The sequence below is a fragment of the Morone saxatilis genome, unplaced genomic scaffold, assembly GCF_004916995.1.
Source record: "Morone saxatilis isolate NCDOM2014 unplaced genomic scaffold, NCSU_SB_2.0 Contig8, whole genome shotgun sequence".
In the NCBI taxonomy this organism is placed as follows: domain Eukaryota; kingdom Metazoa; phylum Chordata; class Actinopteri; family Moronidae; genus Morone; species Morone saxatilis.
The window spans coordinates 21,144,363-21,216,289 of record NW_023340257.1 but is presented as its reverse complement, the minus strand read 5'-3'; the positions used below and the strand labels follow the sequence as shown (position 1 = coordinate 21,216,289).

The window sequence follows — 71,927 nt, the reverse complement described above, 5'->3', positions numbered from 1 at the left end:
CTGGCCCTGAAAATATATGATGAAAATTGTGGTTATTGTGTCATCTTAACATTTTATTGTATCCAAACCAAGGAGATGGAGAAAAGAAAGATAAGAAAGCTCTAGATCGTCCGGTGAGCTGTTAACCCTTCTAAAGAATCATTTCAGGATATGACACACTTTACCATTATTCTGTATGTCTCATGTGTCTGTATGCAGTGTTGAATCTGTTAGCGGTCAATAAGAGAGACCACACATACTAAAACTTTGCTATTTCATTTCTTTTTTTACAAATACGTTTCCAGTGCTGGCACAACGTCTTTTAGAAGTTAACTCAGTAAATATGACAAAATTGCTTTATATTTTTACCAGTCAGCATTTCCAATTTCATCTATCATAATTCACCTGTACTTTAATGGAATTATACTGTAGCTAATGCGACTGCTCCAGAGCACAAAGCACTTTGTGAGAGCATCCGGCCGTTGATAAACAAGATATCTTTAGATTGTAGCACTGTACCTGGACCAGGTTTCTGAGTTGGCTGAGGGATTCCTGGAGATGAGCTTCCTTGGGGTTTGTTGAGAAGACAGTCAAATCTCCAGCGTACACAACAGGAGTGGGAGACATGGACTGACCTCTCAGCTGCAGGTTGCTCAGAGCCAACAGGACACATGGTTTTACCACATCTTCCAAGCCAGACTGAGCCAAGCTGCTGAAACAGCGCACTTTTACAAAGTTCAGTTTCCCATCTGCCAAATAAAATGCTGGAGAGAAACCTGTGTTCAAAATTACAAACAATCACTTAGTAAACAATACACTTATGGCAGAAACAGTGAAGAAAAAAAAAATCCCCTACCCTGTCCATCTATGATACTGATGACGTATCCGGTGAGATCGACCTCTCCACACAGTGGCTGCAATTCTTGGTTTTGAAGATCCACAAAATGGCTACAGGCCCTCGGTTGAAAACGTGTTGCTAACCATTCCTTAGAAGCCTGAATCATTCAACAAATCACAAGTATTATAAATCATTTCCATCATCTATCTAAATGTATAAATACTGTATGTATAATTCCATCTGTACACTGAGTGTGATTAAGTACCCGCAGGTCCTGAAACTGTGTTTTCTTTGTCCCAGTCAGCTGAACAGTTGTGCTACCGCCATGTTTCTTTCCATCCGAAGTGGCGAGGTTATAGACTTTGTATCGACTGCCTTCCTTCAATAAAGACTGAAGATCGGAGGGAGGCCGCCAAAGGTTCAACTGGTACACTAAAACAAAACCAACAACACAATTTTAAATCAGTATTTGAATAGACAAGAGTACATACATTAAAGTAACTATTGTACATCTAAAATAAATAAATACAAAGACACACCACTGCCAGGTTGGCCTATGGAGTCAGCAAAGCAGAGTCTCCACACGGGTGTAACGTCTCTCTTCAGACAGCTACCTTCGCAGTCTTCTGCATTTTCTAAAGCTCGTCGATACCGATCCTGCAGTTCAGCCTGCTTTTTCTCCAGCAGAGAACACCTGAAGGTACGTAGAGTCTCCAACTGCTGTTCACTCAAATTAGCCTTGGACAAGTAAGAGTACAATTAAAATTCATAAGAGAAATTAAGTCAAAAAATGAAGTCTGTAAAGTAAATTTCTTATCACCTCGAGGTAAGCTGGGTCATCCCCCACTGCTTCATAGAGCTCCTCTCCGTCTTGGAGACTCGCAATATCCCTACGAGTCATTGTCCGTCTTCTTCGTTGAGGTTTGTTATTACCTGAAGATGACATTTTGTTGAAACGTATTCCATTTCAGCCTGTACATAACATACTGCAAACATGTTTCCTACCTTTCTCATCCTTTTCAAATTCAGCTTGAATCTTCGCAAATAGGTTCTCCATAGCTTTTTGTTTGTGGCTGTTGTATCGTCTCGCCTCTCTCTCTTCTGCACGAACAGAACGGAACACAACACCTCCATCTGGTTTCCTCTCCATCCACTGGAAAATGGGAGAGGCATATGAATATATATGAACATCCAGGAGAAACAATAAAAATATATCAATGCAAGACTAAACGCACCTGTATGGGGTAGCTTCTCAGTATGACAATGTCCACACATCCTACTGGGCCTCCACTGCTGTACAAACAGGAGACAGGAAGCAGGAATGGTCGTGGATCCTTGTGAAATCCAAGCTTAGCATCCCATCGTGTGGGCCTGCTGCTATTGGCGCAAATCTAAAAAACATGAACACATAATAAGCCAACTTGTTATTTGTTTGCCTTGTGGACAGATAAAATAACTTGTTGTCTCTGTCTTAAAATACCTTTAACATGAGAGATTCAGGGGCCTCCAGAGGGGAGCAAGCATCTTGTGATCCCACCAGCTGAGCCCCATTGATGATTATCTTCCCACCGACAGCCAGTCGTCCTCTGTGCAGCATGGCAGTCAGAGGTTCATCCAGCTGGGCTTTAATTGTATACCATCCATCTGTCAGCCAAACAACTGCAGAAGGGTTTTCAACCTTGGACTCAGTACCTGGAGTCTTGATGTCACTAAAACTGTGTTTTTTGGGGGAGAGACCCCTTGAGACAACCCCACAAACACAGAGGACCATAGTTTTGGCTGCTGTGTCGTCCTTTTCCATGATCTTTCTCAGAGCCGGCCTGCGACTGTGGTCCACCTCTACATCATATCTAATATGCATAAAATTAAATAAATCTTTAGAACAAGCATTTAAATAAAAAGACATTTAACATCAAACAAATTTGATTGATTTGTATGAATTAGTGTAAGTGTAATGTGACTAATTCAAATATAATGATTCAATAAAATTGCACTGTACTTGACATTATTAGCCAAAAAGCTAATTAAAATCAAGCCTTTAAACCTTGCACAAAATGGCATTTGGAAATGTGTAATACCATTGTTAGGTTAGGGATATATATATATATACACACACACACTTGTGTGGATGTCTTTCAATGAAATTAACTTCAACCACAGGAACATGCAGAACTAAAACAAGCTATAATCCTACATACCTGTACTTCAGTTGAAGGAGAACCTGCTCTGGGTTGAGACAGAGGCTGCCCATTGTTTCTGGAAAGGATCTTTCCATGGAGGCCTGCTTCCATACAATCCATCTGTAGTGATTGTACACCCAATCCTCACTGATCAGTTTAGGATCCACACCAGGGGTGTCACACAATGCTCTGTGGACAGTGTGGAACAAGACGATATTCAGTACCATTAGCCCGCAGTCTGCATTTGCACATACCAACATACACCTGGTTTCTCAAACATTCTAATAACAATACAAAGCCGGGCTGATTTAAACTCAACTAGAATTTAAAAATACCTATAAAACTCTTCTTTCCCTGCAGTCCCATCACTGCTGGGGATCAGCCATCCTCCATCAGCAAGTTGAACACCACCTCCGTCTATAAATGCTTCCTTTTTGACAAACTGCTGTAAATTGAAGCGAAAAGATTCTGCAGTCTCACTGGTGATCTCGTACACATGCTGATGAACTCCATATTCATACAGCTGAAAAACAAGAACATGAGCATGTCAAAAAGTGGTTTTCTTCACAGGGATCTCGTTTATAAACAGATACATCAAAATCAACTGAGAAAACAGTTCTGGCCTTGCCTGCTTTTGGGTGTATCTCGCAGGAGGCTTTCCATTCACTGCAGCTTTTAATGGTATCCTCGACACTCCACAGGTTTTGGTTAGAAACAAACTACCTGGCAAAGGCCGAATGTTCTGGCGCTTCTTTTTCCTGATCCTCATGTCTTGCATATCTCGTGCCAGCTCTACGTTAGGAAGATTCTGAAACATGTCTGTAGATCACAAAAACATCACTATTCACATGTTGTGCAGAGTATTTACAGTGTATCATACTGACTTCATCCAAAAGAATTACTGAACCTTGGCTTCTGGACAATGTATCCTCCACACGTGAGTTCTCTGATCCACAACCCACAGGAAGGTTTTGATTATGAATCAGATTATCATTTGTAGTATCGGCTAAAGCCACAGTCTGAATGTCCTTGCTTTTATTACCAGTTACATCTGTAGTGCTTTGTGTTTTCTTAGTGGGTGGTACATAAGTGTTGCTGTTGAAGGGCGTTACAAACAGATGGTGGTTTTTATCCTCCTCCTCCTGTGGTTTAGAGGAGCTCTGTTGGACAATAGTTCTTTGTTTTTTGAATGGAGGAACAAACACAGGAGGTGTTCTTATGTTGTCCTTGAGCACTGTATTCTTGCGACTCTCTGTCTTTGCACTCTTAAGGAATGGAGGAACAAACGTGGGCATCTTGGAATGTGCTGACCTGCTGTCTCCTGGGGTTGAGTGCCGTGTTGGTGTTGTCTTTTGCAATCTGGTTTCCACATAATTTATTCCATTCCTGTAAGATACAAAACAAAGACAAGACAAGACAAGGCGCTGATAACTTGTGTAGGCCACTTGAAAACATGGCCAACAATTCACCTGCAACTTACCTATGGGGTGTCGTGATGTTTGGATGAAGAGAGACGCTGTATCTGAAAACTCTCCTGTCTTTCATTACAACTTAATTAAGAAAAAAAAATCAAGAATTACTTCACTTATAACACAAAATATGTGTTCTTTCTTTCATTTGTTACAGTGCCAGTGACTTACCATTTGGACTGCTTATTTCCGGACGGAGTGTTGAACCTCTTGGACCATCAACAGTCCTGTCAAATTCTTCCAGTAATCGTCTTTTCAGGGGAGGCTGACCTGGAATATTTCAAATAAGTAAGGAAACAGTTTATGGTTAATAAACATATGTGTAACAGATTGATATGGGTAATATACCAGCATTGTTGTAGATAATTTAAAAAAATAATGGTATTTTTGCAACATGGGAACAATTTATCAACAATAAACATATTATATAACTTAGATTTCCGAGTAGTAACAGACACTTACCAGCCATATCTGGGTCCTCTGTGAGTCTTTTTCCTGTCCCTTTTTGTTCCTCAACAGATTTGTTGCTGCATTTTTGGTTATCTTGCAGTGGCACATTTTCTGAAGTCATTGAGAGTCTTAGACTTTCATCCTCTAACAGAGCTTTAGTGCAGTCCAGAGCTTCCTGGGCAAGAAACTTCTGCTGGGTTTCAGTGCATCCACTTAGGTTAAGTGACTGAAAGAATAGAACCGGAGATTCTTCTGTCTTTTTTACCTGAGATCCCTCACTGCTGCTTATCTGATTTATTTCATAGTCCGACACACTTGACATTTCCTCTCCGAGGCTGTCATGGAGGTTGCCCACCACTGATGAGGTAATTTTACCTTCTTCAATCTTAAATCTGTCTGTAGATGCCTTTTCTTTGAGGAGTCTTTCAGTTTCATTTTCATTGTCAGTCACTTGCAAAGAGGTTAAAGGTTTAACCACCTGAGGGGCACTTTCCTTTGTGGGCTGTTTGTCACTGGCTGTGGCAAGATTAGAATTTGAATGATACTCTCCATCAGCAAATTCTTTAAGAAGGTTTTTTGCTTTCGAAAGATTTGTCTGTGACACATGGACTTTTGCTCCCCCTGCAGTTGTGAAACCACAATGTATATTTTCTGTATCATTTCGAGCATCCCTGTGTTCACTCTCTCTTGTGTCTGAAACAGTTGGGATCTCTGTACTGAAACTGGTGTCACTGAAGAGAGCTTTTGCTTTCTGGAGGGCCTCAGCTGAAAATGCAACTGGCTTACCACTGGCAGCACGAAATCCACCATTTCTGGGAGGTGGAGGAGGACCTGGCATCTTGGAATGTGTTGGTTTTACAGCGATTTTATCCTCAACTCCTTCACATTCACTTAACAGAGTTTTTGCTTTCTTTAGGGCTGCAGATGAAATAACAACTCCTTTTCCACTGGCTGTCTGAAACCCACCATTCTGTGGTGGCACTGTCTCTACTTTGTGTCTCAGCTCTTTGTTTGTGTCATCAAACATGGCACTTTCATTCAATAGAGACTGTGCTTTTGTCATAGCGTCATCCGACACAGATACTTGTTTTCCGCTGGCTGTGCGGAATCCACCACTGTTGCTCAATTCATTGATGTCAGAGCAACCAATGTTCTTTGAGGATGTGCACAATAGGGAAGAAAGTGGCTTTGATATCAAAGATGGGTTTCCGTGTAAAGATGCTGCATTGGTAGAATCTGGCATGTTCTTAAAAACCCCTTTGTGAATCTCCACGTCATCACTATGCAGCATCTTTTCATGGATCAAAACTGGTCCCACGGTCACATTTTCAAACTCAGAGCACCCACTTCCAGGTGCTTCACAAATGTTTATGGTCGCCCTTTGATCTTGTTCAAATTTTGAGAGGTTTTTATTTTTACTGCCACTTCCACTGACAGGTGCAATACTTTTCCTATGCTTTAATGGCATGCTTTCTTTACCGTCCATTATGTCACAGTCCTTGAAGAAAGCATCTGCATCTTGCATTTCTTTTGTGGAAATACAATCATCATCACAATTTTTTAAAAGCTCTTTTGCTTTCAAAACATTTTTCTGTGACACATGGACTTTTGCTCCCCCTGCAGTTGTGAAACCACAATGATTTTTTTCTGTATCATTTCGAGCATCTTTGTGTTCACTCTTCCTTGTGTCGGAAACAGCTGGGATCTCTGCACTGACATGAATGTCACTGAAGAGAGCTTTTGCTTTCTGGAGGGCCTCAGATGAAAATGCAACTGGCTTACCACTGGCTGCAAGAAATCCACAATTCCTGGATGGTAAAGCAGGAACTGGCATCTTGGAATGTGTTGGTTTTACACCGATTTCATCCTCACCTCCTTCACATTCACTTAACAGAGTTTTTGCTTTCTTTAGGGCTGCAGATGAAATAGTAACTCCTTTTCCACTGGCTGTCTGAAACCCACCATTCTGTGGTGGCATGGTCTCTACTTTGTGTTTCAGCTCTTTGTTTGTGTCATCAACCGTGGCACTTTCATTCAATAGTGAATGTGCTTTTGTCATAGCGTCATCCAACACTTTTTTCCCGCTGGCTGTGCAAAATCCACCACTGTTGCTCAATTCATTGATGGCTCCGGCATCAATGTTCTTTGATGTTGTGCACAATGGGGAAGAAAGTGTCTGTGCCTTCAGATATGGGTTTCCGTGTAAAGATGCTCCATTGGTAGAATCTGGCGTGTTCTTAAAAACCCCTTTGGGAATCTCTACATCATCACTATGCAGCATTTTTTCATGGTTCACAACTGGTCTTACAGTCACATTTTCAAACTCAGTGCATCCACTTCCAGGTTCTTCAGAAATGTTTCTCACCCTCTGATCTTGTTTAAATTTCCTCTCATTGTCACTTCCACTCAAAGGTTTTATACTTTTCTTATGTTTTTCTAGCATGCCATCTTCACCGTCAATAATGTCCAAGTCCTTAAAGAAAGCACCTGCTTCTTGCTTTGCTTTTGTTGAAACAGAACCATCATCAAATTCTTTCAAAAGGTTTTTAGCTTTCAGCAGACTTTTCTGTGACACATGGACTTTTGTTCCCCCTGCAGTCGAGAAACCACATTGTATTATTTCCTTATTTCCAGCACTGACTTGTTTCTTGTCACTGTTTCTTGTGCCTGAAACAGCTGGGATCTCTGCACTGAAATTAATGTCACTGAAGAGAGCTTTTGCTTTCTGGAGGGCATCAGATGAAAATGCCACTGACTTCCTGGGTGGTAGAGCAGGAGCTGGCATCTTAGAATGTGTTGGTTTTTCTTCAACTTCATCACACTGACTCAACAATGATCTTGCTTTCTTGAGAGCTGCAGATGAAATGGCAACTCCTCTGCCGCTGGCTGTCTGAAAGCCACCATTCTTGGGTGGTGAAACCTGAATTTGATTAGCGAGGTAACCTGTTCTTAAAGCATCTTTTTGTTTCAGTTGTTTGTTTGTGTCCTCAGGTGTATGAATGTCATTCAAAAGAACCTCCGCTTTCTTCATTGCATCAGCTGACACAAATACTTTCTCCCCACTTGCTGTACAGAATCCACCACCATTACTCAATTCACTGGTGACAGAGGAGCTAATATTCCTTGATGTTGTGCATGAGACAGATGGAAGTGCTTTTGCAGACGAAGATGGGTTTCCATGTAAAGAAGCTGGCGTATTCTTAAAACCAAAAGTGGGAATCTCCACATTATGTTGCACAACTTCTGTATGGCACTCAGCACTCACATTTTCAAATTCACTGACTGGTTCTTCAGAAAAGTTTACTTCCATCTCTTGAACATTTTTACATTTCTGAAGGTTTTTCGTATGACTGACACTTGGCAAGGGTTCTATGTTCTTTTTCTGTTTTACTGACATGGCAACGTTACTCTCTGTAACGTCACAGTCTTTAAAGAAAGCATCTGCCTCTTGCATGGCTTTTGCTGATATAGAAATCCCCTTGCCACTGGCCATTTGAAAACCACTTTGACACAAGTTGGTTGTTTCCGTTTTGTTGACAGACTCCGTCATGGTGGAAAAACAGCCCACAGTATCATTACCATAACCTGTGAACTTCAAATTATCTTCTTTATGATGCAAAAAGTTATCAGTGTGATTGTCCATGCTGCACTTCTGCTGTGTTTTAGCATCAGTTTCACTACTTAGCTTGTCCGGGAATTTTTGACTTGTCACAAGATTCTCATCTAAATCTGCAAACAGAGCTCTTGCTTTGCTCAGACACTTTTTTGAAACTCTCAAAACATTTCCTCCAGCAGTCTTAAATCCCACACCAAGCATCAATGGATTTTTGTTTTCCAGCTTGCTTGTTTCAGTGTGCCCAGCTCTGTCAAGATTTTTGGTTTTAGCTGACACAATACCTCTACTGCCTTCAGAGATGTACTTTGAAGAGAAAGACATATCTTCAGTAGAGGAATTTTCTTTTTTAATTGCACTGGGCAATGGCAAACATGTGGATTTACCTGTGATGCATGTTTCAGGATTTGGCTTACCATCTGAAACTAAGGTAAGTTTGTCATGCATCATAGTTACTGCCAAGTGCTGTTCACCATCTGAATTGAAACTGTCATCAAAGTCTATACCCGTAAGAAAATCAGGGTCAAGTTCTTTGTCAACTTTTTGGGCAGAGGTGGCAGTATCTTGGCAATGTTGTTTTAGCTTTGCAGTTTTGAACTGTGTAAATTCAAACTGGCTATCTGCTTCTTCCAAGAAAGTGCACAGCTCGGTCACATCAGCTTTTTGTGAAGCTGTTAAATGGCAACTGCTATCCACAGATTTTTCACTTGAAGAAGGTTGGTTTGAGTTAGAGGTTGGATTCTTCACTGATCCATGACTCATGCGCAGTTTATCTTCAGAACCATGGCCACATTTGATGGGCTGATCACTAAAACTTTCCACTTTGGTGTCTTCAAAGAGATGCTTGGCTCTCTCCATGTTGGCTGTGGAAATTTGTATACCCTTATTTGAAGCAGTTTTGAATCCTGATGCATGGACAGAAGGAAGAGAAACTGTTGTTTTCTCTGGCAGGCTGCCATGAACTTGACCATTAAGTGGAATGCAATTATCAACAGTTATTTTTGCACTGCTGATTAGTTGTGTTGATTTGTTCTCTATGGGCAACTCAATCTCTCTCCCAGGGCCCACTGTCTGGCTGTCCTTGACTGCACTGGACTGATTGGCATCAGTTTCAGCTTCTTGTAAAATATCATCCGACTGTACTTTTCCATTTCCTTTTTTTGTAGATGGAAAAGGAGTGGCCCAGTGGATATCAGTTTTAAAGCCTGTCCACTGTTGACTTTGACCATTGTTCTCAGAGCTGGGAAGAACTAATGATGATGCAGTCACACAACTGATATCTGCAACAGCCGACTGGAATCCACTGTCACTTCCTGTGCCCTCATTGATGGAGCTATGTTGATTAGTGGTGGAAAAAGATCTGGTACTGACGCCATCAGAGTCATAGTGAAGGTTTGCTTGCCTTGCTTTCTGGTTAGCATGTTTCATGGCTGAAAGACAAGCTGATGGACAGAAGCCATTTTGAGGAGTATCCCCTGCTACTTTACTCAGTTTACCGGAGTCTGACATTTGACTGAAGTCTTGTGCAAAATCTCTGGAAAGCTGCGATATGTCAAGTTCCTGGACTTTTGCTTGAACAGATGGAGGACTTTCTTCAGTGAGATTTCCCTGTTTTTGCATCTGATTCTTCCCGATGCAATCTGCTTCATCAGGGGCTTTCAGCAACTGCTTCACATTCACTTCTTGCCCTGAAATAAAGTATGATGATTAAACATTATAAATTTAGTCATTGTAAAGAAAGGGATTTTTTACATTAATATAGCATTTTTATAATTAACATGCATGAGAAATGTATTACCAGACTCTGGAATCACCGGTGATGAATCCATCTTTTGAGACTGCGTGTCCTTCCCTAGAACTTGCGGGTCCGACGTCTCAACAGTGTAAACAAACTTTCTCTTTTTCTTAGTAAATCCATAGTCTCTGATTTTAACAGGTGGCCTGACAAACTGGCCAGAATCAAAGTCATTCTGTAGCTGTTCTGTGGAAATATTGTTTTCCATTTGTGTAGCAGGACTATTATCACGACACGAGGTATCCACAGTACAAGGTGGAATTTCAGATAAGCTCAATGGAGACCACTGGGTGATTTCAATATCTCCAGTTTTCACAGGTGGGGGTGAGGGAAGTCTGCCAGGCTCCTGATCAGCTGTTCTTTGTCCACTGGATGCAGCGTTGTTTGATGTTAAGACGTCTGTAGAGGTGCAGCCAAGTTCTTTTGTTGGGATGATTTGCTTTCTTTTGATTCTGTCGGTTTTTACTTTTCTCAGTGCTGAACTACTGTTGGTGAAAAATAGAGAGAGAACATCTTCAGCTCCATCAAGAACACTTGCTACGGTTCTGCGAATTTCTCCATCCTCAATAGCATCTGGTAGCTTCTGTCTCCAAACAAAGTCACTCTGATTCAGTGAACTCTGGGGGGAGGTATGGCACTCTAGATGCTGATCAGCCTCAGGGGAAACACCTGTTGATTACAGACCAGCAATCAGTATAATTTTGCATTATGCATCTAAAAGCCTGAGCGACACAAAATATTTATGTAATTCATATTCAGAGCTACTGCACCATCTTGGATATGAGCAAATTATAGAGAATAAACAGTACCTTGCTGACTGGTAGGCATGTCACCGTTTTTGGGTGACACCACTCCAACTTTGGATGAATTTGAAAGAGAAGGGAAAAGCTTCCGTACAAACTGAGAGAAATAAGACAGAAAAAGAATCTTATTATTTACTGTAATGGCATGTTTCCTCTGGCTTACACCAGAAAAAATGTTAACTGGGAACAATATCTGGATAATCCACTTTTGAGTGAGACTTGGAAAACAATCCTTGTACAAGTACATGACGTCTCCAGCTACTTTGATTCACAGTTGAGCCTTGATGTGCATAATTTCTGGGGTTCACTCTTTAAATCTCTGAGCAATGCTTCCAACATGGATTTAACCAAATCCTTTAACAGGCATTTTAGTGTAAAATCAGAGAATGCTGCCTGGTCTCTGACAATGAAAAGGAAAATATGGACATTTTTTCATATCCCCTTTTTCCTGTGATCACTAGGATAAAAAACTGGAGTGACTAAAAGTGCCCCATATGTGCCTCAAGCTGTGTACAGTTATATTAACTCAATGTGAATATTTTATGTCTTTGTTCTCCCTCTTACTTCATCTATTCATATTTCATAACATATGATGTGATGAATGTGTAGTGTCAATATATTATATCATAATACATATAGAGAATAAGATGTTTAACTTAAACGTCTCAAAAACCAAATAAAAGCTACTGTGTCACTGACATGAAATCAATACTGAGATGCTCATACAGCAAAACCACAGACTAACATTCAGTAGCAGGTTGGGCAGAGTACTCACAACAACATTTTTGTCTGCAGAAACACTCGCTGGGATGGGACTCTCATCAGGTTTAGCTATAAAATTGAGAAGACACTAATTATTTAACAAATCACATATACAGATTTCCAAAAACAACCGTCTAGTGTGATTTGCTTACTTAAAATCAAGGTGGATGGTATTGCTGGTGGGGTGTTCAGAGAACTGGTCCATGACATATCATGATGAATCTGTGCACCAAGACTTTCAGATATATTTTTGGCATAGTTGACCTGTTTAATTCAAAATATAAAGAGGGAAAACCTTGATGATATCCACATTCAAATGCCGGCATTTGGTGAAAGAAAAATAACATCACTGTTACGCTTTAATACACTTACTGGGGATTTTTGTGGAGTATGAAGCAGACCTGTACAAATGAAAAAAGCCAACAGATTACCCAATGATGATTAAATATTTTTTTCAAATATCAATTCAAACAGATGAAATACAGATATGCCTGCAACTCACCAAAACTATCCTGACTTTGAGGCTGAATACCTCCATATTTTGCACCTGGGATCCTACAAAGAACAAAACAGACATCAGAAACTGCCAGCAGAAGTGAGCACGCAACCGTAACTTTTTACAAAATGTATATGAAATTAGCCCCATAAACACTGAATTAAAAGCATATGCAAATAGATTTTAGCTGTGGACTTCTCTTTTTTTTTTGCTAATCAGCTTTTTTAAATGCCTTTAACTCTCCAATAATGGAAGGGAAATTAAAATCTTCCAGCATATTGACACATAACTTAAGATAAACACTGTTTCTACTGATGCCATTGAAATGAGAACTATGCAAAAATAAATGTATAATATTTAAACACTGTATAATTTCTCTTTCAAACAACACAGACAGCACGGTCTCAGGACTGTTGCACTTACCCCTCTTTTGCATTGTGAAACAAATTTGGACTTTGTGTTGCCATCCATGACAGCGTTTCCTTTTCTAAGACGTACCACAAAGAAACAGTATTTTTAGATACACGGAGGCTACTGCAGTTACACTGAATTTAAAATGTACTATGCAAACACCAATACTCCTGTTAGGCACGAGTTTACGTAACTGATAGAGCTGTTTAACCAATATTACTACATAAATATGTCCACCGTCAATCAAATATTACCTTTTTCAGCAGTGAACCACTGCTCGTCCTCAGTTTCAGGTGACACAATCCGACTGTGTCTGAAAACTTTGGGGGTTGAAAACAGCTGACTGTCTACTGCAGTTTTATCAAAAGGGGCTTTAAAATGCCCCTCTTGGTTAGCACACAGGTCATCTTGATCAGAGACATTCCCGTCAGTAGTTTGAGCTGTCAGTGCCTCAAACCAGTCCGGATCCAGTGGCCCCAGCTCTAAATTGGGGGAATAAAAAATGGTTTAAAGATCAGTAATAAGTATACAACCACCACAAAAACTATCTTTGTGATTATGCAGCTGGATTTTATTATATCATGAACCCTTTTAAAATGCAATGCCTTACAAAAGCCCTGCAACGTGATACATCTTTGTTCATTTTTTATTGTGACAACTGTTATCTTACCTTTCCATATTTCATCTTTGAGTGTGTCGTACATGTTCTTGGAGGGGAAATCCATTCCAGCTGACATGTGTAATGCCTAACATGTGCTATGTGGCACACCTGAGAAGACAAAGTTTTCATCACGGCATACCTTGGCATAAATGTTTTTTTTTAAGCCAAGTTAGTTAGCGTCAGCTTCAGATAACGTGAGAAAACTTTATAGTGAAACCGGTTAGGACAAATTGCCGAAAAGGTCACGTAAGCTAACGTTTTATTTAGCGGTGGCAAATGTTAGAAAAATACACAAATTCACGATTTAACAGATTACTTTGACATCATTCACAAAAAGAAACCAGACGTTAAAGAAGCCTTTAAGTCACAGTAACTTACCATGACGGTGTACGACAGTGTTGACTCTCATATCGCAATGACACGAATGTAAATATTACCGGCAAGCACAAACTACAGTAGCACTTTATGAATGTATTCATGTATTACTGAACCGACCTAACTTAGCTTAGCTAAGGTTTTCCCCTGCTACGAAAACAAACCTCGCGCGCCGCGTACCGGATGTCGGTCGACTTCAAAATAAGAGTCGTTTCAGTTCACGTTTATTTACAACAATAAAGGGGACTTAATACGTCTAATATTATTAATATTATTAGCATTCCCCTGTAAATAGTGGGTGGAGATTATGCTCGAATCTGTCATTTCTTCAATAAAAATTAATAATATGCTTGATATGAAAGCCCATTTCCGCCAATGTGACGAAAAAAAGAAGCATTCTGTAAGTCATTATAATGAAACTTTCTCAATATTTTGACTCAGTATCTCAAACGAATGACTTTGTGATACTAGGTCATTTACTTTTCTGAATATAAGAAAGGTTCTCATTATTTTGAGACACTAAGTCATTGTTTTGAGATAGTTATTATTTTGAGATGCTAAGTCAATATTTTGAGAAAGTTTCTCATTATGACTAACAAAATCCTTTTGTTTTTGTCACATTGGCAGACATCAGCTTCCATAGATTAACTCAAAAACATTACATTATTGTGGCACATTAGTAAAGAACTGAATATAAATATATAAAGGTCAAATAAATAAATTGGTTTTTTTTTCAAATCTTTAGACATTTATCTGGTCAATACATGTCTTTTTTAACTGAACTTAATTGAACACCTATTACTGTCTAAAATGTGGCCATAACAGATCATAATCATTGTTGATTTCCAATTTCAGGCAGACTGGCTGATTGGCGGGGCTTGAGCCATTAAGGAGCATAATAATAATAACAATAATAATGATAATAATAATAATATCACATAAATAACAACATAAAACCACAGTTAACAAATGTAAGTTTTATTTTTCTTGTTACATGAGTGTACAGAACACCAAATTACAGTACATTGCAAAGGCAGTAGTATTTACAAGGCGAGAGGCTACACAGTTCTTGTGGAAGCTTTACAAATATGTAGCTTTCTCTTTCACTCTACATGTAACTCAAATTGTAAGTCCATAAAAATACAATCTTATGAGTCTGAGCAAAGCCCCTATTGCACTATGTACAATTATTCAGTTAAAATAGTTTCTGTATTTGTTCATAAACATTACTATTACACTTTATAGTACATAGGATTTGCAAGCTTGGCAGGTTTAACAGATGAAACAAAATATTTGTTTTCTATAAATCTAGTTTGATAAAAGCACATTTTTCTCTTGCAAATAATATAAATAATTTACCTAATTGCTAAAAGCTGCACAGTTAAAAGGTACAGTAAGATGTTTTACGTAACAGATAACCCACACATCAGCATGTAGTGTAGGTTTGGGAGACGTTACAGTAGTTTTGCAGCATGTTGATGTAGTTAAATGTGAACAATTTATATAAATCAGTATCCATAATTCCATCTGCGATGGTCGTCAGGTTTATATCACACACTCAAGCACCCACACACAACACACACACACGCAAACACACACACACACAGACACACACATACACACACAAAAAGACGCACTACTTTTACCAAGTAATGAAGCCTCCCTTTTTTATGTACTAACAATGTTTTCCAATGCTATGATATTCAAATACATTCTTCCAGGATACAGTAAAAGTCTTCCACTTTAGTGAAGGATTGCACGTTTTCCCTTGACAATTAAAACAACATAACTGAAAGATAATCACTTAGCTTTGGTATGTCATTTGTTAAATGTGAAAGTTGTTGATCTCAGTAGCAAGTGGTCGCTTTGTGACAATATTTCTATTATTAGTGCAATAAAAGCCTAAGTTTCTTTCCAACAGCAAAGTCTCTTATCTTTCTAAAAAAAAAAAAACATCAGTATTGCTGCACATCTAAAGACTTTATGACATTCTGATGTGCTCTGAGCAAGAAGAGGAAAGGGGGTTTGGTTATTCCCAGGAGAGAGCAGAGTGCTTGTTAACCACTGAGATGATAGCAGCAACCCCAGACAGGACCAGCAGGAATGAGTGTCACACGCTGCCGGACCACCATCAAAGAGTTGAGCCTGAAACCCTGGAGTCTGGGAGGAAAGCTGTGATGGCTCGGTAGCCTTGAGCTCGCCGGATCATGTCCCGAATCTCTCCATTAAGTTCCATCAATTTGACAGAGATTTCTGTTAGGTCCTGTTTTGAGCCCACCAGAGCAAAGGTTCCTGTCTGACCCAAGGTTTGATGTCTGAAGAAGATGTTGAGTAAAGTCTGGACCTCATCCTCAGAAGGGCTGCCAAAGATGTCGCTCGGCCACATTGTTCTGCAATAAAAAACGAAAATGTTACATGTCTGACTGAGGGCATTTTTTTACTCCTCATATACAGAAAAAATGCGCCTTTTTCTTTTCTTACCTGCACTCACGAATGTAGCGGATGGCCGTCGGAAACCCATTGTTCTTCAGACACTCCAGGATGGCCTGAACAGCGGCCTCAGAGGAGTTGAATGTGGGCTCAGAGCAGGAGATCTTACGGCCAGCAATCTCATCATTTGTGACTGAGGCTGCTGCTAACCTCAGGTTGCTCTTCAACTCATTTAGCTCTCTGGACATGTTTGTCAGCTAAAGGTTGAGAGGGATTAATATTATTAAACAGGGACATGGATTAGATGGTGGGTGTCATGTTTCCAATACGAGAGGACAAGAAAATGCATGATGAACCTACCTCGGGAATAGAGCTTATTGCGTGGACCTGTTCAATCAGCTTACAGTAGGACTGAAAAAGTAGCAGCAGCTGAAAGTGGAGTTTGTAGAGTCTTTGACAAAGCTCCAGTTGCTGAAAGAAAGAGAAAAGTGGTTGTTAGCTAAATTACTTTTGATTGGACTAGGTTTCTCTTTCTTAGGTATTACTTTATACTTTATCAGGTATTTTTAGAGTTCATCTGGTGGACAATTAACTCACTTATTACTACTCTAGAACTACTTGTAAATAGATTTCAAAGTGGTTGCAGTTATGCAGAAGACTACACAAGTGCTGAAGATGGCACACGAGTAAGACGAAGCTGTGCTTTTAAAAGCAGAGAAGGGCAATTTCAAACAACAAAGAGGAACAAGTCTTTACAACTTACAGCCAGAGATTCCATTTGCTACAAAGCAAGCATGTTACAGGACAGAAAAGAAGTCGGGAAAACAGAGAATCAAAAGAAGGGCATGCAATTCCTCATTATCTCCATTTAAGAGGGTGAGAAGTATTAGCACAGGTCATTTTATTGGCATGCAGAGAGGAAGAAAAGTGAGTGAGTCAATGTATGTGTAAATTAGAACTGGAAGGAGGGCTGGTAGTCGCCATGAATTAAAGGTTCCCTGTGGAGTTTTAAACTTCTAGCAGTGCCATGCAGCTGTTTTTCTATGAGTTGGTCCCTGTTTTCTTTAACTTGCACACACGAGGACACACGCGCACCTGACGCGATACACAGTCCTACGAATAGCAGTGGCAGTAATTTGCCAAGATACGCTGCAATGCTACAACAAAGACAAGAAAGAAGAAGACTGCAAGCTAGCAAATATGGATGTAAACATTGCTGGATTTAAATACCCAAACTACTAGACTTTGAAAATGCTTCATGAGAGAGGAAATGCACTTGACACGTTTGTTAGAGCTCAAGGATGCACACAAAGTGTTTTGCTGAGTTACACTAAATGTAAACAAGAAAGCTCCACAGGACCCCTTTAATTAAAAAGCCAAGTGAAAAAAAAGCCAAGCACAATTTTGCCTGTTAATTAGCACAGATGCAGTCACGTTGGTGGGAATCTCTCAGCTATTAAGTACCAACATTTTAACAGCAAAACTTTCCATTTTGCTGTTTCCTTCTTCAGCTATGAAGTGAACGTTATCGTTTACTGCTAGATCAAACGCAACTTAAGAGAGCTTGCTCCCATGCCCAGCAGCGCTGAAAATAATCACAATGCACACTAGAATGAGATACTCAATGTGACGTGCGGCAACTCAAGGTTGTCAGAAACTTGATATTTACATAGTGTGAGAAAATGAGAGGTAACACTCACAGAGCTACAGTACCACACACGTAATCGTAATGCAGAAAGTACAGTATGAAAGGTCAGTTGAAGTAGAATTTTTAGTATTTTCAGTCATTTTATTCTTTACATCTTTAAAGTTATATTAATTACACAACCTTTTGTGTGTTTGCACACTGGCTGGATGCATTAGTTGATCACAGAATATTCTGAACTATCATTTTACATTCAATTGATATGACAGCATGTCTGAGTCATTACTCAAATCCCCCCCCCCCCAAAAAAAAGGTTTTACCTTTTCCTCATGCTCTGCTGGTTGACATGTTATCACGGTGCCCCCAGTACTCCTGGGAAAGGTTGCCTTACAGTTGCTCAACCACTGTGGGTGACATAGACAACATAATCACAATGTAAACAACTTGATGTCAAACATACAGACGACATTCAGATTGGAAATCACAATATTCATCTCCTTACAGTGAGAGTTGCCTCCTTTCTGTTGTTGTAAGTATCAAGATACTCTTGAAGTTCCAACACGCTGAATTTCATTTTTTCCAGGAGCCCATACGACATAATCTGTGAAAACAGAGTTTTATTGTTGAATTTGTTCAACTTCCACTAACATGTCATACTGTTAAGAAGTATTAGAAACTGGAAACTCTCCAGTTACTCACTGTGTCTGCATCAATAAACAGCGTTGGGCACTCTGAACATGATGTCAACATTTGTGAAGACCTCAAAAGCTTTGATCCTAATCCTCTGAGGCCATCACCGAGGTAACTCACAGCGTCACAGGTCAAGGAGCAAAATTTGGTCTGAATACTCTGCAAAGCAAACAAAAAAGTCTGGCTGTGATACTGTCAAAGTCACTCCTACATCATTTCAGGTACTTACATTATGTCATTATTTCAGTTTTTGCTGAAATTCTCTCCTGTCAGCTTTGGTCAGTGAAGTGAACAACATCGGGTTAATGAATCTCGGAAGATTTTCAAGCTGAAAGCATCTACAGACTGCTCTCTATGTGTAATTTATCAGACCTATCCTGAAAGGAAGCCTCTTTCTCAAAAGGTTAATCAGCCAGATAACTAATCCTGTTACCCTTTCAGTTTAATTATTCAGTTTGAGCAGGCACACTGTTAAATGAATTTAGATGTCTGCTGGCAACGAGTCCATGCTATAATACCTGAAATAGTGAAGAAAACACATGAAAAGTGTAGACTGCGCAGGACCCATCTGAGTCAGACACAAGCTGGTTGATGTGACTTCGCCAAGCCTCCTCTGCATCGTCGCATACTGTTGGTTGGAAAGCTGCGAGGATGGCGGAGAAGAATGGTGACGGTGGCGGTGAAGAGCGGGACTCCAGCATGTCGTCTCTCTCCTCCTCGGCAAGACTGAGTGGACATAAAGCCCTGTTGTAAACACTATCATTTCTGTGTAACTTTTTATATTACTGTGAATAGTTATGATCAGGTACCTGGGTAAGCAGCTGTCAAGGTCCAGCTCTCCTTTGTAATCAATGTGAACCATGTCCAATGTCAAACTGTCACCACAGTGAAATTCGGGGGGCAGCTCACTGATGGAGAGAGAGAGGTCGTCCTCATGGACATTGGTGTCTTCATCTTCTTGGGACACCTCAGGCTAAAAGTATGCAGGAGGGGACACATGGTTTCTTAGCAGTTGGCAAAATGAACCAGTCTTGAACAAATACAGAGGCAGCATGCAGTAAAGGTTATCATTAACTGAAATGTGTTCCCTCTGTTACACTTAACTATTAAAACGATAATTTTGTGGGTAAAATGGATACACTAACCTTTGGCACGGGACCCTATGGACACTCCTTGTGGTGTTTTCTTTTGTTTGGTCAATTTAGTGTGCATAAATTGTGCCAATTAAAGATTAGAAAATAATGTAATTCAGCCCAAATTGTGGCCCTCCGCACTCATGTTTAGGGACAGGCAATGTGTAAACCTTTCTTGACCTCCCACATGCCAAGAGGTTTTAGTTGTTGCTTAGAGCCACCCACACGGAAGCAATAGGTATACACATTGCCTTAAACGGACAGACACAGAAAGAAAGAGACTTTTTGTTTTCTATTGCTGACTATGACCTCATAACATCCCCAGACAACCTCTGCCACAATTAAAATAAGGCACAAACTAGCCCATAGCCCAAAGCGTTATAGATTGCTTGCCGTTTTTAGTTAATTAAAATTTAGCATGCAACTAGTGAAATATCAAGGAAAGACCCTCTCATGCTCTACTCTGAAGAGAGGAAATGTTGAAAAGTCACAACACCACAAAATAATATTTAACATAGACTGAACCCAAAGCACATAAAACATCCAAAACATTTCGCAAGGAAAGATGCAATAGAAAAGCTCCTATTTGGCAAAATTAGTAAAGAACTCCAGTATGGAATTGCGATAGGAATTAGTAGTTCCCAGTATCTCAGACACTTTGAAGCCCTTATTCACCCGCTGCTTCGAGTCCTCTGGCAGTTGGACTTCGAAACTAGGATTTTTGGTGTTCAGAGGAGTTGAATCAGCGGAAGTTGTATCATAAAAGGCGGAGGGAGAGTCCATACTGATCTCTGCTGTTGGAGAGAGGTTGACAATCTGCAAAGAGACAAAGTCAAAGTTGTTGGAATCTTCTTTAAATAGCTCATGTCATTTTTCAATAATCTCCAAAGTTTCTAGAAAAGTGTAACACTGCAAAATCTGCAAAAAAAAATCCTAAACTGCCTGTAAGCACAGACGGCGGTAGACGGACAAATCAGGAACAAGAGAGGAGTGGGATGACAGCTGCATGGACACATGGGCTTTCCATCTGCCACCACAGTTTCCACAAACCTCATCTAATACTGCAAGAGGACCAGCAGTCATGGAATAAGAGAAATATGATGCAAACAAGACAAAAGATGATGCAAAAGTTTAAAGCCCTACTAGCAACCCCTGGACACTGCAGTCTTCATTATACCCTACACCCTGGGTTGGATGAACAAACAGCATATAGAAGACTTTGATTTAAAATGTGGTCACATGGTTACTTGACACTAGAGAGAAAAAAATCATTAAAATCAAATGCCTTTCTCTTTGGGAGCAAGAGTGTGCTCACCAAATGAAATCATCTTGTGTGCAAAGTTAACAAAAACCTGAGGGTGGCACAAGAGGAAAGCTCATGGAGGCTGAAGAATATATCCTCTGAATGCCCTAAATAATTTGGATTTGAATAGTTTTAGGGTTAGTCTTTATGGTTAGATATGATTACAGCTGAATTCAATATTATGACACTGGTTAAGGTTCAACAAGTTAATTTCAGACTTTTCTAAGATCTACCACAGAGTGTAATTTATTACCTGTTACCTGTTACCATGATACTACTGACCAGAGTATAAAAGTATGATGGAAAACCAGTGGTGACAATATGGAATTATTTATTATTATAACACATGTTTTTTAGTACTTTCAGTATAATAAAATTAACATGAAATGTGGTTATAGATATGGATGGATGGCTGACCTGGACCCAGATAAAATTGATAGAGTAACCAATGAAAATTATACATGTTTATAAATAAATAACAAGTCTTTTGCTAAAAATCAATGCAGCTGTATTGTTTTTTTAAGAATTTCCAAGGCCTGCAGATACCCTGTGATAATGCTTATTATCTGATGCTTGTGGGCTTTGACAGCTATATTTTCCCTTCGTTTTTACATTAATTATTAGCATACAAACAAAGGTGAACTTACAAGCTGTGAGTGGGAGAGAATCTGGCTGGCAGTGAGGGAATCTTCCTCAGACGACTCGTCTGAGTCTTCATGGGTGATCTTGCTGAGGCTGGGCATGCTGCTGGACAGCTGACTCTCCTCGAGGGGCTGCAGGTCACTGTGGTCCAGACTGTCCATGGAGCGTCTACGCACACCCCAGTTGAAGTTGTCCATAGTCTCTCCCTGCAACAGAGAATGGGCTTGAGTTACCAAGTATCCAGAAATAATGGAAAATCACTTCTCTAACAAACACATGCACACACACGCATACTGTGTACACACACTGATACAACCATGCTGTGTAAATTGAGATTAAGAACACATTGATATTTTAAACCTTTAAACTTTTTTTCAAGTTTTATCCTCCTGAGTCTGGCTGTTTCTTGTTTAAAATGCAGTGGTTTTCAACTGCACATAACTGAGGAGATGTCGGCCAATTTCCACATTCCACCAAATTCCACATCAACAGATCAAACAAGGGAGACTTCCTGTGATGATTATTTTAATACCTACTGCTGACAGAAAGCAAAGGCTTTGACATATAATCTTCATTTAAAGTAAACCAAACTACTTTTGAGATGAAAAACAAAGTAATATATGTGGTCAGAAAAACGTAATCACACATTGTCATCCCATTTAACTTGTTGTAGTGTCATTAACTTATAAAACTGTCTTTGACTTTGTTGACCGCTGCAGTTGTTTTGGTGTGAAAGTTTAGCAGGAATACGGAGAATAGCTGACACTGTAAGATATTTATATATGTATGTTACTTCTACTGCATCGAATACCAAGATGTTACAGCGGCTTTTAAGCTAGACTAAGTAGTACTAAAATGAAACAAAGAGACATTCATTATCAGTAGTGTTAAATGTAAAGCAATAATGTCATTGCTGTAACAATGCGATACAACACTGTGTATATCATCAGCATTTTGGCCTCAGTGTAATGTGACAGAACTCCCTTGAACAAAGTTTTTTTGTTCTTCGCCCAAAGTAAACCTTTAGAAACTGAGTAATTTCTAAAATCCCATCAACTCTATCATAGGTTACGTGTTATATTCAGATGCTCAATTTGAATTAAGATAAACTGAACATAGACTACTAGTATGTGCATAATGTGCAACTATGTTGGAAATTAACATCAGTGAAAATCAAGCCACTCATATCCTAGGTTAAGTACTGTACACATTCATAGAAGCTATGAGTATATAATTATATGCCAAAGGGGAGCTGTGTGTAAAATATTATAACTAATATTCATTGATTTTGTTATTATTGAAAAAAATATTGTCACTAAAGATAAAATTATACATCAGGGATACATCCATTTCCCTAGTCACTATTAGAGTGACTAAAATACTACTAGTCTTTTGTGATGTCTAAATGAAATATTATATATATTTTATCATACTGTGTTTCCAGTACTTAAGAATTAAGTTAATATGTCTCTTACACTAAATTAACAGCAGAATCTGTTTTGTAAATTACTCGGCATGCACACACATTTGCTTCTCTTTGCCATCAGTGTGGCAGTTCACTAAATTATCTGCACAAGCAAACACTCTTTCAAAGAACACAGCAAGTCCAAATGTAACATGACTAAACTTACCTGTAGCTCCTAGATAGCGTGGTAAGGAAAAACAGGAAAAGAAAACCCCATTACACAGAGCAGGCAGACCTGACCCAACACAATATAAGAGTGCTCTTTGGAGGAAATACTCTTTGACTATATTGTTATTCCTACAATGTGAGAGGAAGTGAAGCGGGGGATAAATCTTTTTCTTTACCACTGTTTTAAAACTCCAGGCTCTGAGACTCACCTCTCCATCTTCAAGCTCCACATCCAGGAAGTCAAAGTCTCTAAAGACTCTGAACTGCTGCTCCGAGGTGGTGTCATCCATGTTGTCTGGTTCCCGTGTCCCATCATCGGAGGACACCAGGCTGGGCTGGTGCTCCATCATGTCTAGCTCCCCACAACTGGAGAAGATCACCTATAAAGAGAAACAAATCGACAAAAATAAAACAGGTTCTTACAGGGTATTCTTGAATACATGATAATATAGCACTGCTACAATAAAGTCTATCTTACCGAAGGATTTTTTGTGAGCCCTACTTCTTGTCCACACAAAGACAATACATTCACCAGTTTTTCACGTGTTCGTTTCTGCAGAGGAAAATAAAAACAAAACTTGGATGTCACAATTCAGTTTAACTTGAACCAAATTACAGTTTTAGTCCCCATTTACACCTGGAACTATGACCTGTATCTGGACACGTTATCTTCATAATAACATTGAGAATTCATTGGTCTTTGGATCAGTGGATCAGAAGGAAGGAGAAGAGGTGCACACCTGTGAAGACTGAGGCCTCTTCCAGCTGACTGGCACCAGGACGTTGTTGGACGTGGATCCAGAGGAGGTAGAGGAGGTGCTGCGGGTCACGGCTGTGGTTCTGCTCTTCACATCTTGGCCCGGAGAACGCTGCAGGTCATCATACCGCCGACCAATCACCGGTGTCTAACAGGACGGACACAAACAAACAGACATGTGCAGACAGAAACCTTGATGAGTCAGGCCAAGTTTGAAGAAGAGAAAGTTCCTCTCTGCTTAGTCAATCCATGACTCAGGCTGCGATTTTGACAGTTCCATGATAACCGTAAAGTGATTAATCTTTCAACATGAGCTGGCTTGATTTATTTTAATCAATGTTGTCAGTGTGTGACGCATTTCAGGAAAGGTATGCTTTTTCTCTGCTTTATCCATCAGTCTAAAAATAACTGGGTATTTCAAGCAATATCAGTGGTTTCTCCAGTGTGTCTCAAGTTTAAATACACACGCTGTTGGCTATCCACTAGAACTCTCTGATTCACATACAAAGGACAGCAGCAAAGAGCTGACATCATTTCCTGCCATTCATAAGCTACACAAATAGCTCCCTGTTCAGTTCCCACACATACACCGCTCTGTCTGTATCTTTGACATCACTTTCCAGCTCTGCACTGCTTGGCTAATTGTGTTTACCTTTCAAGCTTTCAAGCTAATCTCGAGGGGTTTGGTCAAAAAGAAATATCAGCACTAAGGAAAGGGAAGAAATGTTTCCTTTCCAAAAAGCTTAACAAGATTCCACGAAACCTCAACAAGCACCACACCCTGGAAAATACAGGAAAAAATACAGGAGCAAACATACAAACGTTATGCTCTCCTAATGCTACAGGGACTTTCAAACCAATAACTTTCACACACGGTTAAAAGAAAGTTGAAGAAAGAGTCTCTAACCTCAGATATGTCAAAGTGGAAATCCAGCGTTTTCCCAGGCAAGGCCTTGGAGGAGCGGTCCCAGACACGGCTAATGTCCTCATAGGAGAGGTCACTTTGTGGGGATGATGGCTGCACCAAACTGGCTGATCGAGAAACCACCAGCTTCAGGATATTCAGCGCTTCTCCCCAGTGGACAGTCTACAATGAAGACAGACACCCAGACACCAATTCAGCCATGGACGCAGACAAAAACCAACACAACCGCATGTTTGGAAAAAGAAACAATCACAAAAAGTCTTTCTGTGTTTTAATGTAGTTCTATTTTTAGAGACAAGTGTTCTGGCAGTTGGCTCGCAGAAGGAAGCTAAAGGAAAATGGATTCAGTGTGAGAATAAGCAGAGGCCTGGCCTGTGGCAGAAAGGCAGACTGTTTATAGTTTGGGTGTGTCTACAAATTTACTGTGCTAACACAAGATGGCTTTTTTTCCTTTTTTTCCCATGAACACTTATAAAAGGAACAGGGGACACAAGACTCTTACTCAGAGCACAATGCCTAAAGATTTCCAGTGATCACATCTGATGTAGGTGACGTGAAATCTTTCACTTTCTGAGCATATACAGTATATCTCAGTGACAGAAATATTTTAGAAATATGACTTATATTATTTAGCCATTCACTAAAAATCAATATAAGGGATATTATATAAAGTACATATTTTCAGGTGTTAATTTTTTATTTGAACTCACCTGGACAAATTTCTCAATTGTCTTGAGCACCTCCATGTTGAAGGGCTTGGCTTGGATCCCACTCAGGTCCATGTGACTCAGGAGGCTGTAGATGATTTGTAACAGGGTCTGCTGCATACTGGGGAGACCTTTCTCCAACAGCTGTAACACATTTAAATGAAATTCATTTATTTAGGCGCTTTTGAGAAGCTGCCATATTAACAATTACTGCACAACTGTTTTACTGCTGCTCAGCAAATATATGATCATTGAAATGGCTGCACAAACCTCTGCCATGTAAGTGACCAAGTTCAGGGTGATATCCGAGAAAGCTTCGTGAAGATATCGACACACCACGTTGACCCACGAGAAGCAGTCTCGTGTGTACGAGTGAGTTTTATACAGAGTCATGACATGAGCAAGGTTGGAGAGCTTGGCGTTCTTCTCCTCAAGGCATACCTATACACAGAAAGTGCATTAGCTTAAAACATGAAATAATCTTTGAGCAAAAATTAAAGATAAAAGGATTAATAGAGCCAAACCTGGGCTATCTTCTCTGCAACATCTCGACAGAACTGCGTTGGGCCATCAAAGTTCTGCACCAGATGTGGGAGCAGGCAGAGAACATTCAGGGGAAAACCTAATGGATGAAACAAATTAATTCAGTAATTCATCTGAACATATTCACATTGAAAAATTGTTTTGGAGAAAGGTCACTGGTCTGTAATTTGTGTAAAATTATATTGATGCCTTGTAATTTTATGAAATTCAGCAATGTTGGCACAAAATAACAGCTTCTACCATTCATATTATAAGTCTTTAAAATCCCACATTCATCGACCCCAATGGCATACCTATGGCTTGTGACGTGTCCACTACAGGCACTCGTGACACAGGTGTGAGTTGGCAGAAGAGCTGCAGCGTGAGGTCAGTGGTGGACACAGAGGTGAAGCCCTTCAGCAGCAGCTGCTGGAGCCCGCTGAAGCTGCTCCACCTAAGCTGGCTCTGCAGTTTCTCCAGCTTCTCCCTGTTCTCCGGTTTGTCTAGCGACATGTGGCCCAGCAGCTTATTCAACAGTCTCAAAGACATCTGATACTCAAATTCAAAGTCTGACTCCATCAGCGACACCGCCACCCAGAAGATGGTTGCCAGCAGGTTGCTGGGGTGATTGATGTTGGTTGGGTCGTTGATGTTGTCTTTAGATGAGGATGAGCTGCGGGTCTTGGCTAACAAAACCTGCTGTTCACAGGCTTGGATACGGTCCAGTGTAGCACTGCGGGGTGGGTCAGACCACCTATCTGCCTCTCCAAACTTCTTGGGGACAGAAGAGCTCCTCTGATGTCGGCTCCTCTCTTCTCTTCTAAGATTGAGCTGCCCTGTGCTCTTCCTGTTGGACAGCAGCTTGAAACTGGTGAGGAAATCTGGAGATGAGGCTCTGGAATCAAACAAACGATCAATTAAAGTCAATTATGTTCTAACGAAAAAAAACTTTTTTTAACATAAATATATGTGGAGTCACACACCTCGTCAAGATAGCCATGAGATCGTTGTTCTTGAGACATTCAGCCAAGTTATCCACCACAGATTCCAGTGTAAGTAATACTTCCATCACATAGCCCTGTAAGAGAGAAACAGACCCTGAATCCATGTGCTACTTCCTTGAAAACAAACTCAGAGTACAAATGATTCAGTAAATCAATATATACTCTGATTGAGACAGTTGATCAGTTTGTATTTTACAACAACTCCTACTATAAACTGTATTTATGAAGGGCATTTCACTGTGACAAAAATGTAAAGAAGAAATTCCTAAAAACTTCCTATATCCCCATACACATGCACTAACCTGCACTTCTTCTCCATGTTCACCGACAACTTCCACCAGCCTTGAGAGCAGGTCAGAGACGGCGTGGGCAGAGATGGGCTGGCGGAGGGCTCGAAATACCTGGAAGGAACGTCCGGCGTAGTGGCGTGATGAACTACACAAGGCCGTCTGCAGCGCCACGTCACTGAGCTGCTGCTCCAGGTGGAAATCTAACAAGGACAGAGAGAAAAATAAGTAAATGAAAATTAGAATTATTGAATGGTACAGACAGGGTTCTGTAGTATAAGTAACCAATCATTGTTGGTGTTAAAGATATACTGAAGGGTTACCTGACTTGGACTCTTTGAACACAGATACCACATGTCGCAGAAAGTTCGTCAGCTGCCCAGTGCTTTTTGAAATTTGGTTCTTTGGTGAAATGTCTTCATGGCACCACAGTGGTCCATATGCTCTATAAAACAACAGTTAATTAGTTACTAGCAGTATATTGTGTATTATTATTATTGTATTATGTGGAGGTCTGCTATAGTAGAAGTGGGACAATTGGCTCATTATTCTGAATCTGCTACACAAATTACATTATACACTAATTTTGATTGGAATTTCCAATATGTACAATTAAACATGGTAAATGCCAGCAGCACTACCTTCATTTAAATATTAAATTTGATTTACTGCTATAAAACTCTTGCACTATGCATACAGCACCACTAGGTGGTAATCTAAATCAAGAAATATGAGGAAAATATGTCACCATATCAGAATATTTCAGCTTTATGACATGCTTTTATTTTGTAATACAACCAGCCATCAGTTACGACCTGTAAGTAAAACTACATTCTCAGTTCAACTCCTGCACTTGCTGGAAGTTCTTTCAGTGTATCGACATCAGTACCTTGTGGTCAAAAACTCAATGAGCTTGTTAGTCTTCTCGTCCATTTTATTGGTGGCCACCAGCTCCTCCACCTCATGTGAGATCTCAGGCAGGTTGTTGCTGCTGCCTCCCAGACTCAAACTGGACGATGTAGAAGAAGAACTCAAACCAGAGTCTGGCACAGGAGATGCCTGACACTCCCGCAGGAAGTCCAAACATCCTCCTGAACACAACAGAGCAACAGGTGCTTGATCAGAAACAGGTTGCGGTAGTTTATTTGCGTGCATGATTCAATTTCCTTAACTGTAACTTGCTGGAGTTAGTATGAGAAGAAAATGTGTAGGGAGCAGCCTGACCTGTGTTTTAACATGTCTGGAATTTGAAATCCAGTCTTCTCTACTAAAAGCATTTCTTTAATGTGGTGTGGCTGTCAGGTTTGCCTACTACATTGCTAGACACCTAATTTCCTTGGTAATTTACAACCTGATTCCTTCTGCAAGATATTACATGTTCTGTATAAAAAATATAATAAATATAATAAACATGGGACTGAAGCTGATACAAAGACTGAGATGGAAATTGGATGTTTTCTTTGGATCTCCATGGCAGTGATATGACTGTGTGGTATTACTATAAAAAAAATAATCACTTTTTTAGCACAAAAGTTGTATTCAAATGGTCAAATGGACAAAGAATACGCTGGACATTTTAAAATGTCTAGACATTTGCAAAACAAATTATCGGCAGGGGGAGGAGTGGAGTCAAACCAGCCTATCCATGCCTGAGCCAATGGCCCCAATTTGGGCAAGAGGATAAAAATAGGAGAATGGAATGCTTTAATCAAGACCTTTGATGTCCTCTATGCTCAATATTGCTTTTGGCACGGTGTCCAAATATTTTCTCCACCGATAAGAAATGTATCCATCCTCTCAAGGGAATGTTAGCCATTCCCTCCTGATGTTCAAGTTTATATTAGCCAGAGAGACGAGCATATGCTTGTCAACAGGACCAAAGTCGATTTCAAACCTTTATTGTTTTATTGTAGTATAAATATATTCGTAGTTGAGAAAACAGGCGAGTTTTACTAAAAGCCTATTTTTTCACCTGAAGGTAAATACTCCGACTGAAGACTTGGTTTGCAGGTGAGGGTCTTGGGGCCGTTGATCTCACGTGTCTGGAGTAGGACTGAGGCGATGGCCTGGAAGTTGTTGTTACAGGACAACGTGATGAGCAGGTGGAGGAGGAGACGTTTGCTGTGCTCAAAAACCTCTGGACGGTGGTGATCGATGCCTGAAGAAAGAACCAGAGGAGTCAGCTTGTTTCAGCCTACTGTGAACTCTAAGACAAGCTGTTGTTTGTTATAGCAAGGACTAGAGTTTCTTTTCAAGTTCCCTTCTGCTGATTTCACAACCTTTATCTCAGTCTCATATCAGCTGTTTGAAACTGAATAAAAGATTTCTAGAGAGGAGAGGAGCAACTTAATCTGAATTCTCCAACAAATTATTACTTCAAACCATAGTCAGCCATAAGATTTTTATTATACAATGTAATTACATAGATGTGTTTTATGGGGATAACTGATTATAATGTGAACTCACCCAAAAACAAGGCATGTAGCAGTAAAGGCAAATGCATGGCCCAGTCCTCTCTCACACTGTGGTCCACCACCATCTCTGTCATGAAGATGACAGCGATATTACACCTATAACAAACACAAACACATACTGTAATGCCTCTCAATTAAGAGAAACACACTTCTTAAAAGTCCACAAAACATGACCTTGTGAAGTGCACAGCATCAAAAGGAAAAATCTGAGTGGTGCTGCCTTCATCTGCATGCATTTAGAGGTAAACTGTGATAGATTATCGAAGGTCAAAGATTACAGTTTGATTGCTGTTCCTAAAGTAAACAGCCTTAGGAATTCTGTAGGAGTGACTTGCACATTTTGCATGAATGTATGCAGCAGTCTAACCTGTGTAGTGGTCCTCTGGGAGTGATGGTCTCTGGCAAAAAGTCCACCAGCGGAGCCCAGCATCCTCCATTTAGAGGCATGGGCAGAGGATGGGGCTGGTTGGTCTCAATGACAACCATCAGCCAATCAGCATAGGGTGGCAACGGTTCACCTAAATGGTCAAAGAAAATAAATACAGTATATGCTGACATTTTTTCCCACATACACAAATTTCAATCAAAAATGAGTGGGTGGCATGCTTTTAAATAATATTTAACTAAATAATATCATTGAATTTTAATTGTTTAATTGTAAAAGGTGTGAAAAGATGTAAAAGGATGCTTTTTATTGTCAAATTATTCTTACTCACATTAGTCTTCAAGACTAATTCAGTATAACAAAGCTGTTTTTGGGTCACTGGCAGCAGTGAAGAGGCCCCAGGCTTGACTACTTTTATTTCAGTGCCAGTTCTCACAGAAGCCTTTTAAGAACCCCAGGCGACTCTGCACTGCTCATGCATTATCAATGACACCATGCCGGTCACCATCTTACCCTCCAACCCAGCCTGTGTATTCCACACTCACTAGACCATGACAACCACATTTTTTCATAGGGTGTCTGGTGCAGAAATACACTCACTCTTATCTTCATCGTACGATCCTCCAGAGCTGTTACTGTAGCGTGATTCCAGGCGGTTGTGGGCTCGCATTATGTGACTAAGCCTGAAGTCATAAAGAAAAGTCATCACGATGGGTCTTGCTAGGACTGCAATTAATCTAATGATAAGATCTGAGATATTGCTGTCTACCTCTCCCCATTCTCCTTTACAGTCTTGGTATCATCTGTGTCAGGGAAGCTCTCCTGGCCGGCAACAACAGTATTGCTGCTCGATGTGGTGCCTAGAAATGAACCAAAAGAAAAGCTAAATTCTATGTTTTACTGTAAGTGCAGTTGTTCAAGTCAACTGAGCATGATCTTTAACGCCAGCACTGCTCCAAATTCACCACTTGGATCTGTCCAGAGCAAACACAGTTTTCTATGGTTGGCCACTAAGTGGTTCCACTGCAGTAGGGATTTCCTGGTTGGTTAATTTTTCCTGTTTAAAAAAAATAGAAGTTTTTCAGTGAGACAGGGTTTTTAAAAGATGTACCTGAAGCTGCTGTCGATGCCTTGCTTGTGGCAGTGAAGCGATAGAAAGGAGGGCTATCACAGTGCTGCACCACCGGATTGACTGGATCTGTTTGTTGTAACTCAAATATCAACTCCTCCATGGTTTGCATGGTGTTGTTCCGGCACAGATAGATCACCACCTTCTTGATCTGTACAAATATATCACAGAATATCCATGAGAAACTGGGAAGAGCTAAAATAATAGCCACATAACATTTTCCAGTTGGCCTAATGATATCTCTTACATATGGCAGGAGGGTGGTGTCACTGCTCACACCACATAAGCTGATGAGAAACTGCAGTGTGGTTCTCAGATTGTTGCTCCACTTTTCATTGCTGACTAAAGCATTCCAGGCGTTTTCCATCTCTGGTCCAGGTAGGTCATCTCCATACTGACCAGGGGGGTTAAAAAAAAGAAAACAGTGTCATGTCAATTGCATTGTCCTCAGATTACCCAATCCCTTCTTCATTACAATTCCTTAACATGACTTTACCTTGGCGGTCATGAACATGAGGTTATTGAGGACCATAGATGTGGCCTGTAAGGAGCCCCAGCCAGTGCCCTTCAGTTGGTGGGATGAACCTGAGCTGGTCGTCCTGCTGGAAGCATCATAATCTGAGGTGCACGGTGTGAAGACAGGGAGCAGCAGGCCGTTATCCACCAGCTCAATGTTACCGAGCCAGGGCAGGAGGTAGGTTAGCATGATCTGCCTCCCATTAGGATGAGTGGTGGGGAACCTCTGGCTAACCTCTGGAAAAAGCCGGAGAAAGGCAATACTAACGTCAGAATAACATCAGTGTTTATATTCTACATGGAAATAAAATACATACTGTATACTCAGTTTTAACCAATCCCTTAATCGAGTTTCACTCTCAGTGTTTCAGTGGTTAATGGGAGTTTCCATAGATACAGTAAGTGTCTTTGGAAGATGAGTGGCCAGCATTTAGTGGGTAGCCATGGGAAGATGACAAGCCTGTGAGAGCTGGCTCAAATACCGTGGCTTACCCTACTGTGGCCACACACACACACACACACACACACACACACAGCACACATATGACATAAACAGCTACCTGAAAATAGAGGAAGTGTAAGTTCAGGGTACATCCGGGCCAGCTGGCTGGAGAGCTGAGGCAGGGAAACACTGTACAGGGGTGGCAGTGGACCGTGGGTGCCGTAGAGGATGCTGTTTGGCTTCTGCTCTGCAACCTTCTTCGAGTACACAAACAACTTAGCTTCAAGAATCTGTTCAAAGAAAGAGGAGAAATGTGTGATTTATCCAGTAATCCACAGGAAACTACGCAGAAGCACAAAAGGCAACAGTGCTTGTGTTTCTCACCTGCATTAACTGCATTGAAATCTCATAGATTTCTCTGTTGGTGTCTGACGCTTTGAAGAGGACCAGATTCAGCAGTGTTACTATATCGCTTGGGTAGTTTCTGCTGGTAAGGAAAGAGAGAAAATTACTGTGAAGTAATTGTTGCTTCAATGTTAAATGTACCAAATAATGTTTGTGTTTATGTTTTTGAGATAAAGCCAGAGCGGGAGGCCAACTTCAGACTAATAGTGAGCCCTTTAAGAGGATTAGTTAAGGTGACGCTTAGATGCGTAAGCTAATTTGCCAGTGGTTTCCTCGCTTGGACAAGAAAGCTGGGGGATCCAGAGAATACAGTATCTAAACTTAATAGTGATAATGATGATAATTAACTACATTTTAAAAAAGACATCCAAAGAGGTATAAAATGGCACAAATTCCATTAAAAGAAATTAAGATGACATAACTGGCCTTGATAAAAACAATGAGCACAGGCAGCTGACCTCAACTAGTTGAACAGGTGATTGTGAGATTTTGTACCTGCTGCCACAGACTGTAGCGATGGCTTTGAAGCAGCCTGAGGCGAGCTGGTAGGAGCCTGTGTAGCAGCGATCCACAGCCCAGTTGAACAGGTTGATCTGGTCAGCATTGAGCTCCAGGAGCAGGATGACGACTTCACAGCCAAGCTGGTGGACCTGAGCCAGGAGCAGAAACCAGCACAGACTCTGTTGAATTTCATGTCTTTCTGGAAGGATTCCCTGTTCTCCAGATTTTATTATGACCGGAAATATCTCATCTCATCTCTATTTGTATTTTTGAAGAATTCAGTGTAAAATGATTTCAGTAGCTCCACTTCTGTCATGCATACAATGATGATGATGATAAAGTACATTTTCTTGGCTACCTTTCCAGTCAATGCTACTCTTCAGGCCATGTAATGCAAACATGAGAGTTTAAAGTCCATTTAGCAAAGGAAAAACATGTAAAATAAACATGCAGGAGCTTTATCTTATATCACGGTAAACTGAAATAAATAAAATATCAGACAAATTTGTTTTGAAACTCTCCTTCACTACTTGCCAGCACTCCTGCAAGATAATGGTGAGCCCTTGGCAAGGTCTAGTGTGGGGCTTTTGCAAAGCTGGCTTCAGCAAGCTATCAGAGGGGCTTTCTGGGTCAGCTCTTTGTTTAAATGCACCGTGGTGGTAAAGTATTGGCCACATACCCGCTGATCTTGGCAGGCTAGTATATTATCCAGCCACTTATAGAGGTAACCGTCTGGAGAGAGGCCAACGTTATCAAACACAGGCCCACAGCACAGCACAGCAGACATGGCCTGGAAGAACAAACAGTCAACAACACTCATATGTTATAGGTTTTAATATTCAAGAGAAACATATTCACAGTTCTACTTTTTCCCTTTATCTTACACAACCACTGCTCCGCCCAAGGACAAAAATGTCAAATCATCGCAAAATAACAACACATTTAATTCCAATGCTGTCATTGAACACAACCCTGGACAAGCAACTGACTTAGCAACTGTGTTGTTTACTGCTGCAATAGGCAACACTCAATGCACGCAGACCAGTATGGTGGCAGGAGGTACGTGTTGAGTTCCCAGAAGTCATGTGACATTAAACTGATCATGTTTGCCTACCCACTAAGTCCCTTCAGACCTAAAGATAGAAGCGAGACAGGAGACGGAATAATCTGATGTTGGTGAACCCTGGGTTGTGTGCTCCACCACAGGTGAGTGTGCACTGTAATTAAGCCTGTATTTGTCTTATGGGTGGCGAAGAGTCCAAACCAAACAAAAATAACATTTAAAGAAATATCTTGGCTAATAGAGATAAGATGGCAGGATTTTCTCTAATGCAGAACCACTTGGTGATTCAGAGGCCTATTCACTCAAAGAAACAGGTCAGATCATTAGATACAAAAACATATTTTACTGCATAATTCTACGATAGACAGATGATATATGTGAATTTTTTCTGCCCTTTTTCTCAAATGTATCCACTGCCAAGATACAAATTTATTTTCTTACTAAGCATTACTGAGAAAATATTGCTATGTATGTATATGTATGTTTAAGGCAATAGATTGCACAAAATATGTTTACCTTCAGGGCACAGTATTGATATCTTGTGATCTGGTGATTCCTGTCACTGTAGCGGTCCAGAGGCGTGAACATGATGCTGAAAGGGCCGGCCCACTGACTGAAGAGGATGAAGAGGTGATGCCGCAGGCTCTGCTGTGGAAACAGGAAGCGCCTGTGGTGCACTGGGGAGGGAGACAAGAAAGCCTGTTAGAGGTCTGCTCATTGAGACAGTGAAGAGTCAGCAAAAATATTCAAGTATCTTAAACTCCTAATTAACTATTAAAAGTGCTTTTTCCAATGTGATAATAAGGTGTTGTTGTCCCTTGACAGATCATTAGCCATTCAGTGGGGACTCACGAATGCTTGGCAACCCATGAGTCATCACTTGTCCTGGCCTGCTATGTCCTTAAGCAGCATTATTTTTGCACCTCCCCTTGGGCTACATCCGAATCAAGATCAATGTCTCGTGCTCCATGTGCTGTGCTAACCCCAGCCAAAATGAAGCAGAGCATTTTTAGTTCAAGCTTAATCTTTTCTCAGTACCTGGTACACATTGGATGAGGTTGGCCACCATGGCGCTGAAGTGAGCTCGGATGTCCTTGAGGATTTCTGCATCTTTATCATTCTCAGCTTCCAGGAGCATTCGGGTTAGATCCACATACTCCAGGAACAGAGCGCCCAGGGCGAGGGTGTCACGTTCCAGAGCTCCATTTGTACTTTAGGATTACAGAGAAAACAGGGAGACACCCATTGAAAAGAAATCAGAAACCAAACAGTGTGCAACACTAATATTTCAACTGCTTTTTCAACATCTGTCAACAGCAATTTATTATAAGGAGTTATGTGTCAACATTATGTCTTAATGACCCTGTTTTGTTACTTACGCTCCCCTCTCATGTACTGTGAGTGTGATACTATGCAGTGTGGGACTGCAATGTGTCAACTAACGCTCTACCAACCTGTCACTGATGACACCAGCATCAGCCAGCAGCTCAAAGATCCGTAGCAGCTGCAGTCTCAGCAGGTCTCGTCGTTCACGCCGCTTCTTGTTCTGCAAAAATCATTAAAAAAAGTTCAGAATGGATTTCTTGGTAACAATATTATTCATCTTTACTTAGTGACTGATACATGCCGGCTGTCTGGTAACAAATTAAGCCGAACAGCGAATACTTTGCTCATGTCAAGTACTGTGCTGTAAATACAGTCAACCAACCTCAGGTCTTCTTTCTAATGCTTCTTTCATAAGGGGATGTAGCTCTTCCACAAGTTCCCTGCGTGCACACGGTGAAAATTTAAACACGTCATCAGGTAAAATGCTTTATCAAACAAGAACTAGAGTAAAAATCCAGTAAAAAGTTTTTTTTTTTCTAGGAAAAGAGATTTTGAGCTAAAAAAAAAAAAATCTGATTTGTAGGGAACAATTGAAATGCGGCTGCAAATGACAACAAGGCACCACTCAACTATAATCCCCTGTTTATCTCCACTTAAATCCACGCAAATACAGGTCAACATGCACTTTAACTACAGGGCGAATAATGGATTGTGCTCCAACTTTCATTTTTGACTGGTCCTGTCCTATTAAAAGAGACAAAAACAACACTACAGCTGCAATCAGCAGCTACAATAATGTGATGCTGTGCTGCTATCCATGTTTGAAACCAGTGAGTCAAGCAAAATTAACAAGCACATCATCATTTGTAAGAGGAAATTTGAATTAGAAGTGATCCATTTAGGCAAAGAAAATTCTTCAGATTAGAATTAGATCTAAAACACTGTTCTGTGATGTGATATACCTGAACACAAGGGAATTGGTGCGACCAAAGCCTAGAACTAATGACTCTGTCAACTCGATGCTCTCTGCCCTCATCAGTGGAACCAACTGCTTCAGAAGCCAAGCCACAGATGGGCTCCCGATAACCTGAAACATCAAACACAGACAGTTCAGTCAGACAAATAAACCTCTAACGCTGCTTGAACACCACTAATTACACAGGCCTGCATTGAGATAAGTGCCTGTACAGTTGAGAATATATCAGCTTCCTGTTCCATTCATGTAGGGTAGCTGCTGTGTAATCTGATGCTTCGAGTTTGAATGTCAACAAGCACCGTATGAACACCTGATCCTAGAGAGACAAAGCACTGGGGGAATTAATAAGGCCAGAGGGCGGGGAGGTAGCTACCTTGTTATCGTAGCTGACACCGCTGTCAGGCGTGGCGGCCGAGATCTCAGGTGTCGATGCTCTCAGATGGCCGGGGCTCATGATACTGGGCTTGGCCACCCCAAAGCAAAGGATCAGGTAGTTTCTCCACAGGGTTACGTAATTGTCCCCACTGCCAGACGTGCTGGTCTTCTTCGCATACACTGGGTTACTGGTGAATCATACAGAAAAAATTGGATCCTTATTTTTATCTGGGCTATTTTTAACAGCAGATCTTGAGGAGGGAAGTTTTATCAGGTGGCTGTACTTAAAAAAGCAACGCTAAGTAGGGATGCACAGAAAATAGAAGAAGTGGTCCCTCCTTACTTTGGGTCTACCAGAGGCATGAGCATCTGCATTCGAGTGAAGGCGTAGGGCCAGGCGTAGCTGAGAGCTGTGGGGCAGTGCTTGGGAAGGTTGTCCTGTCGGAGGAGGCTGTACACACACAGCACCCAGGGGTCCTTCACAGACTGGGCAAAGATCCACACGTGTGAGGGGCTCCTAATGTCATAATGACTGTTGACGAGCAGCGCGTTCCACTCCACGAGCCACTGAAGGTCCACGTGGTGGCCAGCTGGCAGGGCGGCCTGCAAACAAGCAAGGGGCACAGTGGGGGCAAAGGTCAGGAGTCATGACTGAAATGGATTTCTTCTGTCCCCCCTTTCATCCTTGTAATGTAAATAGGGCAGTTATTAAGGGAAACATAGGAAGTATATTTAGAAACATAATTCCATAATGCATATAAGAACATTTTGTATTATCCCAGTCTCAATAAATCTGGATGATTACATAAAAGAGTCAAAAAGCCAACAGCTGCTCAATTCCAGCTGTTTGTTCAGTTTTTACATGTTAGATAACTACATCAAGCTTCTGTTTTACAGTCAATGTAACAAGCATTTGCTGTTTTGTCATATTTAAAAGACACCTGATCTTTTCATCAAAGTAGCTAATGAGCATGTCGCGTAAAATGAATATGAATAAACTCTATGTAAAACAAGCAGATCAACTGTAAACACATCTTGATTGAGACTGAATCACGGAGTTAAGCTTCCAACAACTCACCGTATCAGAGACTGCAACGTTGACAAAACTTTCCAGGATTACAGGGCTGAGCTGGTCCATAATCTCTATCATTGCTTTGTCATCATCCTGCAGGTGAGAAAGCATAAAATCACAGTCAGGTAACTCAGTCATCAAACTATCCTGTATTCTGTCACCTGAGTTTCACTTTATCTGATTTTACCTCAGACTGTCCAATGGTCATAAAGAGACTTCGTATCTCTTTGAGGATGGCGATGGCGAGTCTGCGGGTGCTCAGCTGGCAGGAGCAGAGCAGTACGAGCGCCAGCCCCTCTACAGCATGCAGCACAGTGGAGTGAGGGCCGCGCTCTGCAGGGAGCTTGAGACTTGAGCTGGTCTGCAGAAGCTGTAAAAATAAAATTAAAATAAAACAAGAGCTGGTTTCACAGTTGCATGATTAAAATGGCGCAGATGTACATTAGATGTCAATTTCTACAACTGCCATTTGTCACAAGTGTTAGAACAAGTGTTAGCAGTAGCTATTATAAAAGACAAAGAGCAAAAACGAAACAAAAACGTTTTCCCACTTGTTAAAGGCAGAAAAACGTTTCATAATAAACACGAAGGTGTGTACCTCTGCAGTGTGTACTTTAGCTGTGTCATAGCTCTTCCCTGGGGCAGCCAGGGTGAGTTTCCACTGTGTGAGCAGTTGCAGCAATAGTTTGAGGGATGTATCTAACAGACCCTGGTGAGTGTCTTGGACCTCACGTAACAGGAAGTTAGTGAATCCAAACAGAACGTCATCACGCCAGTCGGAGAAATCCACCAGCAGACTTTGCAAGGAATTCTGGGCTATGAGTCGCAGCTCGTCATCCATGTGGATTGTCAATCTGACAATGAAGACAAAGAAAGAGTTTTTAATTAAACAAGGTATCTTAATTGGAATAAAATTTAAGTCCATTATCCACTATCAATGATTATGTTTCATTTCAGATGAATTTAGCCTAAAGATTGCCAGACAGGCAGGATTTTAACAGCACAAAAATCACATGTGTCATCTGTGATACAAATCTGACAGGCAGAAATGAGACCCCCTGAGGCATTTAAATCTGCCTGCTGTATAAAATAAGATTAGTTGTTCATTAATCATTAATTTTAAAACAATGAACTTTTTTAGCATGTTATTTCTGGATGTAAGTGCATTAAAAAAGTGCATAGGTCTGTCAAATTCTATTTAGATGAGTTTTTAAAATAATCCCCAAACACAGAAAATGAGTAATGAAAATTAAAGCTTAATATATTACAATGTTTTTTTTAAATGTATTGCAGCTTAAGAAAATAACATTATAATGGACTGTAAACAATAAAACACAAGGTTGGAGACAGCAAACAGGCATAGCAGGAAATTCAGGCCCTGCATGGTTCAAATTTGTTTCCCTAAACAAACATTAATAATACTTGATTAGATCTCCAGTTAATTTTCTTGTCAAACAGTTGATGAGTGTGCTACCAGTGCTTTGTCTACCTTATGGAGGGGCTTTCCCCAACAGAGATGACTCACCGGGAGAGCAGGTCTATGAGCTCAGGCTTGGACATCCCGTCAGGGAGGATGCGAGGAATGGCAGCGACACACGTCCTGAACAAGTCAATCTTGGGTTTCCTTTCACCTCTGAAAAGGTCAGATTTTAAGTTGTTGTTAACCGTCAAGTGTAAACAGATCAAACCTTGCGATAAACAAATACCTCTGTCCCACAGAATTAATTAAGTTAAATATGAGTTAATTATCTAACTGGAAACACATTCTTCTTCTTCTGAAGTTTTGGCAACTTAAAATGTATTGGCAGTTAGGATGACAAAGGGATGTGTGCACTTACGTGATCATGTCCTCGGGCTCCTTGTTCAACATTTGAGCATTAGTCATCATCATGCAGCGCCCCACCTCCTTGTCTAAGTGTCTGAGGATGTTGTCAATAGCCTTCCTTACATGAAAATAATACTGTGACATCCCTGGAAAAGATGACAGAGGAAAAACTGTTGACATCCTTTCCAAATGTGCACCTAATTTAAATGTGACGCTGAACCTGTCACTGCTCTGTGAGTGATTTCCAACATCCCTGATCTGTTGCTCTCACCAATAACTTTGGCCTCGTCGTCTGTCAGCGTTTTGCTCAGGTATGTCTTCTTCACTCGGACTGTATGCCCAGAGGGTAAAGTGCAACCAGTGTTAGGCATGGGAGGCTCGCCGTCCTTCTGCTGCAGTTTATCAGCTATGACCAGGAATGCTCTCAGACCAATATTCATTCTCTGCACAGAAAATAAACTTCAAGTTAAGTGAAAGTTGTTTCTCATCTCACACAACGTCAGCAGTAAAAAATCAATTGTACCAGCAGTTACTTCAGTTACTGGAAGTTACCTAGCAACAGTCGGTTATTATAGGCATTCTCTCAATGGTTTTCTATAAACACATTGTATAAGTGAACGTTGAATGCATACCTCTGGATTAAGACTGAAGGCTTTTGCAGGTTTTCCGACACAAAGAAGGTCATAGATAATCTCTTTCATAGCAAAATCAAGTCTTTCCTGTAATGAAATGGGAGGAAAAAATTGTTTAATATGATTCCATGAATATCAGGAGATATCATCTCAGAAGTTTCAATTAGATCATCTATATTGGTTTTAACAGGGAGTTAAAGGAAATCATTTTAAATCACTGTGTGACTTCTCTATAGTGCAGTGTGCTATGTTTACCTGTGCAATAAACTGGATGATTTTGACAAAGATATTGAGAGGCATGTCTCTTGGTACCACACTGCGGGATCCTTTAGGGAAAAGTGTTGTTATAATGGTGTTGAGGCGACTGTGGACACAGAGAAGAGAGCGAGTTATGAGATACCTTTGACAAGCACTTAAAGATTTAAAAGGTTGTGTAAAATTACACTGAAAACTGTATTAAATTGTTTTGAACAGTACTCCATTGCTTGAATTGGGGTTATTTTTAGACAACGTTTATTTTAGGCCTAATTAACACGTTTAAAAAGTCTGGCTTGACCCGTTTGGGATTTCTCATGTGGGCTCAGGCTCATAATAATGTCTGTAAGCTGGTGATAAACCTGTGGGCCACCGGAACTGACTGAGTCTGGTGCAGGTCTGACCCCAGACCTACACTCCTGTGCATGTACATAGAGAAAACAGAGCATTCCTCTCTCTATAAACAGCAATAAAATTAGCTACAAGGAAGGACTTTGCTTTAACTTTATGATTCAGCCCATGACCTTCATTAATATCTCACAGGTATTTCCTGGTTTATAAAAACACTGTAAAAAGAGTGTATCAATTGAGAAATTATTGTTCATGCCAACTGGAAATTAACATCTGAGGTAAAAATGAGAAGCTACTGTTTACCCTGCACTGTGTTTAACTTTACACCCCTGGTTACAAGATACTCACCCCTGTGTTGCAGTGTTGCTCTCACACTTGATTCTGATCATGTAGACCCACAACAGTCGATACAGGGACTCCAATGCAACACGAGCCATTTTAGGGTCTCGACTCTGTAATTACAATTATAAAAGAAAGTCAGTGATAGAACAAGTGGCAGCCTAAAAGACAGTTTATTGTAGGCTATGATATAACAAAGTTACAGAGTTAATTACTGTAATCACACTATGCTTATATAATACATTTAATGCTGATGGAAATAGTTAGAATAATTACTGCCTGAAGAATTTAGTGCACTATTATCATGCCATAAAATAAAACACCAAAATACTTTTTGTAGATTAACATGCTTCTGTTTTTAAACTGTATCTGCTTCTATGTATCTAGATACTCCATCCTAACAAAGACCAATGTAGTCTGAATTCAAGGCTGCTGGTTTCCAGGTTACATTACCTTTAGATTTGAAAGGCAGTTGTTAAGGAAGACATGCCATTTGTTGAGGAAGAACTGTTTCTGGCTGACACACAGCAGGCACGTCACCAACGGGTAAAACGCCTGTGTAGAGAACAGTTAATGCTTAGATGTCTTTTGTCATATACAGCATTGTTGTAATAGCTTGACTTAAAAATAGGTCCTACCATTATGGTTTCCATATTTATTTGCTCATTTAAAGTTGAGGAGTGGATAATTTGAGGAATTATGCATTACCTCTGAACCCTATCTACATAAGTGCAATTTAAGACCTAAGACAGTTTTCTTCTGAAGACATAATTTCTCCTTTTGTGATGCTTTTTGCTCAAACTTTACTTATAAAATGTGGCTTTCAGCCATAATTGCCTCAGGGGAATGTAGACCTTCTGTAAGAGTAAACGGCTGTTCCACAAGGGTTGTTGTCTTTTACATTTCACTGTGAACTGCTGTGGCGAAATACTTTTTTGAAAACACTTTAGGGGGAAGGGGCATTACATACACTTCTGTATACTGCGCTGCTTTCATGCTCCTTTTTTATGCTTTGAAAAGGCAGGCTGTCTTCCCTTATAAATTATTTCAAGTGTGGACAATGATGCTAAGAGAACATTACACAAGAGTGACCTTGAAATGCTTGAGGATTCACAGAGACCACAGGCATTCAGGCAATCTAACCATGGAACAGAGGGTGTCAGAGTGAAAACGGAGGTGTACAAAAACAAAAACATCGCCAACAATCAGTGTCAGTATGTGTTCTGCCGGGTTACTAACCAGCGAGTGCTTCTTCCTGGAGGACAAGTCCAGGGTTGTGTCGTACAAGCTGTCCACAAAGTTCCTCAGGCAGGGTACGTTTACCTCGTTCTTCACGGCCTAGGACAACATCACACACAACCAGTGCTCTTTTACTATTTTAATTAAATATGTAATGTGTGCAATGCATAGTTTGGGCAGAAACTTACTGCTGCAACAGGAACCAAAATTTCAACAAAGAGACCAGCCAAAGCGTGCTTAATGTCCTTGTCCTTGACTTCCAGGAAATACTGGGCGCACTCCTGTAGAAAGGAGAGTAGTGAATGGTTCAACATGCAATAAAAAAGCTTTAAATCTACTATACATGTAGAGAGTGAAAAAATTTACCCAAGAGATAAACAGACTTGATACTGTATGGTCAAAACTGAATGTAATCCACAAACTGCATGCAAAAGCTAATAAAAAACACAGTCAAGGTCAAAAGGCAGCAAATCCTGACAATACTGAAAATGTTTACAATTTCTACTCAATGGTGAATAAGTCTATATTTGTGTCGCATTTTAAAAACACAACTGAGAAAGTGTGAATGTATAGCTTGTAACATATAATCAGTTTATACTGTAGCAAGGCAGGTTTATGATCATCATCTGGGACCCATTCAAAGTTCAGAGTCTGTTGTACCTGCATGAACTGAAAAGAGGCTTCAAAATCCTCGACAGGGTACATCTTAATACGGAAGAACTTGACCCCCATGATGAGGCTAATGGTGCTCTGGACTACATATGGACTCTGCTCTTTCTGCCGCAGCTCCTTTAGCTCAGTCATAAACTTCTTCTTCACAGCAGGAAACCTGAGAGAAAAAAAAAACTAAATGATATTCTATAGAGAGACATGCCTGCACAGCTTAGTAAGACAAATCCTGAATCAGCACTTCCACAAAAAAGTTCCTCCACTTGGAGTCGTGACGCAGAGAGAATACAGTGACAATATTCAGGGAACACGCCTCCCAAAAATATCCTCCCCTCGTCTTATCCTCAAAATACAGACTGCGAGTCTGTGCCCCAAGATGAACTCCTCATCTAACACCTGATCCCTTGCCCAAATTGAACCAGAGATGGGATTCTTCAGCTGGTCTAAATTTAGAAGATAATTCATCATGGGAGCTCATATGAGCATCTCTTAACCTCTTCACTTTTGGCTAGCAGAGTACTCTAGCCACTGAGTACAGCTGTTTCTGCAGCTCGGCCATGTGAGGAGAAATTATTTATTATTTTACTGACACAAACAGTGATCCAGGAACCACATTTAAACTGATTTAAATCTCTGGAGGTACTCCAAATACAACTGAATTGTTGAACTGTGAATTATATCTGAATAATTTCAGTTTCCAGTAACATTCATGACCTCGTTCTTTCTTTCTTGACCTTGAGAAAAGTAAAGATCTCTATAAAAAGCCTCCTGGTGAACTATCTCCTGCAGGAAATTAAGCAGAGTGCACTTTCGAAGGGAGGTATGCAGTGTGCTCACCAACCATATCTCTATTTTAAGGGTTTGTTCCTTGCTGCAATGATCTGAAAACTTCAAATAAACAGACATCAATTTCCAGTCCTAGTTTGGTGTGAAGGCAACTTGTCCAAAAGTGTGTCGTCCCTACAGTATGTTCCAGTCTCTTGAACCGGGAGATGTTTTCCAAGAAGGCATTAGGAATCGTAATACACCATTTCGATGTGGCATGACACCAAAACCCACCAGAGCAGAAAATGAAGACAAGAGAAAAACAATATTTTCTATTATATAATCATAGTTCTGTCTTTGCTACTTACTTGGACTGGGCTAATACACCTATGATTTCAGCATAGAGGTCTGCTACAGTGTGCATGTTGCCAGTGTTAGGACCATGATACCTGCAGGAAACACAATATAAAGTTAAGAAAAACCAACCTTAGAGAAATGTTAAACTATGAAAGGAAGAAGGAACTGCGCTGGGAAAAAGACAGGAGCTTACCCCTCTTTGTATCTAAAGTGCTTAAAGGCTAAGTTAATGACTTCATTGACCAAGCTGTCAAGGACCGGGTGAAGCGGCATCTAGTTAAGAATCAGGAGACATGAAAATGAACGTTAAAAAACAACACATGAGTTAATTTTTTCGGCAGCAGAAAATCATAACAGCTCTCTAAGTGAGATTTATATAATAAAATAATAAGATAAACTGAGCAGCTTTTGTGTAGAACACAGTTAAGTCAAGTCACCTGTTTCAAAACTTCTATAAGTACAAGAGAGAAGATGAAGTCAATGGCCAAATCCCTCCTTTCAAGTAGATAATCTCTCTGCTGCTCATCACTGTTACAGAGAGAAAAACAAGATCAACAGGTCTGCTACAATCATACAGTACTGTGCTGCACCATTGTTGTTTCTCAGGTTTGACATTTTATACAGGTGGAACATTGCTGCATCCAGAAATCATAAATGATTCTTACTTTTTAGACTTGGTGTTAGATCTTGGCCGGTACTCATGCAGCTCCTCCTCTAGTCCATTTTGTCTTTTGTACCAGTCGAACAGAGTGCGCAGGATGGAGGGGAGACAGTACTCAGCCAACGAGCTCATGGTGCTTATCAACTGAAAGAACAACACATACATCGTGCAAATACATGTTTGTGTTTGGCAGTTAACATACCAAAGAGATAGTGATCAGTGTTTCCTTTGTTTATTTGTACAGCAATTTAAACAACAAATCCAACCGCACAAGAGGATTCATTAACGTTTCATCATATTCCCGACATTTGAACAATAAATGGAGTGGAACATAACGAGGCAGCCTTTAAGCACTACATTAAGGGAGAGAGGCGAGATTGCAGGGTCAGCTGGTCCTCACTGGGACTATGCAGAGCGACAAGGTGCCCGTGGGGCAGCCTCCCTCAGTCTTGGGGGAGGGAGAGGGAAAGGAAGGAACGGGTGGGATGGGCTGGGCACACAGGAAGGGAGGAGAGTCTGGTCGGGCCGGGGGAACACAGCGAGCCCTTCATTCAGCACGAGGCTGGAGAAGAATCCGGGCTCTGTGTGACTGCTGAATGGCCTCACGCAGCAGCACAAACACACCCCTGTGGCTGTGAAAGGGCCCTCTCTGCAGAGCCACAGACCTGCTGGACACACCTAGCACAGAGCCGGTGCCAGCTCTCAAGGTAAACACTCCTGCCCTTGACTGGATCTGAAAGACCTTTTTGGGCTGTGAGCAGGGCTTTCACCCATTAGCTCTTTCATGTTACAGTGCATCATACTAGAGCAGGATTTAGGACGTAAAACTGACTTGCTCACAGGGAGAGGCAATGTTGGTCTTATATAATCACTTTTAGAATGTAAAACATGGAGGGATTAAAAATACAACCACAAAATGTCAACTCATTTTTTATCTAATGCATCACTTTTTAGCTAACAGCATTTCTCAGCACTTACTTGGTCAAACTGAGGATCTTCTCCTCTCTGCAGTGACTTTGTTAATGGCTTTTCCTGCAAATACAGAAAAAGGGGAGTCATTTTACAACTTTTGTAGGTTTTATTTGTACAAATTCAAACTTGCAAAGTTGTCAAAAGTTTGCTCTGAAGCTCATAACTCTACCCGCCCTGTCGGAAGAGTGTGTGCAGTATTTTTGAAACAGGGACTCATTACAGCCCAGTTAATGAGAGAGCCATCAATCAGTCTGATGCCAGGCAGGAGAAGGGAGGGTCAGATATTAGAGATGGGACATTCATGACAGCTCCCATTATTACAGTCTTCTATCATCTGAGATATAGGCCTTCATGGGGGATTTGGGTTGAACAGTGTTCCCCTGCTGTAAGGTCCTATAGATGGTTTCTAGATATGTATATCATTTCATAATTATTTGTTAGTAAATGGAGGATAAAAATTATGACTTCTTGAGTTTATTAGAATTATGTTGGAACACTTAAAATAAGCATTTACTTTCTTAAACATTTAAATATTTGATTATTTTTTTGGAACATAGGTTCCTTCTAACTGGTTTAATGAAGCAGTCCATTATTTAGTCTATTTAAGAGACCAAACATGCTTAAAATGATCGCTAATTTACATAAATCACAAAAATGAACCCTGTATTATTAAGTTAATCATAGAAATGAATTACCAAAGCGTCTATTTTTGAAGTGTTTCCACTGCGTTACAGTCTTAAATAGACATAGAGTATTTGAAAACTCTGTGGCTGACAGATGAAGCCAACAAGGAAGTAACAAAAACTGCAGTTTCTCGAACAGCAACTTGAGGCTGGCTACAGAAATATGGCCATAAGCCCCCCATATCTCCATAAGCCCCCATACTAAAATTCTCAAACAGCATAAACATGCTTGCAGACTGGTACAAAAAACTGTTTCGGTCTCTGTAGCTAATTTTCCCGTTCAGGACAGCTTTACAGGGGGTGAATTTTTATATAACTCACCCGTTTAAATTATATTAAGCCTTACGTTATGCATAATTAAGGGCATGGACGCTGTCAGTGACAGGTGAGTGCCATCGCAGGCTGCTGTTTTCATTAACCAGGTTTTATTCAGCTCGATCTCAGCTCCACCCATTTTTACAAAGTGCTATCTGGTTTCATTGGTGCACAAGTTTTTGAAAAGGTTTCATTTTAGTTTTTAGAAATATTAAATGTTGCTTTGGCAGGGGACATGCCATCACAGGCTTGATATATTGTCAAACTGATGTATCTAAAACAAATAACACAGTAACAGGAGCATGCTTATATCCAAAGTTACCAGCTAATCTATCCTTGCACAAATCAAAGCATCTGCTGTCCATTACCTTTTTGCTACTCTGCTCTGCCAGATACATCACTCTGCTGTCTCGTTAGCCAGACAGCAAATCACAGCACATCACTTACTTGATAATTAATCCAAAATAGCTAACCGTCTGATGGGTCTGACATTGGCATTGCGTGGGCTGATGGTAATTTTCACTCTCTCTCTTTTGCAGCTGGAACGCCAGCTAAGCCCAATGCTCTGGTGAACCTTTTAGTTTCTGTACAAATACTTGCACCTGAGGTGCCCATCTGTGCTAGAATGACAGAAGAGTCGATGCTTCTTGCACCATCTGGGTTTAAAGGATTTTACAGAACCTTTTTTGCAGGCTGATATAGCAGCACACTTTGTATTCAGTCATCTCGCAGATTTACAGCAATTATTTCCAGTAACTAATTTAAGCTTAGAGATCATCTGTTCTTTATTTAGCCTCTGAGTATAGACTTTCAAAAATGTCTTCTGTATTTGATAAATTAATACTGACTTCAGATCGCTGAACATGATGGATTAAGTTAAACAAATTGACCTAAATGATGAGGATAAGCAGGAGGGACTACTTTATGCCAATAACTACACGGCAGGGCTAAAACAAATTACTCAGCCAGTTCTCCACTGAGAGGAAAAACAAAGAGACATCCTCCCTGCAGTTCTCTAGAGGGAGTTACACTGAAACGAGGGGTTGCACACTTTCCCTGTGGTACTTAACACTTCTCTGCAGACCTAGGCCAATGACTAAAGTCTATAAATCACAGTCCCTAAAACTAGAGACTGCCTGTCCATAGCAGCCACAAGTAGACTGACAGTAAATTTAACCAGCACAACCTACATAAAGTTATTGTAAACAGTATTAATGCAAGTATCTGTACCAGCCCGGGGATCTGTTTTCTCCTGTTTTAGTTGAGAGATTTATCTTTTTGATAAATAAATACTAGAGGTTCTAGAGAGTATCACTGTCATGTTGCACCTAGACTTCCCCCTCAGCCGGGGCATTAACTATTTGTGGTGAACAATGCTACAGTGTCTTAGGCCATAGGCTATAGAGACGGCGATGAATGTATTTTAGTTGGAGTCTGAGGCTCTTCTTCGTAATGTGGATCAGTTGGTCATTTTTAGTTGACTTTCATTTGTAAGATATTAATGTGGTTCTGGGAGCAGGTGGTGAGTGGTGCCTACATTAACACACAGTGTCTGCCTGACTGTCTGTCAACAGAATTATTTATGACAGCTGCTGTTGGCTCCACCGATCGGCTTCAACCTCCGCTGGACAAAAAGTCTCTCAAAGGTTTTACTGGCAGCTCTTACCTTCATCTCATTTTCCAGAAATGCCCATTAGTCAGTATCAATAGTCACAATATAAATACAAGGGCAGGAAACAATAGATAGAAAAGAAAAGGAGACCAGTCTGTTCAAAATAACGCTAAATCTTTAAATGGTGAATATTATTCCATCCTGAAGTACTGATCTAATCACAATATCAGACATTTGACATTCACCTGAAAAACTCAATTTTGAGTAAATAGCAATTATTTTTCATTATCAACTATCAACTATTAATTGATCAATTGGTCTATAAAATGTCAGATAATAATAAAAAATGTCCATCACATTTTCTGACACAGGTGACACCTTCAGATGTCTTGTTTTGTCCGAATAGTCCAAAATTCAAAGATATTCAGTTTACAGTGATACTATCAAACTGAGAAAAGTTGCAAATCCTCACCTTTCATTTGGAATATATAATATTTGGAACAAAGAAATATTTGGCTTGGCATTTGTGCTAGGAAAAATAATGATTAATCGATTATAAAAATAGTTACATCAATTTCTGAATCAAATTCTTTTTTTTTCTTTTTTTACTTTTAGACAAATCAGCTTAAGTAAAGCTGAAAAGTGAGTTAAAACCATCTACTAAAGAATACTTTTATTACGTTTTTATTTTCTTATTAGTTTTAGGTAGCCTAGACTAATTGTTTGTTAATTGAGGTTAATCTCTTAAAATGGTTATAACCACCAGTTTTTATCTATAAAAGAGTCCATAAAGAGGAAATAACAATAACTTCTCCCAGGCAGTACATTTCATGTGCTAAACTCAGCTGAAGCCTGTAATACTGAAGCACGCACTATGAACCTGGCTAAAAATTCCACATTTTGTCCCCAGGCTGCTTCCTTCTTTGTGCTGAAGGAGTTGCTGCTTCACACAAAACTACCAGGCCTTCAGCTGACAACAATTAAACATGACAAGGTAGTTAACATCTGTGCGCTTGTGTGTGTGAGACTAAGTTGCATGCCCAGGGCCTTGACAGTAATATATCACAGTCAAGTTTAAACTGTTAAAGGCTTCATTAGCAGCAGTCAGGCTGCGCATTGTCACAAAAATATTTTAAGTACTGTTCAGCAAGTAGAGCTTGTAGAAAGGGCCACTTTCTATTTCTACTGTACACATAAGGTAAAGAATACTGTACTGTTTTTATTACAAAACTCTGTGTAAACTGTGTAATAGGTTCAAATATTTGAAGAATCTAAATACTTCTTCCACCACTGTTCGTAATTCATCACCGTCAAAACCAGCTATGTGGCTGTCTACCAGGTTTCCTGTCTGACCTTGTTATGGTGGTTCACAACCTGGGGGTCGGGACACCCACAAGGGGTCACAAGATGATTAACAGAAAAAAAACTATATATATATTATATATATATATTATATTATATTATATTATATTATATATCATATTTTGAGGACTTTTCTTTAATCTGTGTTTTTTTCTTACTGTTAATAGAAAAATAATCTAATGAAGTTTTATCAGCCTCTAAAATTATTTAAATGGAACAATCTGTAACAACTTTGTTTAAGCTTTGATTAAACTGCATACAACTCATATCATTCAACCTTTGATGAGTGGTTGCATGTACAGAAGACATGGCTTTGTATTGGGGTTTACAAGCCAAAAAAGGTTAGGAGGCTTGTTTCAGAGGACTAATGTCATGACCTCACTTCCCCCCTTATAATAACAGCTGCCTATGTTTGGATTTTGTCTCAAATTCTGAATCAAAACACACATAGAAATCTCTGCACATCTCAAAAAGAGAAACAGAGCAACAACAACCAATCACTACAGGACATAAAGAGCACTAACACTTGAGCCTATCACACTCTGCCCACTCACCAGCGGCTCAGCCATGATGATGCGGATCTTGCGCTCAGACACGGTGGTGAAGTTGGCGAACAGGCTCTTGAGGACGTACTCGCCCGGCTTGCTCTCCGGGTCGATGCTGATGGGCATCATGGCCGGGGGACCCTTCTCTCCCTGAGGACAGCAGACTGGAGGGATGGGGGGTTTACTATATCCGTTCCCCACAGGCGAGGCTGCAGGAACAACACAAAAAGCACAAGATGTGAAACAGTTTTGTTCAGTCAAACATTGCCAATTAAAGCACAAATTAGTTGGCCGGGATCAGCCACAGATCTGTTTACAAAGAGAGACCAGCGAATAGAGTATTACTGAGAAGTTTCCAAACATGGACATAAAGTTCCCAACATGTTGAACATTCCTGAGGGAGACTGTCCAAAGGGCACCGGCTTGCCCCGAGTCTGCACTTTCTTTCCTATTGCTACAGTGAACAGAGCACATATGGAAATTAAAACACCGTGGCCAGCAGCTGGTGTTTTCATTTCGTACCAAGGATGTCATTGCCCTTTGAGGGAAGCAAAAATCTTGTGCATGTGACCATCTTTCAGCCAGTGTTATGATGTGGCCCACGTTTAATTACGGATGACTTGGCTGAGGCCATAAAATCCTACAAACACACAGACGATTTAAAATTTACCTCAGTGTTTCACTCTGTTGCTTCCACACACAAAAGTGCTAAATATAGTAAAGAACTGCATACAAACATCTCATTAACTGAATTTTTTATTTAGCCTGAAACTCTACAACTCCTAACTGCACGTCTATCTCACGAACTGCCATAAATCTGTGTTTGAGAGGTTTTGGGAAGGACAGAAAAGACTTACTGCCTCAGAATGAGAACCACATTATCTTCAGCTACTGCAGTGTACAGCAAAGTGTGTGTCTCTGTGTGTGTGTGAGTGCATGTAATAAATAAATGTGACTGGAAAGAAATCACATCAGCAGCAGCAAAGTACTGTACAGCCTGCACTGTGTCAGGAACACATTACTCTGTCAACATCACATATCAAACACTGGACTTTATGGTCAGCATGAGTTTTGTTTTATTATGGATTCAAATTGGCAAATGGTTTGAAATCCCTGTTCAAAAAACAGTTTGGTTACAACTTACTAAGACAAAACACCTCAGACTTGCTGCATATTTGTGCAAGGTGAAACTGTCATATTGGGAAATTTCTGTGACACTACAATGTGAAATGTTGAATGGCCAAAATAATATATAATAATATAAAATATGATAATTAATCACAAATGCGAAGAAATCTGAAGTATACTTTAGGCCTGTATATCATGTTTAAGCACAACATAAACAGACCCAGATGAGCCGATGAGTAATTTATGTTCATGTAGTCAAGTTGTGGCAAGAAAAAAACCTACAGCATGTATTAAAACAGAGAAATCAGATAACTGGTAATTTAATTTAATGACTTCTGCAGTCAGCCAAAAGCAGAAACATCAATTTCCTTGCAGATCAAAGGTGGAGAGGATAAGAACAGCTTTAATGAATTACCTAAACTGCTTTACTCAAAACTTTTACCTCTTACAGGTAAGAAGGAAACAAATACACACACGTGAATTGGGATTTTACACATCGACTGTTGTGCAGAGCGGAAAAACGACCTGAGCAATCTGCATTTTTTAGAGGCTGTACAGTAAGAGTAGCCAGCTTGCACAAAAGACACTGGAGAAACGCTGTGGTACCAGTAAACAGGTCTTCTTCTCCAGATCTTTTCAGGACATGAAGCACTTTGCGTTTCTGTCAAGGAATGCCCAGCATGTGTGACGATCTTGTGTGGCTTTCAGAACATGCTTCCCTCACTCGAGGCAACTCAGCACCTACCCAGGCCCTTGATGAAGCTGATGACGCTGGCCTTGCTCCAGCACACAGCCGTCCCGTCCATAGTGGGGAAGGAGGATATGCTATCCAGGGTTGTCCTGAATGAAGACAAATGCTTGCTAGTAAAATCCGCCAATGTCCATGTCTTGTGTGTCAGCTGGCTCTATCCTGCTGGGCATAGTTTCCATGGCGCGCAGAGCCAACGGCGGGTGTGTTTTAAAAGTGGGAGTAGTGTTTGGTACGGGAGACCACGCAATCTCTCTCTCTCTCTCGCTCTCTCTCTGAGCTGCTTCTGCTATGGCTTCCTCTAGCCTTGTGACCAACCGGTGCTGTCCAAGAGTGAAGGTCAGACAGGAATTTTTAGCTGAGGCACAGCACAGTGATGAGGCCCAACATGCTATGGTGGCATAGTTGTGTGACTATATTTATCCCGGGGTACACACTATACTGACAGAGCCGCCCACCCCTTTTCCTCCACCTCTGTGATCCTAAAGCACAAGGCACAGACCACCAGAGTGTAAACGCCATTCTTGATCAGGCTCTGCTTCGGCACACTGTTTAAAAAAGTTTTTTAAAGAATTAAAGACTAAAGCACATTAAGGGAAAACCAGTAAAACATCTTAGTTTTAGATAACTTCCAAGTGACTTGTCTTTGTCTGGATGCAAAAACATTTGATTATACAAACATTCAATGACAACAAAATTAAATTAACACATCATGTTATTTAAGTTCTCCCATGTCAGGTTTAAACTGGAAATGGGAGGTGAAGAAAGCAACCAGTGTGCATATCAAACCCTTTCTGTTGCTCTGGGCGCTGTACGAAGACTCGTAGGCGACATGTGACTCTGCAAACAAGGAGCTCCAGCATAGTGTGCATTACATCATCGCCATGCTGGAAACACCCTGAGCATGGTGGTGCTCCAGGGACAATGCAAACAGGCCAACAAGTGTCTGTCTTGCACACATGCACACATATAAACACACACATGTGTAGAAAGAACCCTGTTCCCTATGCATCCTCAGAGACCACTGAGTAAACAACCACTTTAGCAGTCATTTGTGAACAGAGTGGGTGGATATTTAGATACCACTGACCTCCTTAACTGGACCAGAAATTCCGATGTCAACATAGACCTTTGGGAGCACTTAGTCCAGCTGCTGTGAGAAACATTGACTCTGCATTTCTGTGCCAGAGCAGTGGGCGATATAGGCTTTGAAATAGCAAAATGTTACTATTTTATCCTCTCCACCACCACAGTACAGTATTTATATATTATACTTCCAAGCTGGGAATAAAGGGACACTGTTCTTAGGTGCTCCACTAAAGGTGGGCATTAATAAAAATGTTTGCGTCATGTGATGCAATAAGGAGGAAAATTTTGTCTGCTGGTTTAGATCATAAAGGAAACAACCGGTCTCTGTTATAGGCCAGATGTGCCACACTGACTATATTTCCATACTCAAACCAAATAAGTCACTAGAGCTTTTGTTTAATCTATGACTTCATATCTACAAAAAAAAGAGAAACTATAACATTTCCACAATAATTGCTGAAAAATCTCCTGGAATGCTGTCTGGAGTTGAAGCTGAAATATTTTTTGTTGAAATATTTATCAAAAGAGGAGGCAACAGCTGGAGCCAATGGAGCAACAACATCCTAATACTATTACATTATCACAAGTTCACAGTTTGAGTGTCTGAAAAAAATTGGGGAGAGTGGAGAGAGTGAGAGAGTGATTACAGACGTCTGTGAAAAGCAGATTAAAATGTCGGTCTCAAACTATTGACCATCAGCCCTGTTTTATCAAGCTGACATCATGCTGGATACTGTTGCCTGCTGTGAGTGAGCGTTTCAGGTCATTTATATAAGTCCCTGTTAAAACGCCTGCATCTGTCTTTTCCAGCTAAACAGAAGGACTCGACTGTGTATATATGGCACAATTTTATCCACTGTTGAAACACTATATTTAGTACTGCACTGCACACACAAGTTAAAGCGTTATTTCAAAACTTGGTCAAATGTGATAAAGTAAGCATAATTGCATTTGATAACAGAAATTAAATGGCAACTAAACTGAACAACAACATGACTGCTCATCAGAAGAGCACCGCTGTGCTGGCTCGGCTCACTGCAGCTCATCTCCTGCTCTGATTGGCTGATGGAGGACCGGCCTTCGGGCAATTTGAACACCAGACCTGATGCCGCTGACGCACAATGCCAGTTCTGTGCTGCCGGTTGTCACTGTTTTATTGGAGCTGGACACATTGACTTATGAGAGACCAGTGTCTAAAGGGCCTTGACTTTGTTTACCTTGTGGCAACAGTGTAAACAGTATCTGACTGACAGCAGGGAAACATATACTGTTGGTTCCTGGTTCAAACACGATCAATTGTTATATATTCCAAAATCAAAGTATAAATACATTTGGTCAATCAATATCCACAGCCAATATGTCAGGAATCCTAGTGTTAGAACTACACTGTCTCTGCTGCCTTGTGATTCATTACGTAACAGCTTGTGTAAATGTGAGCAGAGAGCTGAGATTAGGAGATCACATATTTAATGAAAATGTTAAATGCATAGCTGTGGGTCGCTTCTGATACAGCACAATGACTGCCTATGCCTTTATCAGCAAAGTGACCCAATCTGAGGATTATGCAACATCATCAGGAGATAGCTCAATGTTGAGTGTGTAGACAGGGACAGCATGTTCTATGGTATCTCTTTACATTCAGATTCAATGGATATNNCTGAGAGTCTAAACTGCAAGTGTTTCACTGGGTAAGGTGCCGTTTTCTGGTTTGGTTGATACCTATTTTTAATCCTCTCTGTTTTATGTCCAAAGGGAGTCCATCTTTATAGTTCACCTATCATGTCTTACATATAACAGAACAGAACAGAATTATACTCAGACGCAGAAAGGCATCCTATCCCATCCTCATGGGCCCGATGGACGGCAGTAGGGTTGTGAGCTCTGGACAGAATATCCAACCAAGCTGAACCTCCACTAATCCTATTACTGTGTCCTCGCACTTAATAGGAGCTATTGAGACTCTGTCAGAGACTCACAGACTGAGGTAATATAAGGCTAGAATCTGAAGTGAAGCAGAGATGCTGAATCATCATCAGCAGAACTTACAGTACACAGGTTAATCGGAGTAATGCTAACTGTGACACAGTGCTCTGTGCCTGTGTAACTCTTGCCAGATGGACTCAGTGTGTGGTTAGTTAGTTAGTGTGGTGCTCTGCTGCTAAAAGTATGATGCTTCCAAGTTTGCAACTGATGTGATGAAAAATAAAATCAGGCTTAGCTCAATCTGCAACAAGCAACATCACATCCTCGTCACAGACCACAACAGGACAGAGAGGCTATAAAGTCAGGCTCCCAGTAGAGCTGCAGCCTCAGTCAGCTGAGTATAAAAACCACAACAACAACAGAGACAAACTGCTACTCACTGCCACTCCACGATTTCAGCAAGGATTTGATGCTGATTTCAAAGAAGCCTGAGTCCTGCTGGCTGGCCATGGCTGCAGCTTCCTGTTGAGTGTCCCCCCTCTAGTTGTGTTTCCCTCCAGTAGCGGCAGCAGCAGCTGAGCTGGGACCAGCAGGTAGCGCCTGCTGTCACCTCTCTGTGACGCACACAATGCTGTGCTGACGAGACCCTGAGAAAACACACTAGCACTGCTTTACCCCTCCTCTTGTGTCCTGTCCTTGGCTATCAGCCCTCTCTCTCTCTCCCTCCCTTCACACTCTCTTAACATCTCTCTGTCTCTCTCTCTCTCTTTCTCTCTCTCTCCCTCTCTCTCTCTTTCTAAAGCTGTGGCAGGCAGTGGGCGGCAATGCAAGCTCCCTTTAAATAACTGCGCGGAGGCTGAGAGTGCAGGAAGCAATCCTCTTAGCAGAGCGCAGTTAATAATAACTACTGTTTGTCTGCGTGCAGGGCCTGATAATGATGACAGCACTGGGCTTGTGCGTCTCTCAGCGTGACTGGGAGCATCTGACGGGCCGCCACCACTGGCAGAGGAGATGGAGAACGCGGGACGTATGACACATTACAGGGAACATCTGGGAGAGCAGAGGAAAGAAGAAAACACTGATCACTGACAGTGATCAGCAAGCAGACGGGATTAACTGTACGCAAGGGATCTGAATGGCAGCAGGGGCTGACTGTTGGCTTTTAACCCTTTTGCACACATTTTTGCTTTTATTATTATCATTACATATCAACATATTTTCTAATTATTTCTATCATTATTTTATAATATCCTTGACTTGATTAATCAGTTCTAAATATATGATCAAAAAATAGAGAAAAAGGTCAATTACAAGTTCCCAGAGCCCAAAGTGACATATTTAACTTTCTCATCTTGGCAGAAAAACAGTTCATTCTTAAGAGTATTAATACAATTCATAAAATGTGAAATTCATTTGTGTTGTGTCTTTAAATTAATGTAATTTTTAACTTACTGTTTTAACACTATGATTAATCAAAGAATGAATGAATTAGTTTCAGCACTATTATTACCATTTATCATCTATTTAATCATCCAGCAGCCTATCTTTCATTATTGTTGTTTGCGTAATATAAAATAAATTAATAAATGAGTCAATATGTATTGTAGGCAGGCTGAAAATTAGTGCTGGGCGACATACTGGATGAACTGGTATTATTTCATATACCACTGCTGTCACTCATTTGTTTCTTACTTGTGCAATAGAACATTTGAGTAATATCTCTTTGAATTTTAAATTCTTATTATTTAAAATTTCATTTTAGTTAATAGGTTTTATACAATTATTTTAAAATATAAGTTTTGAAAGGGAAGCAATGTTCAAATTGTTGACATATTTTAAGTTCTGCGTTTACTACATTGCAGTTTGCACAATATAAACAAATGTTTCATGCATTCTGATTCATTAATATATTTTATCATTTGGGGGGCCAAGAAAACCCAATAGTGATCAACGCCTTCAGTATGTACGAACATAATAGCATTAAAATGTTTGTATATTCTATATACTCCTGACAGTAGAATAACCCACTATGAACTCATATAAAGACCCAGACAGGAAAAAATAAATAAAAAATTTTGGAACCTTAAAAAATGCTGTGATACAATTTTTTGTTCATACTGCCCAGGACTTCTGAAAATGTGACAACTTTATTTTCTCTCTTTTTATGTAATCTTACTACACTGATATGATCTAAATGAAAAATAAACAGCTTTTGCAGCTTTTCAGGACAATTAATTTGCATATTCACAAAATTTTTCAATGTATAAGGCAGGTGCATGTAGTCAACCATATGGACTATAAAATGTCCTCCAATCCCCTTTCCTCTACTGCCTCTCAGCGCTCTTAGTATAATCCTATCAGAACTCTGTCTGTCCATCAAGCGACAGCCACTTGACCTTCATTATGTAATACACTCTGATGGAGAAGCCATCGCTGGGAGCAGTGTTTGATAAACACACATTTCAGGGGCTCAGGTGTCCTGACTATACCCAATACAGTGCTGCCTGACTGCTCCTGTGCTGATCTAGTGTATGAATAGTAGTACAGGATATTTTTGTTTTTGGTCACTGCGACACAGCAGACAGTATGTTTGCATATGATCACACCCTTCTTCCCACAGCCGTGACTTTGTTTTTCTTTTGCAGCCACTAAATAAGCAACCCTGCACAAAAGAGCTCTTGTCACACTCGTTCATGTTGTCACACCATAACATATTAAACTTCCAGGGAATGGAGTCAGAGAGCTTCCTTTTATAATATGTGAAGAATATGACTGGTTATAGTGTGCACACTACAGAGCAGTTCTGTTGCTAATAAAGATGTTCCATTTGTGGAATCTGCATTAACGCAACATTACATGTAGCTTTTCTACCTTGAAAACAGCTTCAGAATAATTTTGGGCTGGGAGCAGTGTGCAACGCTTTAGGGCACTAAGTCACACACCACCAACTATTTCACTGATTTGGGTGAAACTCCTCCTCAACTCTGAGTTTACTGATGGACAGAAAGCTTTACTTATTGCTAAGGTAAGTTAACCACTAACTACAAGATCGCTCCGTTGGCTAGCCAGCCGGACTGGGAGCTCATCGGAGCACTGGTGGAGTGTTGGTGTTTAACTTTACACGTGTAGCACAGGAGCTTTGGATCACCAGAAGGAGGAGGTTTTTTAGGCCAGGGGGGGCTAATGAGGAGGAGCCGAGGTGATCAAACCACCAATCTTCTGATTAGTGGACAACCCGCTCTACCTCCCATACTCTGGAACTGGGGGGCGCCAAATCGCAAAAAAAACACTTACATAATGTTGATTTTAGGGGACAAGTTGACTAACTTGATATGTTTTTCCATATCTTTTATCTATATTTCTGGTTCAGTGCAACAATAGTAAGATAGTGTAATACACAACATAAGCAGGACAGTATGTGGACACTGAAAGCGCTCTGTGTGGCTTTGCTTTGAGGTAGCTACTGATACTAAATTAAACTATATTAAGAAAGCAGCTTTCAGAGCGCACTGTACGTAAAGTGGTGCTGACACTATCACACTTTACATGGTGATATACTTCGTGAAAATCTCACATAATACTATTCACACGAAGCTATATTTCCATTCTATTAGAGTTTAGTTCATCTGTGGTATCTTTTAGCATGCCCATGCCTTCATAAAATAAAGACAGTAAAAAGCTACACAGGTTCTTCATGAACATTTCAGTTTCTTCCTTTTTTTCCTGAATTTTTTTGTTAAAAAGTAAATCTTTGTATCTTTGCCCTATCAACAAACATCTCCTCACCCTAAAGTCATCAAATTAACACACATAGCACAGCGATAAGGAATATAATTAATCTAGCGTAATTATAAGAAACACAGCAAAGTCACAACAAAGCACAGCACAGTCACCGTAAAGCACTTGATCACTGAAAACACACTGAACAAACACAGTTTACTCTCCTGATTTATCCATCAGTTATAATCTGGCCAGACTGACTTGTCCAGTAAGAGGCCCTCTAAAGGGCAAACGGTTATGTAATTCCCTAGTTGAACAATTGTAGACTTTTTTTCAACAAGGCAGCTAAACAGGAAAAAGTCAAAGCAGAGGCGGACCGATGGAGACGTCTCAGACACCAACCATACTGTTGGTTATTTTTATATTACAATATGAGAATGAAACAGTGTTATGAGTCTACAATCACCACAACACTATGCAATGTGACTATCTCAGGCCTAGGATCATATTTCTGTGTCAACTCTATAAAACTTTCAGTGACACAGCATATCATAGCACTAATATCTCCTGTCCTGACGGGTCAAACCTTCTATTATTTGAGTAATAACTTGTCTAATAGACCTGTCTCTCAGAAAGATTTCAGGTGACCAGAAAGCCATGAAGCAGACTGCACTCTTTTACAGATATCTAAACTGTCAACGCAGATCAGAAGAATATGTAATGAATATGCCAGAAAAGATGATTCAATGTTTGTAAAATATCATAACAGCCAGGAATGGATATCACTACAGAAACTCTAAAGAAACTTAAATACGGTGTTTATGGCAAAACATCTTATCTGGATGTCTTTAAACTTGTCAGCCTAACTGCTGCCAAACATTTAGACAGTCTGCTGCGGCCTGGATAGGATCAGTGTAGCTTCTTAAGAAGAAAACAACTTCAGTAATACTCTGATAATTACCAGGTTTGCAGGTCTGTTTATTGGCAGCTTCACCAGCAGTCCCAAAGCAACATGTGCAAAAGACAAATAAATCAGAAACACTTTGCTGATGACAAAAATTACTGTAAACATTTTTCCTTAATTAGGCGTTAGGTGGGCGAAGGCTCTGACACATTAAGAACTTATTAAAAGCATTATCAGGCTCTGATGAAGGTTAGGAATGTGAGCTATGTCTGTCCAGTTCAGCCATCTTTGTGGTTATCAAGCTCAAACACTTGACTCCCTCTTACTTACTCTCTGCCCCTGGGGCCCCCCGAGTTTCTTCATCTTCTTCTCTTTTATTCTGTTGTTTAACGTCCAAATTTATTTCAAGTAATTACTGTTTCCTCGTTGCTCATTTTTCTAAACGACATGAAGAGCTTAGACATTTTGGACAGTGAGGTTAGCTCAACTACATATTACCACAAAATGTATGATGCACTCTCCCACTGTCTCTGACTCCATTATGAACAAGTCATCAGATTCCTAGGTAACTATGACAAATGCAATGGGGAGGTGAGGCATTTCACAAAGCCATGGTAGTAGTAGTAGCTGAAAAGCCAATATTGCCTCTGAATCACATTTTTCCAAAATCACATTTCTCCCAGATTAAAAACACAATTCTTGAGGTGATTACCACAGTCTCTCAGAGTTAAAGCAGTACCTACTTTCAAGAATGGTGGGCCTCTTCTTATGGCGCATCTTTTTAAACTTCCCTCTGAAGTCCCTGGGTGGGAATGGATCCAGAGGTAAGCTGGCAATGCGCCCCAGGACAACCTCATCCCGTCCCTCAGAGCAATCTGTCTCACTCTCAGCCATGTCTCTCACAGCATTCTCCTCTAAAGACATGTTGGATGGCAGGGAGCCAACAGCTACTTCTATCATTCTTCCAAAGCAGTCATTTGAGGCTGTGGTAGGTTTTCCCCCTCTTTCTTTTAAGTGTTTAATTTTTCTCTTCCTCTTTCTTCCTTACAAACTTCGCTCTTACTATTGGTCGGGGCAGTAGATTTCTGCCGTGCAGAGATGCAGCCAGAGCTGTCAGCTTCGGTCTGCTAATGTGTTTTAACCCCTGCACTTGTCAAGGCAGTTACAGTAACATTCATGAATTGGGCAGGTATTGGATTACTTAAACAGCCCCTCCTCTTTTCAGCAAAAAGGCAAGACGCAGAGAAGAGAGGGGCAAAGTCATAACTGAAGAGGGAGGGAGAGGGGAAGAGAGGCCTCTCTGACAGCTACAACATCCCCGCCTACTAAATGCCCACGAGGCATTCCTGAATAAATATCCTGTATTTGTCTTGGAGTCTACACATCAAAGTCTAAACAGACATGTCTTGCCTCTGGCAGTGTTAATGAGACACAAACTAATTTCTTACATAATCGTAGACTCATTACCAGCATGAGAATGTTTAAAAGCTCCACAATAACTCTTCACATTTTGAGATGTTTGACAGAGAAATACATCCTCCGCATGCACCAACGCTTCTGAAAGTCCTCGCTGGTTTCCATCAGTTCGATACACAACACCTGCACATTCCCAACACTTTCTTCTGCATCCAGTCCTCCGTGTTGTCTTCCCACAGCACTATTTCCTGGCGATTATGGCTAAGCGAAAGGTGTGATGCCATCAAGTAATAATAAGACTTAAATCCAGAGCAACTTTCACAAAGCTAGAAGCTTATGCTCTATTCAGTCTTTTTCAACCACTGAAGTGAACACTAACTGGACACACCTACCACATGAACCAGTTTTTCCAAGTCTGACCTACATCAGTAATACAAACACCCTGTGTATGTACATGAAGGCGTTTTCTGTTTTAGGAAGAAACCACAGTCAGAACGTGGAATAACCAGCCTATACACCCTTTATTCATGTCGTTAATATGTTGTTTCAAGGATTTGTGTTGCAGAGCACAACAATGTGCATCACACCTAAACATGACTAACTCCATTCTAAACATACAGAGAAAGAACTACGTCTTTCACTGCACAATAGGGAGCCCCTGGCAACAAGTTTCTCTTCAATCTAATGAGTCCAGCAGTAATTTCACTTTTCATCCTCCTGTCAAAGAAAAGGCTAGCCTAAAGAAAACAGATTCAGAGGAATGCTTCTGCAGCAGCACACATGAGAAAACAACAAAAGTAAACAACAAAGTACATTCATCATGTTTCTACCAGTGTGAATTACAATTACCTATGAGCCTGGTCCTGACCTACTTAAAAAACGTCCTTCAGGACAAGAATCATCATGTTGTCATAGTAAATATCAAGCAAAGCAAAGACATGTCTTCACAACATCTAAAGACATGCTTTTGTGTTTGGGGTTGAATGACATCATCCCAAGTCAGGATATCAACAGTGGGACACTAAATCATAATATAAACATATGTACCCTTTATATATTGATTTATATCTTTAAGAATAACATTTATATCTGTAACCTTTTCTTTCATGAGAAATGATTGTCCCTACTCTCATGATTCCGTTAGATACTGCCACTTACTCTTTATTCCTCTGCATTGTCATGTATTCACAACAATACATTTTTTTATAAGAAATCTGAACATCTAAAAGACTCCTGAGACAGGGGCTACTGTCATGTAGTATTACTGTAAATGATATAAACTAACAAAAGATGTTGTAGTGATAGTGCACCCTCTAGTGTTCAATGAAAATATATATAATATATAATGTACACACACATATAATGTGCAAATTTGCTTGCTGAGTCAATTAATTAACTGAATCTGACTGAAGAAAAGTTTCAATCTAACACCATGATACCAGGAGTCACAGTTATCTAGTCATCTTTTTATATCTCTTTACTAATTTAATAATACTTTAATAATAGTTAATCATTCTGTGTAGTGACAAATACAACTTCCTCATTCTAATGAACCATGTACCAATATTTGGATCAATCTATCTTTTGAGTAAAATGTTCTAACTTACCTCCCAATTGTGAATTATTTGAACTATATTAGCAGGATTCTGCAGATTAACTAGTAACAGTAGTTATTATATTACAGCAACTTACAAGTTGATTACAACCTATAAAATAGATGTAAAAACAAAAAGAAGTTCAGTCAAAAAACACCCTCTAGACCTTATGAAAAAGTGAATGTAAAACTACTACTTAGACCAGGGATCTCAAACTACTACAAGTGTAGTATAAGCACTACAAAAGAGCAGCCAAACAACAAATGAATGCTCGAAACCGGCTCTCTTCTTATTGACCATTGCACACATTAGCAGGCACCTTTGACTTCAGCCATTATTTTGCAACAAACAAAATACCGTGTTTAAAATAGAATTGTGTTTATATTTTAGTTGTATATGCAGGGTTAGTTTAAACTGATAAGAAAGAACTAGAAAAACCAGAATCATGGGGGCCAGATTATATTATAATTTTGACATCATGCCATCATGGCCGGAGGGAGGGGGGTGAACAGACTGCACCCAGGGCTACACTATATGGTAAAAACTATAGTACTTCATTGGAAAGCTGATTACCACACATTTTACTTTTATCAAAAAAATTGCTACTTCTGCGATTTGCATATTGCGTTTGGCTACATTGCAATTGTGATAATATTTTAATTAACTGTGCAGCTCTAGTTTGATATGCCTAACTTAGACTCTATGCAGAGTACTAAAGGTACAGAAAAATCAACAGGAACAAATAAATTATCAATAATGTGTAAACAATGTAGACATCTACAAGCCTTTATTATGTATTATATATTAAACTTAAGCCAAGTCTGAAAACAGACTGAACCAATGACAATGTGAATTCAGTTAAGATAGAAAACTATTACAAACTGTGAAACTGTCCCAGGTTTGTTCCATTGCATTTATCCGAATGTGGAGCAGGGCAGTACAGCCTGGACTGAGAAAAGAGGTTGGAGTCGGCACAGCCACTGAAACCAGCACCCTCCGGCAGAGAAAGAAGGCTGTTTCCATGGTGAAACACATTTAGATTTGCACAGGCAGAGCAGAACAGGATGAATAATTGATAGATATCAGGCCCAACAAACCAGCTGAAGGTTAATTCCAGATATGCTCATTGATTCTCATGCAACAAGTAGACAAACGCACACACAAAGCGCACTGTGAGAACTGATGCTGGATACAGACGACTGTTATGTAACGCACTTGAAGATTGAAAATATTGGCCACTGAAGTGCATTTAAGTGTGGTTTTTTTTTTTTAGACACTCGCAGAACAGAAGGACCAACATACTGTACCGAGAGCTGTTTAAATATTTACAAATCTTTTGAATACTATGTGGAAGGACTTTGCATAAAGACAGCTTAATGCCACATTACACCCTCATGGCTGCCAAACTTTTACAGCTGTTACAACCTTTAAGTACTTTTACAAGTCAGGCTTGCCACAAGTCTCCAGATCTTGACCATTTGATTCTTCCATCTCCACACTTATATAACTTCACATGGCAGATCCGAATAAAAGACAAAGCATCCACAGTGAATATTCAATGGGTCACCTGTTCTCTACACAATTCTGGGTCTGGGCTGGGTCAACACACACAAGGACCTTTCAAGGGCTGCAAACAAGCCTGCACCTGCACCTGTTCCCTGCTCTACCTGCCCATTATCAACCTGCAGGGGGAGGGGCTTCATGCAGAACACATGCAGCCACTGTGAAGACCAGGTGAGGTGAACGCTGTGCATATCCAGTTACACTGAGGCGATTATGTTCTTGTGCATTGTGCATCAATAGGATTGCCTCAGTTTTGGCAGAAAAAAAAAATCACTTATTTATTGCTCCTGATGGATGTTTGAGCATTTGTCCGATGTTAGCGTGGCACACACACTAACTTTAAAGTATATCATCATTATCGATTCTGTCTTCTTTGCCAGGTGGACAGCCCAGAGGCTTATCTGAGTCACTCAGAAGAGATTATAAATATCAAAAAAGCAAAGACACACTAAGTTGAGTTGTTAAAGCCTTCAGTACATCCACTGCCTACAGGTATTCACAGACTCTCTCATGAGGCAGCTCTTCTTCTCTGCTAAAGACACCTCGATAATTCTATTGCCAGCACCTCTCGGAGGTGATTCAATTTGAAACTGTCCTAAAAAATCTATTTTATGGAATGAGTAGGCATGTGTTTTTATTGATTACCCAACTAGCAGCAGAAGGGAAACAAAATCTTTGATCACATCTAACTGCTGCCACTGAATTCTAAATGGATATTATATGTTTCATTGTACAGTATTATAGATGTCAGTATTGATAGGATTATTTCTGATGCAAAGTTTGACAGAGTTTTTATGAGAGACATTTTTGGTTCACATTAACATGCACAAAAATTGCTGAGTTTCACTGGAGTGACAATAGTGTCAAGTTAGTTCAAGTCAACGTTATTTATGGAGCGTTTCTGCACAAACAAGTTTGTTCTGTTTGTTTTGCAGAAATACATCACATAAAATAACAGTGTCAACGAAATCTGTGTGCAGAATGAAGTTGGAAAATCCTCATTTATACATCTGCAAGTCAGAGTTTGAGAATAAATGTGACATTGCAGCATTCTTGTGATGATGGATCTGTAGAGATACACAAACAGATACGTCCTCAAACTTCTGACTGACTGCTTGTTTTTATGGTGTCATTTTATTTTTTCTTAGTTTAATGCAAAGTTTATCATAATGTAAAAGGAGACAATATTATAAATGTTTTGGATAAGCTCAATTATTATAATCAGTGCCACAGGCTACTGTCAAAACTGTAACCACTGTGTTATATGTACCACTTGTTTTTATGCTTTTCTTCCTAAAAATTCAACATGTCGCTCTGACGTATTGATTCAGAGAACAAACACAGAGGGTCACCACGGACTTCTACTGAAAAGTGCCAAAAGTCAACTATTGCAAAATGTCTCTAATAACAGAAATAAGACAACTTGGTACCATCCACATTAGGGGAGCTGGAGTCTATCCCAGGATGCATCAGACGAGCGGGTACATCCTGGGCAAGTAGTTATAGACAAACAGATTCTCACGAAAAAACTGAAAATGTGACCTGCATGTGTTTGAGTAGAAAACCAGAACACCTGGATAAAACACAAACATCTGCCCTAACAACCTGTGATCTTAAAGGAGTAAAAAAAAGTGTCCATTAGCTGCATTTGTAGGCAATAAATGGACCAACTTGATGATTGTGCAACATACTCTTTGGATCAACAACACCCCCCCCCCNNAAACAAAAAGCAACACATCGCCCCCCAGAGGTTATTTTATTATTATTATATTTATCTAAAAGAGGTTTATTGGAGTATGACAAACTGCAGAGTATGGTTAAAGATTAACCTCACTGCAACTTTCGTTTCTAGACCGCACATGAACCATAAATGGACTTTGGAACAAAATGCTTTAAGATGAACGGAAGTTGAGTTTTCTTTTAGGAAAAAACAAACTACATTAGGCGATGTGTGTTAGAGCCTATCTCAAATAAAGACTCCTTAATGTGTCATTTACAACCAATCAAAGCGCGATTTACCGAGACTTTAAAGGCCAAATCCAACTGTTCAGCCCTTACAGCGACCCAACTCTAATTCCGAAGTTATGAAAGGCCTCACGAACACACACCGAGAGGAGCACAAACACCAAGTTTGGCTCACAGTTTTCCTCCAGCTTGGAAACGAGACTGCACAGTTAACTGCGCCGAGAGATGAACTGCAGAAAGAGCAGAAACTTCAGGAGACCCGTCAACATTTGAAAAGATGATAAATACCTTCGACTGCTGCAGGTGCGTTTTATTTTGCTTGCTCCATCTGCACTTGTGAAGTGAGTCCAAGTTTCAGCCCCAGCGTCCCTCCAGGCGATCCACTTGTTCAGATGCACTTCTCCCTCTCACTCTCCCTCCATCAGTTCTGTGGAGACAGACTCCGCCCCCCAAACACACACACCACACACACACACACACACACACACACCACCCTCCCCCCTCATCATGGGTCCTCCTGAATATCGAAAACATGGGGCATTGGTTTCTGCCCAGATCGCACGGATGACCTGCGCTCAGGGCCATTGTCAGCGGCTTCCAAACACACTTGCTACACAGTGGTGATGTTATACAGGGAAATCTACACACAGTTAGTTCCACAGAATATTACAGAAGCTATAGCAAGAATGCATGGGTTACACATATCATGAAGTATGATACATTTCACTGTGGTGTTCAACAGAACACATATGGGCTAAAAGATATTCATATGGAACTATATTTAAGTCAACAAACATAAAAACTTAATCCAATGTAATTCAAATAAACAGCCTAGCAAATTAATTAATTCAAAAAATGGCTAATTAATTTTACAATTAATTTTTGCATTGCAGGCTAATTAGGGTAGTATTCCTTAAGAGTTGCTTTGACAATATATCATATTTATGTGTTATGTGTGTATGTTTATTAAGTACATGGCATGGACCAGCAGCACATACCGCAGCACTTATGGTCCAGCCTTTCATAACGTGTCCCTAGATGGGCCTTTACACAAATGCATAACTCAGCAAGAAACATATAAAAATGTCTAAATCAATATGAAACTCATATACAAAACAATGTGGCAATAAAAATACCCCAAAAAGCTTAATAAAAAGGTCACTAATACTGTAGGCTTTTTAACATATACTATATACTGCATTTACTTCTATCTCTGTATATTGTAATTGTATTATAATGTACATACTTTTACTACTATTTTCTATTTTATTTTATATGTATATACCAATACATACATTTCTATTTCTATTTCTAGATATTATTGTTAAATATCGTAATATAATTATTATTTCTATTCATTGCATGTGCATGTGAGCACCTTGAGCAGCTGAAACAAACAAATTTCTCCCCATGGATCAATATAGGATTTTCTGATTCTGAAATATGAAAATGGCTCTGAGCCGTCTTTAAAAGGTGTTTAAAAAATGATCCAGTTTGTCCACATACTGAGTTATATTTGTGCATATAATAATTGCTGCAACTATGTATATTCACAGAACTTCTGTACATTGAGATGTAGTACCTTACACTTATTTAATGGTTGCACAACACATCAATAAGAAAGGAACATGAAATAATAATTATGGGTGACAGATTTGCCTCTAGCGATACAGTATGGAAGAGTTACCTACCTGTAATATTTACAAACCACTGACAGTATATATATAGGCTACAAACACAAACAGAGTAGGATGTGTATTTTATTGACGTGTACAGGGACTGCTGCTCTGAACTTTAAGTTAAATTAATTTAAGGAAGATCCAGCAGATGGCGTCAAAGAACACGGTAAGAGTGGAAATCTCTTTGAAGAGGAGGTGGTAAAGTGCAGCCCCACTGACATGTAGGTTATGTCTTGATAAGAATTACACTTGAGAAGTGTAGGAGCAAATGATTTTCAAACTGATGACCAAGAAAATATAAGTGCACTTATTACAGTTTGACAGTTTTTCTTTAGTTTTCAATAGAGCTTCAAACACCCACACTTCTTGAAAAAAAACCATCCACAACTATCTCTCTCGGGTCTAATAGATGTGTCAGAAGTTAAAATTTAAGGTTTGTGTTGCTTTTTTAAAAACATCTTTGTAATGTGTCAACCAAATGCTCAGAGAGACCCAGCTGATGTTGATGGTAGCAGATGCTCTGACAAGGCTGGGCGGAGTTCAATGGCTGGCCATCAACCTCTCAGACGTCACTGTTTTAGCACTCAGAGAGAGCATGCTACTGATTCAAGATGATAGCATGCCCAAGAGCTCTGTCCAGACCAGAACAATAAAATTGCTTTGTCAACTGTATGCACACACCAGGGCTTGTCACAATGACAGCACAGCTCCACAGTGCGGGTGAGTTATACAGCACCAGGTGCACCACAGGATGGTAAAAAACATATTTTTGATGATAACCAAGAAAAAAAACAGACGTGCATGGAAATAACTGTGCTTTTATGATAAAACCAGCGTGTATTCAACTTGAATTAAAAGTGGCACTGATGCAATGCAATCTGAATTATAATTAGGCTTTGGAAAAATTTGTTTTTTTTTCTCTTAAAGTGAGCCAGGTGTTCTTGGCTACAGCGTGTTGGCTGTGGTGATCATTCTGCTAGGCTACCCATCAATGAAACAACACATCAGTGCCACAGCAAAAAAAAAAAGACAGTTGCATAACTCAGCACGGCAGCTCTGACCTGATCCAAGTGCCCCTTTCTGGTTTCTTCAAGGAATAGAGAAAATGCAGGATAAAGGAGGATGTGGATGATTGTCACGGCACAGCGCCTTGATGCACATGCAGGTAGTTTTCCGCTCAGATGAAAGTCTGCAAACCAATTAAAAACGGATTCCATAAACGGCTTGTGAAAGCCATGACCCACACAGACATGCATAAAATCACATTAGCCATATCTTCTTTAAAGTAAGTCGTCTTCTACTTTGTACTTGGGGGGTGTAGGTTCAATGCAGCCTTGACATTTTTCAGGGGTATTCTATGGCAGCTGATACACCTGAGGCAGCTCCGTATTGGGGGATTTCTTGCTATAATATAAACGTTTTTTAGCTTGGAACCTTCCCCACAGCTGACACAACATGACCCTTGATTCATACTTTGGCTCTTTTAATGGAGAACTGAAACCTTTGAGTAACTGCACAAGAGATCAGTCCACCACAGAGAGGTGGCTGCAGAGGGAGGAGGCACTGAAGCGGCAGGTCAGATGTGTGGATCAAAGCTCTCATGTCTTGCAGGGATGCTTTGACTGCATGGATTGGGCTGCACTGCACGATTCCACAAACAATATTGATGAGGCCACAGATGAGCTGTGCGGCTTCAGAAAGCTCTGTTAAGCATTTGAACAAGGACACACTGTGACATCCTGTAATGGATGTATGCTGTTAGAGCAGATGGATGATGTCTCAGGTTTGTCTGTATTTCAGGAATATGATTTAGATTCAACCAGCATTTATAAAGCTGTACAGAACTAAGCTCATAATTTGAATCACCATCAATAGTGAAAAAAATATAATAAACACACGTTCAGATAATTGGAGTCGACTGAGGTATTTGTAATTCTTAGCGAAGAGAAACTTGGCACAATTAACAATGGTTTCATGGAGAGAAGCTTGAAAGCAGCAGGTGATGTTGTTGTTACTGGAGAGGAAAATGAGAATGAGGTGAGAGTGGATGTGTCAAGACTAAGCAAGAACTTTAAGGCTACTTGGGAAAGCCAGAGATTTATGTCTGGTTTTAACTCTGACAAACAGCTGGTCGATGCGAATAATGGTTTTAAGACAGGTGGAAAGTGTATGAGATTCAATACGATTTGCATACAGAACCCGGGGAGGTGTAAAGACGCCACCTCACACCACTTATGTTTTTATACCAACATCTTAAGGGCTTAAAACTCAAGCAAGCCTTTCAATCACTGATTTTTGAACCTTCTCCAAAGCCTCACTTGGCAAGCTGACAGCTCCAAATGGCAGCAAGAAGTAACTGTTTATACCCAGAATTCATGTATCATCAGTAAACTGCACACAGCACGCTCATGTTTACTAACCCGGGCTCTGATTGCTTTATGTCAAAGGATACCAAAGGGATGAGAGAGGAAAAAGATCTAATGAGACCAAACTGAATGGAGTAGTCGCTTGCTGTTTGTATTTTGCTTTTAAATTTGGTTATTTTCCGTGAGCTGACAAGTGTTCTGGGTCTCACTTAGCAGGGGTGGGATGCTCTTCTCCACTGCAGCCCTATTTTTTAATCTAGGCTGCTAAAACAGGTGTATTTTTCCATTAATATCTTGCCTAGTGTGGCGTAAAGCTAGTCTGCCACCCTCATTATGGGGTCTAATGCCACCACAGCAAAGGCATGTTTAATGTGCATATCAAGAATATTTGCACAAGAGCAGAGATGATCAATGCAAAAAATAGTGAAATTGTAATACATTCTGGAGATGCAACCAAACCTGAAACTCATTAATACTTGCCTTCCACATTAATGCATTCCCCTTCACACTAGTGGTCAGAGACAAATTCTCTTTCAGTGAAGAGCCTGAAATTTACATAGAGGGGTCAAGGAGGGACAAGGGACAGTATGAAATTAAAAGACAATATATTATATTATTCAGATAGACCAGTTACAATTGACTTAAGTGCAAATCAGGAGCTGGCAGCCTCAGCCACAGTCATGATTTCCTTTTATGCACAGCTAGCCACTTGGCACACTGTGCACGGCACACTGCAGCCCCAATGCTCTGCACAGCTAAGAGGCCTTTAATGGGTTTTTCTTTCCACTTTAGGTTTAGCAACAAAACCTACTGCCACTTGCTGGTCAGGACATCAGTGGAGTCGCACCTGTCTCGTTCGAGTGCATTTTGCGTAGTCAGCAATTCACACACAACAATGTAGCCTTGAGGTGACTTGTTAGGAAGTTGTACTGTAGCTTTACACCTTGATCATTAGCTTTGAAGAGGTAGTGATTTCTTGAGATGTTCTGTGTTCTGTGTTTACACCTCACAGAAAGTTGTGGTCAATGCTTAAAAAGTCACTTTTATATAATATAATAACATTAAGTGCGTAATA

The 71,927-nt window shown here is 40.2% G+C and overlaps 2 protein-coding genes across 6 annotated transcripts in view; both read right to left on the bottom strand.

Moving 5' to 3' along the window:
- Positions 1-13,973, bottom strand: part of brca2 (BRCA2 DNA repair associated) — a 14,713-nt gene extending 740 nt beyond the window's left edge. The window contains exons 1-26 of the mRNA XM_035680221.1: positions 13,836-13,973; positions 13,467-13,565; positions 13,051-13,278; positions 12,809-12,872; positions 12,392-12,444; positions 12,262-12,290; positions 12,042-12,153; positions 11,903-11,958; positions 11,134-11,224; positions 10,328-10,993; positions 4,929-10,217; positions 4,638-4,736; positions 4,478-4,547; positions 3,905-4,383; positions 3,626-3,816; positions 3,333-3,520; positions 3,016-3,186; positions 2,298-2,667; positions 2,053-2,208; positions 1,823-1,970; positions 1,638-1,750; positions 1,357-1,555; positions 1,083-1,249; positions 836-974; positions 499-755; positions 1-6 (exon numbers count right to left, since the gene is read on the bottom strand). The exon at positions 1-6 is cut by the window's left edge and continues 138 nt beyond it. Of these exons, the coding sequence (XP_035536114.1) occupies positions 1-6; positions 499-755; positions 836-974; positions 1,083-1,249; positions 1,357-1,555; positions 1,638-1,750; positions 1,823-1,970; positions 2,053-2,208; positions 2,298-2,667; positions 3,016-3,186; positions 3,333-3,520; positions 3,626-3,816; positions 3,905-4,383; positions 4,478-4,547; positions 4,638-4,736; positions 4,929-10,217; positions 10,328-10,993; positions 11,134-11,224; positions 11,903-11,958; positions 12,042-12,153; positions 12,262-12,290; positions 12,392-12,444; positions 12,809-12,872; positions 13,051-13,278; positions 13,467-13,533 (9,408 nt within the window). The 5' untranslated portion in view covers positions 13,534-13,565; positions 13,836-13,973. The remainder of the gene's footprint in view (positions 7-498; positions 756-835; positions 975-1,082; positions 1,250-1,356; positions 1,556-1,637; positions 1,751-1,822; positions 1,971-2,052; positions 2,209-2,297; positions 2,668-3,015; positions 3,187-3,332; positions 3,521-3,625; positions 3,817-3,904; positions 4,384-4,477; positions 4,548-4,637; positions 4,737-4,928; positions 10,218-10,327; positions 10,994-11,133; positions 11,225-11,902; positions 11,959-12,041; positions 12,154-12,261; positions 12,291-12,391; positions 12,445-12,808; positions 12,873-13,050; positions 13,279-13,466; positions 13,566-13,835) is intronic.
- An 816-nt stretch (positions 13,974-14,789) lies between these two features.
- Positions 14,790-56,412, bottom strand: LOC118341807 (protein furry homolog). Of its 5 annotated transcripts, none has more exons than XM_035680185.1 (62): positions 56,085-56,409; positions 50,766-50,965; positions 46,246-46,299; positions 45,272-45,411; positions 45,044-45,134; positions 44,800-44,879; positions 44,618-44,698; positions 43,476-43,644; positions 43,004-43,096; positions 42,816-42,914; positions 42,030-42,131; positions 41,586-41,689; positions 40,887-40,995; positions 40,632-40,718; positions 40,271-40,442; positions 40,013-40,145; positions 39,700-39,807; positions 38,773-39,028; positions 38,362-38,544; positions 38,181-38,267; positions 37,446-37,705; positions 37,101-37,290; positions 36,714-36,838; positions 36,134-36,191; positions 35,880-35,971; positions 35,464-35,636; positions 34,942-35,102; positions 34,042-34,152; positions 33,357-33,511; positions 32,841-32,940; positions 32,575-32,746; positions 31,995-32,251; positions 31,746-31,892; positions 31,481-31,649; positions 31,139-31,229; positions 30,970-31,052; positions 30,352-30,502; positions 29,977-30,080; positions 29,483-29,668; positions 28,400-28,601; positions 27,834-27,955; positions 27,526-27,713; positions 27,203-27,297; positions 26,534-27,114; positions 26,222-26,319; positions 25,968-26,138; positions 25,701-25,841; positions 24,973-25,152; positions 24,049-24,213; positions 23,787-23,861; positions 23,518-23,688; positions 23,307-23,315; positions 21,681-21,881; positions 20,406-20,546; positions 19,407-19,570; positions 19,116-19,323; positions 18,607-18,756; positions 18,410-18,508; positions 18,228-18,311; positions 16,623-16,733; positions 16,314-16,519; positions 14,790-16,222 (listed from the first exon to the last, which is right to left on the bottom strand). In XM_035680185.1, exons 1-62 carry the CDS (start codon positions 56,152-56,154, stop codon positions 15,964-15,966), a joined length of 9,024 nt encoding a protein of 3,007 aa, XP_035536078.1. In that variant the 5' UTR covers positions 56,155-56,409; the 3' UTR covers positions 14,790-15,963. The 5 variants fall into 5 exon arrangements, with proteins under 5 accessions (XP_035536078.1, XP_035536076.1, XP_035536079.1 ...); XM_035680183.1 differs by having other exon boundaries at positions 32,841-32,943; positions 56,085-56,154; XM_035680186.1 differs by lacking the exon at positions 56,085-56,409 and adding an exon at positions 52,630-52,958 and having other exon boundaries at positions 32,841-32,943.
- Between the last annotated feature and the right edge of the window lie 15,515 nt (positions 56,413-71,927).

Coding starts and splice junctions, on each gene's coding strand:
- LOC118341807 (XM_035680183.1), bottom strand. CDS start 56,154: ATGGCCAGCCAGCAGGACTCAGGCTTCTTTGAAATCAGCATCAAATCC. Junction 36,839..37,100: donor GTGTCAGCTACGATAACAAG/GTAGCTACCTCC, acceptor TTGATGTTTCAG/GTTATCGGGAGCCCATCTGT. Junction 32,252..32,574: donor TACACTTCCTCTATTTTCAG/GTAGCTGTTTAT, acceptor GGCTTTTTCCAG/AGGTTAGCCAGAGGTTCCCC.